The following is a 56,136-nucleotide window of genomic DNA, read 5'->3' as shown; positions in this document are numbered from 1 at the left end:
CTTCCGGTTACAGATGTGCTTCCCAACCCCCTGAGCCACGTTCGCCCCCCAATAGACATAGACTGTATATGAAAGAGGGATGTAGCTCATGTGACGTCACCCACTGCTTTTTGCACTTTGAAGCTTTACTGTGAGTGTTTTGGACTTGATTCACCACATCTGGACAAACGGTGCAGACACTGATTCCTGCTGGTCAGTGCAGAGATCCCTGAATGTCACTGCTTGTTAGTGCGATTACAATAATAATTACATTAAAATGCTTCGACAGCACAAACAGAGTCACTCAGAGAGGCCGCGCCCTTTGCAATGCAAACTTTAAGCCTTAAATAAATCTCAGCCCTGCAGGTCGCTGAAGCCTCGTTAATGTTTATGAAGCCAAACGTCATGAAACCTCTGAGGTCTGACGCTGATCCAGATCACTTCCTCTTCTGTGGAACCAGCTTCCAGTTTGGATTCGGGAGACAGAAACTATCTCTACTTTCAAGATTAGGCTTAAAACTTTCCTTTTTGCTAAAGCATATAGTTAGGGCTGGACCAGGTGACCCTGAATCCTCCCTTAGTTATGCTGCAATAGACGTAGGCTGCCGGGGGATTCCCAAGATGCATTGAGTTTTTCCTTTCCAGTCACCTTTCTCACTCACTATGTATTAATAGACCTCTCTGCATTGAATCATATCTGTTATTAACCTCTGTCTCTCTTCCACAGCATGTCTTTTATCCTGTCTTCCTTCTCTCACCCCAACCGGTCGCAGCAGATGGCCGCCCCTCCCTGAGCCTGGTTCTGCCGGAGGTTTCTTCCTGTTAAAAGGGAGTTTTTCCTTCCCACTGTCGCCAAAGTGCTTGCTCATAGGGGGTCATATGATTGTTGGGTTTTTCTCTGTATCTATGAAGCGCCTTGAGGCGACTTTTGTTGTGATTTGGCGCTATATAAATAAAATTGAATTGAATTGAATTGAATTGAATTTCTTTAAAAGTGTGGGAATAAAAACAAGAAAAAGAACAAGCTCACATTCAAAGGCAGAAAGGTGAAGTCCAGTCACTGACGAGCTTCTCCTTTCTCGGTTTCTGGCTCGTTTGTTTCTTCTTCGTCTGTACTTTTTCTTGTTTCCAGAGGGATTTTTCTGTCTCCCCTGAATTCCACAGCAGCGTCTGTTTGTCTGGCTTCTTTGTAGAAGTGAATCTGAATAACGTGGGGAACAAAAGCTCTCGCTTTTCCTGACGCGGGCGACTTTCTGCAGAATTATGAACTCCACTGTAAATAAACTGTCTCATGGAGGATGTGAAAACAAGACGAAAAAGTCAGATTCACTCTTCTGTCTCTCAAATAAATAAATAAAAACAGCTGTAATGCTCAGACGTCAGAAGACTTCCTGCAGATGTTAGATTAGATGTTGGCTGCAGACTGAAAACTGGCTGATATTAAGAGTATTTACAGAGTGTGGAATCACTCCATGATGTCTTGCGAGGTCACACAAAACACTGATCATGTTGCAGATGCCGTGAGCTGCTGTAATTATGATGGGTTAAAGAGATTATGGGGAAAACAGCCTGAGATTTGTTCGTATTGCACATGTTGGGGCTCAAGAGTTGGGAGTTCGTCTTGTAATCGGAAGGTTGCCGGTTCGAGCCCCGGCTCGGACAGTCTTGGTCGTTGTGTCCTTGGGCAAGACACTTCACCCGTTGCCTACTGGTGGTGGTCAGAGGGCCCGGTGGCGCCAGTGTCCGGCAGCCTCGCCTCTGTCAGTGGCTGTCAGTGCGCCCCAGGGTGGCTGTGGCTACAATGTAGCTGCCATCACCAGTGTGTGAATGTGTGTGAGGATGACTGGATGCGCGTAAGCGCTTTGGGGTCCTTAGGGACTAGTAAAGCGCTATACAAATACAGGCCATTTACCATGTTTGTCTCCACAGCGACCTGTAACTTTGCAAACCCCCACATCCACCTCCGTCCATCACCGCCTCCTCTTCAGGTTTCTCCCACCACATCCACTCTAATAGAACTCCTCGGTTCCTCGGAGCAAGACAACATCTCCCGGTCTGACTGAAAGCATCGTCACATCGACCTCCCGTCACGTGACTATCAGCTCAGCGTTCACGTCCATTAAAGAGTCCAGCAGACTGTGAAAGTCTCTCTCTCCAAGCAAAGAGCACTTACAGCGGGCTCGGATCCCACCGGAGACTTCCCTCCCCGAGCCGCATCACTGCCGTCCAACGCAAACGAGCTCGGAAGCAGGAATTTCCTTCCTGTGTTACCTCCCAGCACACGCTCGAGTCTCAGTTTCAGCTCGTGAAGGGCTCTGTTTTATCTCGCTGATGTGCATTTCAACATCAGATGGTGAACGCAAAGCTTCACGCATGACTTCACAGTCACCCGCCACTTTGTTAGGTACACCTGTTCCACTGCTCATGAAAGAAAACATCTAATGGAAGCCATCCATCCATGTGGAAATGATAAAGTTCAAACTGAGCAGCAGAAGGTGAGTGTGGCGTGTTAGCTGGTGTCAGACACTGCTGATCTGCTGGCATTTCCCCTCGTAAACATTTGTAGAGTTTCCACAGAAAGATCCAAAAAAGACAAAAAGATCCAGAGCAGCGGTTCTCTGGGAGAAGATGAGCTGATGGGAACAAAGTTACAGCTCGGGTCTGCAGAAGAGCACCTCTGAATGCACAGCATGATGGGCCATAGCAGCAGAAGACCACACAGTGTGCACATCTTCTGATGAGCGCTTCCAGCACACACCACCTCAAACAGACGCCTGCCCAGCAGAGCACTGCAGCAGCTGCGTGGTGCTCTGAGGAATGTTTCCAGCGTTTTGATGGATCTCTGCCATGAAGAATTAATGCAGGTCTGAAGTGGAAGGACTCAAACCCGGTGTAAGTAACAAACTGGCATGTGAGTGTTGTAAGTTGCATTTTAAAGGTCATCACTCGTGCTCGGTGGCTTCTTCGCGTTGGAGCAGAAACTAGTTGAAGTGGTCTTCAGCGCTCGTCTCCACCGCGCGCTGGTTTGTAGGTCAGATGCTTTTTCTTCCTGTACATGTGTGCCCCATGGGGTGAAACGGAAAAGCAGTGGGTTGATGAGGGAGGATGTGAAATAAGGTGAAGCACCGCAGAGGAACACGAGAAGCAAAGAAAAAACCAAAGTGCCCTGATCTAATCAGCTTTCAGAGGAACAAACGAGACTCTCATTTTAGCGTCTTTAGTGAAAATAAGTGTTATCTGCACAGCGTGGCACGAGCCAGCTCAGCCCAGCACTGAGGCTGTACAGAGAAGCTTTCACCCTCCTCCCTCTGACCTCCGACCGCTGCAAGGAGGAAGCTGTGGTCGTGTTGCTCAGCGATCAGAGCCGCATTGACTCAGAGCTCGGCAGAGGCGACAGGCGAGCTGCACGTTTAACAAAGCTCTGCTCCATCACCCTTCATCAGCTCATCCATCATGGCTCTCCCAGCCGTCCTCCTCCTCCTCCACCTCCTGTTGAGCTCCGAGGGTTCCCTTTCTCCTCCGCGGATCTCCTTCCCTCTCAGTAAGTCCAACGCTTTGTTTTAATTATGTGCTTGAGTCTCGCAGAGTCTCCGTCCCTCCTTTTATATTGGACGGTTCTGTTTTTTCTTTAAAGGGAAAAAAGTTTATGAAATCTTTGGATGTGTTTTTTAGTTTTGCTCCCAAAAGCAGATTTTTTTTTTTTGTACTTGAAAAGTATTTCCTGCTCATATCGTCATTTATGTTCCATGTATCTGTGGTTATAGTGGGGGAGTCAGATTTTCTCAGTACGGGGTTAATAATGATTACTGTGATGTGAGAGCTGATGTTTTCACATCTGTTTGTCTTGGGAAAAAATGTAAAAGCTTTTTTTGTTGCTTCAAAGTCAGCTGATTTTCTGTCCGCCTGCACGGCAGAGATGCGTCTGTACGGCCTGATGGCGCTTTACACGAACCATCTAACACAGGCCTGGTAAAAGGTCTTAACTTTGTAATATCTGCTGTGATGCGTTCACTTCCCCGGGGCGCTGTCCTCATTCCGAGCTTGTGAAACAGAGTTCGGTCACATGTTCAGCTGAGAGTCGTGAATATGACGAGTTTGTCTGAAAACAGGAAAATGATCTAACAGGAAAGATTGTGCGGAGCTCATTTCACACATAGCTGCATGTTGCAAACATTAACGTGTGACACCAGCGCGCACTGCGGAATAATCCTTCGTTGTCTTACACCGGCGCCGCACTTCATCCACGCTGCGTGCAAACTGATGTATTTCACGTTTCTGACACCAACTCGGTCCACACAGTGTTTTACTAATCAGTCACATGCAGCCGGGTCAAAGCTGTGCTGTGCTCGGGCGTGGACGCACAGAGGAGTCGTGCCAGATGTTTTGTCAGCTGGACGGACTTTCAGAGCTATCGCTTTCTGTAGGCTGCAGCTGTGGCCGCGAGTTTTCCAGGAGAGTTTGTGCAATCGTTTGGCTTCGCACGCTGGAAATGTGTATACGTGTTTACAGCAGTGGGATCGAAGCAGCTGGGATTCATCATCAACTCTCGCGGGGACCTCCGCAGTTCCAGATTTTCCCACCCAAACCTGTAATCCGAGCGAACTTCATCGTTCTCCATTCTTTGCTTCTGATTCATATATAAATGATGCAACTCCCATCGGGAGCAGCCTCTGTCACCTTCAGTGTAAAAACACAGCTGCTGGAGGACAGAAACTCGCACCTCCGGCAGCTCCAGCTCACTGGAACCAGTCACGTAAGTTAACGCTGCTGCTGACAGGCAGGATGACAGACGTGACAGCATCCTGTCAGGCTCCAGAAGTTGGAGACGGGCTAAGTTTGCGGAGACAAGCGTCGGGCTGAACGGCACAGCTTCCGAGTCTCAGTAACAGAGCAGTGTGGGTGCAAAACGACCCCCGGCACCTTCAGCAGGAGGCCTGCACTCAGAGCTTGGTGCAACAGTCACTTCTCCATTTCAGAAAAGAAGTTGGTCCTTTATCGAGTTGAGCAATGGCATCAGCCTCAGTAAACCACTAGCTTTGGTTAATCGATTTATTGGTAAATTTATTATATCCCAGAGCGGCCAATTAAAACCTGTGTGTAAGAGAACAAAGCGCTCCAACATTAGCTTAAACAGTCACAAGCAGGTGCAGGCACGTGCAGAGGGGGGGGCTAGAGGGGCTTGAGCACCCGCCCCTTTCCTGATGGGTGCCCAAAGTGCCCTTTTGTTGAGGCAACTTTTTAAAAAAAAATTATTATTATTATTATTATTTATAATGTGTGTGTGCGTGCGGAGTCCTGTCTGTGCCCCTCAACAATAATATTTAACTATTAATCACAGTTTTGCTAAATAAAAGGATCTGGCTTGCATCAGTCACATGATCACATTTAACCAATGATCGCCCTTGACGGCAGAACGCGCTGGTTACGAGGCGGGAACGAGCTCACAAATAGCACGCGCATGTTTAGCGGCCCGGAGCTGTAGGAGAAACACAAGTTAACGCAGAGACACAGACTGATGCGACACAACCAGTAAGTAGGTGTACAGCGTACACTGTAGTGTGTAGCACACAGGAGTATTGGCTTATTACATTCACGTTGGTAAGATGTCTTGTTGCAACTGACGAACTGAAACAAACGAGCGTGCTGTGTGTGCAACAGCGCGACAAACATTACCTGTCCTTTTATTAACGGCACAAGTAGTGCTGGTCACAGCTGCTGGCTACCTGTGTAAGGCTGTCATGGGTCTGTAGCTCTGTCACCGTTTTAGGGAACATATTTAGTTTTAAAGTATTTAGAACATATTTAGTTTTAAAGTACGTTTCCGGGCTTTTCCTGCCTTTCTGGAGGGATTATATTTCACTAAAAAACGATCTAATATGCATGTCCACATAATTATGCATTATTATAATTATAATATATTAAAAAACACACGCTGTATTTTAAAGAACATACATTAAGAAGCAGATTATATTAGATTTATATTTTAAATAAGACAAAAGTTGGATTTTACAGCAGTAAAATGATTGTATCTCTACAGTTTAAAAATGTAATAAGCTTTGCCCCTAACCAGAGTGGATAGTGAAACAAATGGAATCATCATAAATACATGATTTCATATTTATTACTTTCCCCTCCTCATTGCTTTATTATTGTAGCTCTAGTAATAAATAATAATGTAAGGATTCTGGATCAGCACAGTGATGCCCATAGTATATACAGTATTCTGAAGAAGGTCTAAAATGTCACTGTGTGTGCGTGCATGTGTGTGTTTTATTTAGATGGATTTTTAAAAAAAATATTACTCATGATATAACATTGTACAGACATGGCTGGTAAGGACATGAGGAGGAAACAGTAGGAGCTGTGTGAGGCTACTAAAGGCAGTGCTATAACATTTTTCTGTCATCATTTTATTATAGATTAAGTGCTGGAGTTGTTAGGTGTGGATAATTAGATTATAGCCTCTGTCAGTGCGCCCCAGGGCAGCTGTGGCTACAACGTAGCTTGCCATTGCCAGTGTGTGAATGTGTGTGTGAATGGGTGAATGACTGAATGTAGTGTAAAGCGCTTTGGGGTCCTTAGGGACTGAGTAAAGCGCTATACAAATGCAGGCCATTTACCATTTTACCATATAGTTTATTGCAATAGCAAGTTGTGCCTTGTTCTCACATAGACAGCAAGTGGAGAGTGATATATGAAATGATGGGATGGAAGGAAGAAGAGAAGCAAAGAGTGATTCACAGGCAGAGCCTAAATTATTTCTCACAGTTTTTTGTTGCCTTATGGTTCCAAGCGCTGTCACCAATCTTTACATTTTGTTATTATCTCATGATACTTGTTTAATCAGCTACCATCTCCTATGGACTTTTTAATGTCTACAGTCTCAGATCAACACAGCCCTGCCCTTCCCATATTAGATTCTTGATGAATGTGTGTTGTTGTTATTCAGCCTGGTTCAACGTGCCCCTTTTTAACTTTGAGCACCCGCCCCTTTAAACCTCTCTGCACGGCCCTGAGCAGGTGAAAGCTTCACTATATCATCTCACTAGTTTACAGCTCCACATAAACTCTGTTAAACAACAGTTTGCTATAACTTATTAAAGGATGAATGAACCTCGTGCCACTGTCAGCCAGCTTCTCGTTAACACAGGTAACATGCATTTCTTTCTGCTTCTCCTTTTTCCTTCTTCAAAATAAAAGCAGGAACTTTAAACCGAAGCAGAAACTTTTTAAAACAAATATATGTGAAAATATATCTCAAATATGTCTGACCATGTAATTTACACAAAAAAGAGAAATGTAACACTAATGATTTCTAAACTCAGAATGACCTTAAAGCGTGAGGCTTTTTACAAAATGGAAACAGAATAATCTGTGCATGAAGCCTTTATTCAGTAAAGGATGTAGTCGTTGTCTTAAACAGCCTCTGAGAGCAACAATACACTTCCTGTCACATCGGCCTCCCTCCTTTCTCATTTTCTGGTCTCCGAGTCAAATCGTTCATCTTTATTATTTGATTGTTTCTGCAACTCTGATCTCCACTTGTTCCTGGCCAGATTATCTGCCTGTTCGATGACTGTCACCAAACATTCAGATCCCTTCTAGAAACATCCCACAGTGAGTTGGCAACTGCTCACAGCAGACATTGCCTCGTTGATCTCGTTGATGGTTAGACCCTTTCCTTGGTGTTTAACCTGCTCATGATAGTGAGCTATCATCATCCTTGTTACGTGGTGGTCCTTTGGAATGAAAGGAGAGATGCATTTTTCAGTCTTCTTAGTGCTTGAACCCTTTTAACTTTTAACTTCTTCGGGGATTACCTCTACAGCTGGAGAAGCCTCCATCTCACACAGGAACTTGGGTCCAGTAAACCAGTTTGATGTGAGAAGCCTGCTGCAGTGCAAACATATCACCACTGCTGATGTACTGAGATTTATTTTGCAAATCGTATTTGATGCAAATGTGTGCAAACCACGGGCCTCGTTGTTGATGTACCCAAGTACCACCTTGGAGTCTGTCCAGAAGTTCTTCCTTTACAGTGTTGCTTGGTACGCAGCAGCAAAGTATGGTGACTTTCTCATTTGCTAGATCATCTTCCAGCCTCTCCCGACTGGCTGCAGTTCACTGATGGCTGGCTCGTCCAGCCTGTATCAGTCTCTTCTGTCTCACGCTCGTCCAGTTTCAAAAGCCTGCGACTTTGACAGCATTTTCACATGGTTCTGGTTATGGTGGCTAGCGCCGTGTTTCACACAGCCTTACGCGGCCACAATGACGACGTGATGAAAGTCTCTCACATCTCCCCCCAGAGCTTGAAACAACAACGACAAACAGCTAATTAAAGCACGCTGAGAAAAGGTTGGTGAGAAAACTTTTGTACATCTGTTAAGCTCCTGAATCCATATTCAAAACATTGGAGCAATGCTGCACTTTAAGAAACTTTTGAATGTGCAACAAATTTGTTATAAAGGTCAAACACAAACAAGGGAGCCCGAGAAAAACAAAGGAAAGAGCAGAAACCAACCGCACAGCAGGCCGCTGGACTCAGCACCAAGACCGAATCAGAGGAGAGCAGGTCAACGAGGACGATAGCACAGCAATCAGTGGATGAGCACATTAAACATCTTTACTCTCTCTGCCAACACACACCTGTGACCGTGTGCGGGTGCATCGCTGCAGCCACGCCATTGGCTCATGAGTTTCCCGGTCAGGCTGCTGATTGGCTCTTTGCAGAACTGCTGCAGAATTCTCTAGTTTTCCACTCAGGACTCCTTCAGTGGCTCTTTAATGTCTTTGATTAGATGAGGTGTGTTTAAACGCTCTGCTGTGAATGCTGGAGAGGACGGCGGAGGACGGGTTAGGGTTAGGGGTTAGGGTGACATCATAAATCTGTCAGAGCACGCTGGCTCCTAAAACTGCAGCACACCTCACATCAAGCCGTTCGTGTTAGTGTTTTCAGGACTTTTGTGGCCATCAGATCGTTATTCATGCGGGCATTTAGTGACACATAAAAAAACCATAAAAGCCAGTCTGAGTCAGCGTAACTATGGTAACAGACGTTCATTCATGCCTGCGGTGAGATTGGAAAGCAGAAGTAAGTTGTGACGAAACCAGAACTGCGTATAAGACACAGTTTAGCAAGATTTAAGGAAGATTTCACTGCCAAGCATTAATGTTTCAAACTGTGAAACTCGGTACAACCACTTCACTAAATTTAATGAAGTCACCTGTCAACAGTCTCCAAGTTACAACATGCTGCAGGTTTGAGATCACCCTGGGTCAGCACACCTGAATCATATGATTAGTTCATTACCAGGCCTCAGGAGAACTTCAGGACATGTTGAGGAGGTCATTTAGCCGTTTAAATCAGCGGAAACACCTAAAACCTGCAGGACACCGGCCCCTGACGCCTGGAGTTGCCCACCCCTCCTCCAGGTGATCAAGTTGTTTGAACTGATCCTGCCAGGGCTCTCTGCGACTGCTCCAGCAATCGGATCAACTCAGAACTCGGATCTGGTTTATTCAGTTCTTCTATCACAACAAAATTAGGTCAGCTGAGCCTGAGGCTGAGATGACTGCATGTTCTCATGGTCGCTGTCATGGGGAAACGTGTATATATATATATATTAAAAAACCATAAGCAACCACTCTGTGGCATGTGTGATAATGAGAGGTTTTATATTTTCGCCGGGTTATGAGCTAGAGTGAGGCTTCACACAAAAAGCAGATTTAGTTAAAGAAGAGCGAAGTCGAGGGAAAACACAAAGGAAGAAACTCTGAAGGGAACAGCGAACAAAAGCAGAAAACTGAAAGCCGTTTTGTTGCTGTCACTGATCTTCAGCAAGGATTCGTTTCACTTTTCTGTCCTTCGCTGTGAATTGCGACATGTCTGAGCTGCCCTGAGCGGCGCTTCTTGGAAAGCTGTTCACTCGTCTGCTGAGACCAGACAAACTTCCTCTGACAGGACTTCTGCTGATCGGAGTCTCGTGTTTGTGATTAGGAGACGCTTTTCTGTCAGTTTGATCTGTTGGTGTTCAGATGATGAGCATTCTTTTGGTCCTGAAGTGGATCCACTGAGCAGTTTTAGACCGACCAGAGAGGCGTCCCTCTTTGGTCAGAATAAAATCGGACACTTTTTCTTTTTTCTGATGCTTCTTATTACTTTCAAGCATTCAGATTCTAACAACAAAAAACAAATAAACAAACAAAAACAATTAAAAAAGCACATGTGCTGAACTGTTAAAAACAAGTTCAGTGGGTGCAGAGTCCTTAAAAACCTGTGAAAGGTTGCAAGAATTCATCAGCGCTCACATTTTCACCCCAGTACTGTGCAAAAGTCTTTGAGCTGCCCCTCATTTCTTTATATTTCACTTGAAACAAATAATGGACTATGGAAGCCCGTTTCCGCCACTAAATAAAAACAAAACAGCTAGTATCCATAACTCGAAATTTCGAGTTATTTTCTCGAAATTTCGAGTTAGCTCTGCCAATCAAAAATATACGTGAATGAGGTCGCTTTCTTGTTACCCGGAAGCACATGGCGCAGAGGACCGCGCACTCAAAAACGGATCCCAACAAATTGGCGCTTTCGCGAGTACGTTTGCTGATAGTAACACCATGTGATTCAGCTAATAACAGGGATTTCATCATTTGTGAAGCCAGGCTGAAAACTCTCAGCAATCTGTGCATTCACGACTGGATGTAATACCGGTAGCTTAGCTGTAGCATTTGTAGCTGAGGGCTTCAGCTTCCGGGTAACAAGGAAATGACGTCATTCACGTAGATTACTGATTGGCAGCGCTAACTCGAAATTTCGAGTTGCTTTTCTCAAAATTTTGAGTTAATAAATCGAAATTTCGAGTTAATATGTCGAAATTTCGAGAAAGTAACTCGAAATTTCGAGAAAATAACTCGGAATTTCGAGTTATGGATCCTTTTTTTTTTTGTGGCGGAAACGGGCTTCCATAATGGACACATCTGTGGTTTTGCGTTGATGTTTTAGTGAATATCCTCTGAAGGTGACGTCATCGATCAGGCATGTTTGAGGTGAACAAGCCTCCGGTGGGTCGATCAGATCCACCTGAGCGTCCGACGGCTGTTTCAGTACAAAGTTAACGTGGTCACTGCTTCAGGTTCACTGCTGACAGAAACATTTCCTTATTTTGTATGTCACAGATTCTTAGTTCTCAAATCCTCCAGCTTTCAGATAATTTTCAGGGTTTATGACCTTCAGTGGTTCCCGGCAGTTTGCTGTTCAGTTATTTTATTTGAGTTGTTGGTATCAAACTAATCTCTATGAAAAGATTGAAATATCTGGTAAGATTTCTGGTTTCTCGTTAAATTGCGAGTGTGAGTCATGCTTGTGTAGGCTTTGGTTGCATGCAAGCTAAAAGTACGTCACCAATCTTCTTTTTTTTTGCAATTGTTGACCAAAAAGCCTACATGACAGTTTTTATTCATTAACCGCACAGAGAAAGCATTGTTTAAGTGTGTTAAAGTTTTCTTTAAGCAAACAGTGTTATTAAAGTTCTTCGTGACTTTGGAAATCAAAATATGGTCACCCTGTTAGGCTAAAAGTCTGCGACGCAAACGAGGGGTCCCGTTAGCTGATGATGACTTTACGTTCTATTGTCTTCGGCTACGTCCACACCCACACGGGTATTTTTGAAAAAGCTGATTTTTCTGATGCGTTTGCAGCTTTCGTCCACGCGTAAACGGCGTTTTCGGTCACTGAAAACTGAGATTTTTAAAAACTCCTGCCAGGATGGAGATTTTAAAAAACTCAGTTTTCGTGTTTACGTGTGGACGAGGAAAACGGAGAAAACGGAGCGTCAAAGGTGTGCGCCTGTTTTGACGTCACACTGTGGGCCACGTTATTGTTTCGGTGAAATGAATTTCTACAATACTGTTACTGTTAATTTTACTCTGCAGCGTTTAAATGCTCACACAGTTTCTGTCCCTCCACACAGAGGACTCAGTGCTGCTTCTATGCGCCATCTTTGTTTACTTGTTTTACTGTTTCTGATTGGCCAACATTTCTACAGGTTAGGAATATATCGCCACCTGTTGCTTGGTATGTTCCTGCCAGCGTTTTCCTTCGTTTTTGGCAGTTACGTGTGGACGGGATTTTTTTTAAAAAACGGAAAATCTCCGTTTTCAAAAATACCCGTGTACGTGTGGATGTAGCCTTCGTACAAATATATCTGCATTCATTAATAGCCAGGAAGCGCAGGAAGTACTGAGCCAGCTTCCTGTTAAGTTCTTAAAAGCGTTCAGATGTAACATTCAAAACTCTAACTAGCAGAAAGCAGTACAAGTGAATCGCGTCAGTAAGAAGGGGCCATCTTTGATTCTTTTAAGAAACAGCTGAAGACATTTTTAATTCAAATTCAAATTTTATTTATTTTTATTTATTATTTTATTTAGAAAAGCATTTGATTAATTTCTTCTTATGCTGTTTTTATCGTTTTATTGTTTTACATTGTTTTATTTACTGTTATATTGTTTTTATATTTCCATTTCCTGTGTTGTAAAGCACTTTGTGATTTTTTTATCTGTGAAAAGCGCTATATAAATAAATTTTACTTACTTACTACTTAAGCTTAAAGGAGTAAATCAATAAAATGTCACGTGATCAGAAATATTACAGAGATGGCAGCAGTGTGACTGAGACACTGTAAACAAGAGTCTACTGAGAAATCTGCTGCTGAGATGTTTCTGCGTTCTTATTTTTAAATCTTATCGTTCATATGTGGAGAGTTTCTCTGCAGCTCTGAACCACATCCTCTCCAAACCTGCAGCCTCACAAACAGGCAGTGCTGCTGTCTCTGTGCCCGTCAGCTAATGAGTGAAGCGCACGTCATGTTGCGGGTGCTCTTACTCACTGAGCTGCGTCCTCTCACCTCCTGTTATAGTCTCCATCTGGTCTCGCAGAGCTTTATTTATCCCTGTCTGAAGATAAGCTCAGCAGAAACCACAGCGCAGAGCAAAGCTGCGCGGTAAAACTTCAAAAGAAATCGAAGAAACTTTGTTTCGATGTTTTCATTTTTGATAAACTTGTATGATATGCTTTCTTTGCTCTGTTTGCACTTCTGACTAACACTTATCTAAACGGATCTTTTTAAATGTTAGCTACATTGACCCGCCCCGTATAATGACCCTTCTGCGGCGTCCTTAAAGGTTACAGAGCGTTTTCCCACACACGGCTCAGACACGCTGCGCCTGAATCACCCTGCGTGTGATCTTTTAGAGCAAGGCCCTTATGTTTGCTTAATATTAGCTTCCTCCAAGTGTTTACTGAGATCCTCAATTTAGATTTCTCTTTGAATCTGCTGTGCATCCAGCCCCGGGTATCGTCTTGAGTCCAGCTCCTGTGCCACCTGGAGTTTCCTCAGACGGTAACGGCTGCTGTGGTTTCTGTGTGTTTGTGTCCAGACTCCACAGAGAGACCTCTGCTCCACTTTGGCCACGGTGACCTCCACAACACCACCGCTCTGCTGCTGAGCAGGGACGGCTCCACTCTTTACGTTGGGGCACAAAACGCCATCCTGTCACTGGACGTTAACCTGAGTGACGTCATCAGACTGAACAAGAAGGTGCTCAGAAGAAACTGTTTGAATTTTACTGAAATATTATTTTTTTACTGCTGAGGTCCCGTGATGCCGGAGTACCCAACAGTTCGTCTGTGTTTTGTTCAGGTGCAGTGGAGTCCATCTGATAAAGAGACAACGGATTGCACGGGGAAAGGAAAGGATTTAATGGTAAATATAAAATCCAGACACAGCAGGAACTGTGTAACTTTTTCTTTTCACTGTATGGTGAATTTTCACCAGTAAGGAACAATCCAAATTTATTTAACGCTGCAGAGAATTGAAACCCTGATTCCTGGACCACATCACTTCGCTCCACGTTGGTCCCTCCCTTTTCTACCTGGCCCTAATGTAGCTGGATATAAAAAAGCAAGAACACCCACCAAAGATAAAACTTTGAGATATTTTAACCAGAAGAGCTTCGTACTGTTTAAAGCTACGGAGGAGTCAACAGGAGTACGTATGGGAAAGGAAGTAAAGGAAAAATGTAGAGATTTTATTCAGTTTCTGATGTTTTGCAGAATGAATGTCCAAACTTTATCCACGTGTTGCAACCTCTAAACTCCACCCATCTCTACACCTGTGGCAGCTACGCTTACAGCCCCCAAGAAGCGTACATCGTAAGTTCATACATGCTGTCAGCTTCAACCAAGTCTATTAACCAGATGAGAAAAATCTTATGTCTTATATAAATGCTTTCTAACAGTTCAGACACAGTTGGATGTTCAGCTGAGCTTTTGTTTGTCTTCATCAGGACACCCAAAGCTTCTCCATTGTCAAAAAAGTCAGCGCTAAAGGTCGCTGTCCGTTCAGCCCCTTCGAGAGGAGCGCCGTCGTCATCGCAGGTCAGTGTGCTGAGTTGCAACTTTCTGCTGGGCTCGCATTCAGCGATAAAGTGGTCAAACCTCAAGCCGTTTGCGCGTAACTCAGCAAGAATCTTTGCAGAGTTGATATTTTGGGGATGAGGAGTGCTGCAAAATTTGAATCTGAATTTAAACTACTTTTCATTAGTTTTTGTTTTTTATCTTCCTTTTGTTTTGCAGAAGTTTAGTTTCAGTTCTTTCCAGAGTTTTTTTTTTACGCATTTCATTTGAGTTTCAGAGTAACTGAGAGTGAATGTTTAGCTTTTATTAAGTTTCAGTCACAGTTTTACTTCGGTTCTTTATTTTTTTAATAAAAATGTAGTAATGGAGTATTCAGTATGAGCAAAAAGTTTAGCTTTAATTACATTATAAATGAAACGTTATTTCTCACTTAATTTCCATATTTTGTTGTGTTTTTGTTGCCATATAAGTTTGGCTTTCAGTGGAAAAATCTGTAGCCTTAAGTTTGTGACCTTTAATGTGTAGGATGCAATGCTTTCAGAAACAAGCGGAAAACTATCTGATTGACTTTGGATGTCAGCTGCAATAAAAAAAGTTATTTTTTCACCTTTTGCACAAACCACAGTTGCAGAGAATTTCATATGAAGCACAGCATCTGTGGGTGGCATGGTGTCACTGGCTGTGACCCACAAACCAAACAGCAGCAGAGTTTACTCTCTGACACAGAGCGTGCCTGTCATTTCCTTCCCTGTGCACAGCAGCGCGTACTGTGTTTATGTCCTGCACACAGATGCACTGCATCAATCTAATAAAAAAGCTGAAAAAGGCCAAAAATATATTTAAAAAATGTATCAGATGTACGGCTGTTTTCATGACACACTGGTTACTACGATCGCTAATGCAAGGAATATTAACTGATGTGCGAGTTGGCACACATGACTACACAGTATATAATGTGTACTGTGTAGTTATTTTACCAAAGCAGAGACAGCATTTGTCGGCGCCGTATGTTCTCACGTTAATATGTGCTTTAAAACAAACACCCGGAGCTCTCGTGTTTATTTATGTGCAGACGGCGAGCTGTTCACAGCCACAAAAACCGACTTCAGAGGAATCAAACCACAGATTTTGCGATACTTCAGCAAAGACGGCCGTCCAGACGTCAGCCTGGAGACGTCGATCCGCCTACTGGAAGGTGAGCGAACATGATCAGGATAAATCAAGCTGTAAAAAGCCCAGCTTCTCCCAGATGTGAGTCCCTTTCTGTTTTCGTTCTGCGGGTTTGATTAAACATGCACAGACACACATAATGATTACAAAGTGTCGCAGTCAGATAAAGACAGAGGAAAGGGGAAGGAAAAATAACGGTGCCGCAAAGAAACTAATGGGTGCAAAAACTAAAAGAACAAACTGGACTTTTCTGCTTTACACCTGAATTTCACTGCAATTTCAGGCAAATGAAAAACCCTAAAATATGGCATCACAAATTAAAGACGATGAGTGCTCAGTGAATACTTCCAGGGACATTTCATATCCAAGTTTCTCGAACGCTGGAGGGATGAACAGACACAAAATGAACAAAAGACGGTTGTGATGGACGGAGCAGTGAAGAAAACTCCTGCACAGGTTAAAGTCCAAAAAAAGGTTTTTATTTAACCCCAAAATAAACTTGGTTAAATTATACAGTAAAGAGGTCAAAGTAACAGAACTCTGTTACTCCACAAAACACACAAAAACACACAAGAACCAGACTGAAACTAGCGTAACAAATTCCCCCCGATGACCCACAGTTGTGGTATGACCCACTTTGCAGGTCTACATATAGGCTTGCTCCGCCCCTTTTTCACCTCTTAGCTCATCAACCAAGGAAAACAGAAAACTCATATATTTAAAGAAAGACTAATCTAAGTGTAGTGTTATGTGTAAGCTTCTGTCGTTACCCTGATGTTTGGTAGATGTCACCACGCGTGGATGTAGCTGCATCACGGTGGTGACGAGCGTTCAGCCGCTTTAGTCCATATCACACTCATGGATCTGCATCAGCGTCATCGAATGTGGGCTGTTGGCCACAATTGGTAAACATAATTACTGACATCTGTCTCACACACCTAAATGCATATCTGTGATAATGTGATATATGTCTCACCACTGAAACCACCACTAATATAGGAGCACGCGTAGGAGTCCTGAGACACCCCCAAACCCAAGGTGGTGAAAGAGAATTATTTAAAAAGCCACGTGTGTGGGATTACTTTAGTTTTTGAGCAGGTGAAACTCAGGCCTTGGTTTCCAGCCTTAAATTGGAGTGGAGTTGACATATGCTGTGTAATGATTGGGGTGTCCCATCTTTAATATGTTAAAAAAAAGTAGCTTTATAATCTATCCTGGACTCAGAACTGTGCCAAAGATGGGACTGGAGTCATCCACACTGGTGTTCAGGTCTCATCTGTCATATCTGAGTCTTCGTCAGTATCTCAGTAAAACTGTCCACTCGACACACAAACCAAAGCACCTGTCCAGTTACCTGAGCCTAGGTGTCTCTTCGTTGTTCCTGTTTAAACAGGTTCCACATATAACATTTGGTGCCACTAAAGACCAGGATGAAGGACGTCACTCTTCTCCACATCCAGCTGACAAATGTCAGCCGGGGCACAGTGTTTATGCTGCAGCATCCGGCATGGGCATGGTAGGGCAGGGAGGCCAAAGCCATAGTGGCAAATATAAATCGTTGCACATTCAGTGCCAGGTTTTGTACAGGAAACTGCAAATGGACAAACTCTTCTTGGCCCTTGGAGGTTGGGTCTGTGGGGTCCAAAACAGCAAAGGTTCTGTCCGGTTCAAAGCTACTCTGCATCTTTGTTGGAGCTGCTGCTCCTCCTGAGCATCCACAAGCAAAATTATTATTAGGTCCGCCTACTAAAGCTCGGATATTCCTGTGATGAGGTTGTTGTGAAGTAACTCAAGAGAAGTGTTCCTGATATTTAAACTACATTTTTATAAATGAAGAAGTAAAAGCAGAAAAAGCTTCCCATAACCTGCTGCAGTACCCTCGATGTGAATCACCGTCTTACACATCGAGGCAGTGACTCTGCCAACACTTAGATGTTGGTCATAACTACTGTTCTTTAAAACACTGACATGGAAAAACCACAAAAACCTCGTAAACATGGATCAGACATGTTTGTGTCAGCGCAAATACTTTCAACCAAACCACAGCTGCGAGGTTTGCAGAATTCCCTGCGTTCTGTCTCCAACTGCTCGTTTCCTCTTTGTCTTAGAAGTCGCAGTGTCTTTGTCATTTTAAAAAGTTATGTCTGCTGCAGATAAACACATTATATTATGTGTTGACTCTTTCTCCACCCACCGGTCTGTCAGCTGAGTACTTTGTACGCTCCAGATCACTTTCCCCTGCATTCAGACCACATGGCACAGACTCTGTTCTGTACTCACTTCCTGCACTTCTGTATTTCAGAGCCCACATTTGTCAGCTCATCACTGGACCCAGCAGAGGGGAAACTCTACTTCTTCTTTAGTGAAGTTGGGAAAGAGTTCAGTTACGTAGATGATCTGAAAACCGCTCGGGTGGCTCAAGTCTGCAAGGTGACAGCAAACAGCGAGAGCGCATAATGTCAATGTGCTTATTAACATTAATATTACATGAAGGATTGTTCTGTGCTGGTTTTACAGGATGATGTTGGTGGAGTGAGGACTCTGCAGAAGAAATGGACGTCCTTTACCAAAGCCACTCTGCTCTGTCAGTTTGAGAAACAGCTTCCCTTCAATATTCTCCAGGATGTGTTCACCCTCCCGCCACCAGAGGGCGGCGACACTGCTGACACTCTGTTCTACGGTGTCTTCACGACTCAGTGGTAGGTAAACAATAAACAGGAAATAAGAGGGATGATGTTTGGATTGTTCTGGTCTTAAATGTTTTAACTGTCACATCTGCTTGTTTTTTTTTTTTTAATTAAAGCCATGTTTACACCTACTGCCAAATAAACAGCTGAGAGTCAACCCCCAAATTCCCCAGCTTGGATGTTCAGATGAGTGATTGGTGGCTGCTCTTACAAAGCATTTTCCCATGCTGCGGTTCTGCCAATTACCATGGTCGACAAACACAAACTAGTAGCAGAAAAAGAAACATGGTCCCTTCCTGCCTGCCCAAAACTTGCAATACGGCCCCAGGGGGCCCGATACCCCATAGACCCCCTTCACAGCTGAGAGATTTACTGTACAAGAGCAAATTTGTGCAGTCTTGATGTTCATGCATGAGAAAATTTCAATAAACCAAGTTTTTAAGAGACAGTCACGTTAAAATAAACAGTGGAAGATCAGAGGAGTCTTTACTGGATCACCGCTGGGCTGAAATGAGATTCTTTCTTGAACTGCGTCTTTGGGCACATTTTCCTTTAATGTATGGGATATTTGGTAACCATGGCAGCGAAAGCAACAGAACCATCAAATTCAGGATCTCATGTATGTCCTGGTTTTAGGCCAATCATCCATCCATCCATTTGCTACCGCTTATCCTTTTCAGGGTCGCGGGGGGTGCTGGAGCCAACACACAGGGACAGACAACCATTCGCGGTCACATTCACTCGCACATTCACACCTAGTGACAATTTGGATTATCCAATTAACCTATCCCCACAAGCTGCATGTCTTTGGACGGTGGGAGGAAGCCAGAGTACCCGGAGGGAACCCACGCAGACACGGGGAGAACATGCAAACTCCACACAGAAAGACCCCGGCCTGATGGTGGAATTGAACTCAGGACCTTCTTGCTGTGCGGCAACAGTGCTAACCACCGTGCCACCGTGCTGCCCTTTAGGCCAATCATTGTTGACTCAAATAAAACAAACCCACAACTTTAGCACTTTAGCTCTGTTTCTAAAAATACCTGTTCAAGTCAGGACGTCTCAAATCTGTCTTAAGGACGTCGAGGTAACCGTTGCAATCTGGTTTATTTCAGGTCCAGAGGTCCAGAGTCTGCAGTTTGTGTTTTTAGACTTGAGGACATCAAAGACGTGTTCAAGGGGAGCTACAGGACCTTCGTAACGGGGACCCACCAGTGGAGTACGCAACAGGAAACGCACAGCTACCTGGGAACGGTGGGGGGGTTCATTTCTTTCTAGACTTCCTGAATCCTCAAAGCAATCGTAAAATCAAAGATGGATTTACTAATTTATGTCAGACATACTGTAAGCACCTTTCAAGTTTCCATCTGCACTAAAAACGTTTCTTCATTAACCCGCTCAAGGAGAATAAAATGTAGCAGAAAATGCCGTAAAAACAAAAATGATTTAATGCCGTTTGTCATAAAACGAGCTGTGTTTTCAGATCTTACTGCTTGACCCTCTATGTTCTCTTGACAGTGTGGACTTGGCAATTCTACTGACGCTGTTTTGGGGGAAGTGAAGAAGAGTTTCCTGACCACAAACCCTGTGACGCCTGTCGGCAAAGGTCCGGTCGTCGTCTCATCGGAGCAGCAGTACAGTCGTGTGGCTGTGATGAGAGCACACGCAGCCAACGATGAACAGCTTACCCTCCTGTTCCTCATCACAGGTGAGACGGTGAACATAGACGAGCCCAAGCAGTCAGTGCATGGACATGTGATCAAAATGATAGTTCAGTGATGTAAACGGTCACATCCTGCTTGTAGTAATGAGCTTTGAAAGGGTTTTTGTGGTTCTTGGATGACTTAAAACGACTTATCCCTTCTCTCTGCTGTCCAAGAGTCTGGATTTCTCCACAAAGTGGTTTTGCTTGATCAGGGTCCTTGGGTCATTGAGGAGATTCAGGTCTTCGCCCAGCCTCAGACGGTCCAAAGCATGGTCCTCTCCACCTCCAAGGTAAACTGCACAATTCATTGACTGATCAGCAAACAAAGCATCCTGTTCACATTCAAATGTTTTTGACTCACACCCAAAAATAAAAAGATCAAAAGTTAATCTTAGAGAACCACTGGGAAGCACGAGCCTTCACGCGGGTGCAGGTAGAGATGTGTACAGGACGACTGTGCGTCTCACAGATTTGAACACCTTCGCTCTGAAACCTGAGAGATCTGTCAGAGCTGACTGTTTCTCTGCTCCTGCAGGGAGTCCTCTATGTGGGGACATCTGAAGGCGTGACTGCCGTACCCGTGGCCAACTGCTCGACCTACACAACCTGCAGTCAGTGTCTCCTGGCCAGAGATCCTCTGTGTGGATGGAGCCGCACTAGCAGGGCCTGTGCCCGTGTGCATGGCGGTCATGAGGACATGTAAGTAAAACTTACTCTGAGATAGTCCAGACCGATGTGACCTGCACATACAAAATAAACCATCAGCTTTCTTTAAGATTCCCGATTGATATTTGTCTTTTTATCTAATACACTTTAAGAAATGAGTCTTGAAATGATTAGATACTTTAGATGAAACCATCGCGGGCTTTTCAGTCCTGGATAAATAACACTAACGTTTCTGAAACCCTGATTTTAGTTAAAATTATTTCAGGAACAATTCAGCCGCAGGACTCTTGTAACCGTTGTTGTAATAATTGTAATTGTCGTTATTCATTCATTGGACTTGTCTTTGCAGCGCTGAGAGTGATGCCACATATAGCAGATACTCTCTGGTGTTTATGGCACGTAGACCATCAAAATTTACACGTAGCTGCAGCTTGAAAACGATCACCTGTGTTTATTTTAAGACTAGAGTAAAATAGAATAGCCCTTTATTGTCATTGTACACATTTAAAGAAATTGCACAAAAGCAATACATTCTCTAATTTAACAAAGCTGCAACCACCTGAGAAAGAGGGCTTTATTTAATGTGGGGAAATTAAATTAGGTGATGATTGGGTGAGACGGAGCTTCGACCACGCTTAAAGCTGCAGCAGATCTTAACAGGAGCTTGTCCTGTGAAAGGATGAATATGGAAGCAAAGGGCCAACAGCTCTACAACCAACGGATAATCTGCAAAACACGAAGATGTAAAAAATGTTCGAGGATTTTTTGTTCTCGTGAGAAACTAAAGGTTCACACACGATGTTGTTTTCCTTTTCAGGGTTCAGAACCTGGAAGACAGTAACGTGGAAGACAAATGTCAGGGGCAAACCGAGGCCGAGAAGATCACAGGTGATGTAAAAATCTGTTGGCAGATACGAAGACTGAGAAATGATGTTGAACGTATTCTGGAAACAAGCTCAGAGTTTTAACCTTGATGCTGTAACATTGCTGCCTGCAGTGGTCCGTGCTCACATGAATGAAGTGGTGAGGCTTTCGTGTCTGACACCTTCCAACTTGGCCACTCTGACCTGGGCCTTCCCTCAGTCAGAGAAGCTCTTCATCCAATCAGATGACGGGAGTCTCAGCTTCATCGTCACTAACGACACTTCAGGGGTTTACCGCTGTGAGGCAGAGGAAGCCGGGTACAAACAAGTAGTTGAAAGCTATGACGTACAACTGATGCGCTCTAACTTGACCCCAAGAACCCGTGAAACTGCAGGGCCGGACGAGACCTACGAGAGCATTGTTACCGACGATCCAACAATGTTTCTGACACAGCTCATACACACCAATGAATACACCACCGATGACAGAAAGAATGGATTTACAACCAGTCCTACGGGCAAGGTGACCTCCAAAGAACATCGCGGAACAAACAACCTTCAGAGCAGTAGTTCTGACACCTGGTACGGGGTGAAGCCCGACGACGTGACTCCGAAGGAGAAGAGTTACTACGGTGAGCTCGTAGGTGTTTCACTCATGCTGGCCTTGTGCATCTGCATCATGATTCTCGGATCGCTCCACATGTGGCAAAAAAGGAAAGTTCGTCTCGGGAAGGATCCACTGGTCACTCCGGAGGAGGGCACCAGCATAAACAGGCCTGTGGAGATCTGCTCTCTGAGCAGCCGGGCGGAGCTCGAGCCTGAGCTGAAGGTGGTGGAGTAACTGAAGACGCCTTAACTTACAACTTGCAGCTGGTTTAGCCGGACAGTTATCGCCAAAGACATCGTGAAAGTAGGAGAGTGAAAGAATCCTTGGAAAGCAGTTTGAGATTTTTAATGTTTACCTCATTATTTGAGTCGTGTTTTTACCGCAGCCTAAAACCAAACGTCACGAGCGTGTCGCAGATGTGACTGAGACACAGGGGGATACCTCACAGTCTTACAGTAGCACCTTAACAGTTCCAAGATGGCTCCAAGCTAAAGCATAATGATGGGACCTTTATTTCCAAAGTGAACGTCGTGTTTTATTCAGTAAGACCATAAACTCATCAGGAAAGAGTTGACTGAGCTCACATATCAACGGAACAGAGCGTTGTTTTCAGATGATTCAGACGTCTACATGATTGGACTTGTTTTCACCCCCTGCTGGCGAATTGAAAGAATGCAGGCGTAAAGCACCTTTCAGCCCCATGAGCTACAGTTCTGTAATAATTATAGAGGAAATGGAATAAGTCTGAAGTCTGAGGTCTCAGAGCCGGTGGACTTAGGCTAATGCTGTGAAGCCAACTCTTCTTATTTACTTTAATATTAAATACGCTCATTTTGGCAAAGCTTTGCATGCTGAACAAGACAAAAAGGTACCGCTTTTCTTTAAAGTGGTGTAAAGTGTAAAGCTTTGAGTCTCAGTGCAGTTTATAAATGGCTGATATACAAACACGTCCCCCCTGTGCCGACAGAAGCAAGCAGCTACCACAGAAACTGCAGAGTTTGGTACTTCCACGTTTTCTGAGGTTGTCTCTTGAGGTCCACGGGAACCTTTAATGCATCTGCTGCTTGATATGAAATTTAAGAAAACATTTGAATTGTTTCTGTTGATGCTTGAGTTTCAGGGTCCTTTTATTTCCTGATGTTTTTAGGAGTTTTGTGTTTTGTATCTGTTAATATTCTTTGATTTTAAATGTCGGTTGTGGAACCACTTTTCTGTTTTAACTCAGGGCTTTGAAAACGGTGATAAAGGCAGCGGGTGTGACATTAACGATGTCTTTAAGAATGGATTGAACAAATCATCCTGCTTACACGCACTTATTTTAATCTTTTACATTTTTTATTTAACAAGATCTATTTTGAATTTACAAGGCAGGTCGACTTAACCAGGACAATGATTTATATTTTTTTTGTGTGAAACTGTTCAGTTTTTATAAAAATCTTGCCTCATATCAAGAAAAAGCTCACTTTTTTCTATTTAACATTTCCCGTTCCTGTTCTTGAGAGGATGTTTTAATTGTTTGTTTTAAGTTGTATTTTTAAATTTTTTTTTGGTTATTTTTCTCAGTGACGTGATTTCCGTGTGGATTTTTTGCACGCTACAGAATTTCTCTGTAACTCAGGCAAAATTGAATCTAGTGTTAGTGAATCCGATGCATGTTGAATGACTGATGTTTTTATGTGTGAATACTCAGATAAATCATCTATATGCACTGCAAAGATTTAGGCTACTAGAAGAATATATTTGTGTTAAATGAATGTGCACAGTTGTCAGTCGCTGTATGTGGATGAATGTATGTAAACTGTTAAATGTGAAACCTGCTTTGAATGTAACACGGGCTACGATTCAATAAAACAGTCAATAAGTCCATGCTTTATGATTGTAGGTATGAATGAATGTCGCCCCCTTGTGGTGTAAGTGAACTACACACGTGAACTTGTCGAGGTTAAGAAATGAGGCGACTGCTCATTTCTTTCCTGGTATGTTGACGTAAGATAATCTGGTGTTGCTCAGGCCTAATGTTGAATGTCCTCGATGAGTTGAAATCACCTCCATCATTACTTGATCTCCAAAATGTGAACAGTCATCGATAAATCACGAGCAGAAGAATCTGTACCCCCCCCCCTTCTTAATTTGATCACCTCATTTGGCAAAATGTCAGGATATGCCTTCATCTAAAACCTGTTAATGACAATTTCACATATCTTGGATTGACTGTCCCTAAAGATCCCAAATTATTTTTTAGCTTGAACTTTGCAGAATTTTTTTATCCACATTAAAGCATAACATGGAGTCATGGAAAATTCTTCCCTTATCCGTGATTGGTCGTATAAATTCCATAAAAATGGTCTCTCTTCCTAGATTTTTGTATCTTTGTCAGAATCTTCCTATTTATCCCACTTCCTCTTTCTTTAAGGAATTGGACTCGATTATCACGTCTTACATACGGAACAACAAGAATCCTAGAATAGACAAATCTACGAGCGTTGACCTTCTGGCACCAGACATCCCCACATCTTAGTAATTCTAACACCCCCCTTTGGGTTATAATGGAGGCTGACGTAGTAAGGGACTCCTCTTTAGAGGCCCTGCTTTTCTCCAGAGTGGGGAAAGCTGAGGTTTTTAAGAAACTAGGGTTTGTTCCATAACAATCTGCGTATTTTAAGCCAAATTAGAAGTGTCCTTGAATTGTCAAACTCCTCTGTGCAGGCACCAATATGCTCTTTTGCCTCCCCTGGATGATAAATCCCGCATGTTTGGAGGGAGAAGGGCTTAATCAAATTCAAAAATCTTTATATATTTGGAAAATTTGCATCATTTTATCAGCTTAGGCAAAATTTCAATTTAACGCATTCACATTTTTACCGTTACCTACAAATTAGGCATTTTGTGCAAGCCAATATCAAGAATTATCGAGATATTCCGAATGAACACAACTTTTTTAATGTGCTCCTGAGCCGTCCTTACTCCAAACATCTGATCTCTGCAGTTGTACATTTGTTTGATGAAAGTGTTGAGGCGCGGACTACGAGGATAAGAGACGCCTGGAGGGAGGAACTGGGTATAGAAATATCGGAATAAATGTGGGACAAATGCTTATCAAAAATTCATTCCTGCTCTGTTAACAGCTGACATTAATTAATACAATTTAAAGTTGTCCATCGGCTCCATTACTCCAAGGTTGGACTACACAAAATTTGTTCTTCAACTTCCCCCGTATGTGACAGATCGCACATTGGCTCATGACTAATTCCAGAATATTTGATTGGTACTCTAAAGCTTATGAAATCTTCATCACACCCAATCCAGAAATTGCAGTTTTTGGCTGCATATGTTCCAGAACTATTCCTGCAACTATGCAGGTGCCAGTCGATCATGATGGTTGCAAAAAGACGTATCCTAAAGGAATGAAAGTCTGCTGTTCCTCCCCCCTTCACTGTCTGGCTCAATGACATGCTATCAGTCATAAAATGGAAAATATTCTATACCTACAAACTTCTGCAGCAAATGTTTTCTCAAAATCCTGGACTCCATTTTTGAATTACCTTGGGAAAGCTCCGATTGTATGAACATGTACCACGGTGCTGCGGTTTCTCTGTTTGTTACGTATTCATGATATCTGATGTACTCTGGATACTGGTAGTTCTTATCATCACAGTGATATTTCTTGTGTTCTTGCCTTAGCACCTGAGCTGTATGTTTGTTGATGGGGTTTTCTATATTGAAAAATTAAAATAAAATATTGCAAACAATTGTAAAACAACAACAACAACAAAAATGTATTAAAAAAAATGTGAAACCTGCTTTGAATGTAACACAGGCTAAGATTCAATAAAACAGTCAATAAATCCATGCTTTATGATTGTAGGTATGAATGAATGTCGCCCCCTTGTGGCGTAAGTGAACTACACACGTGAACTTGACGAGACTGAGTTAAGATGTTGATGTAAGATAATCTGGTGTTGCTCAGCCTTAATGCTGAATGTCCTTTATGAGTTGAAATCACCTTCATCAATATTTGATCTCCAAAATGTGAACAGTCATCAATAAATCACGAGCAGGACTTTGTTCTGTTTTTGTAAATACCTTCATGGAATTAAAATTCTAAAGGCAATGTTTGGCTCTTGTAGAGTGTAAAACCTTTGCGTCCTGGTCCCAAGACACGTATGTGAATCCTGGAGGAGAAAAAGTACATAAGAGCTCCGATGCTGTCATCTGCTCGTCAGTAATAAAAGTCTGTTAAACCTGTGCAAACACACCGTCTTGTTTTTCCCCAGAAGCATGTGAGTGTTGACTTGTGTGTTTGTCACAGACAAACAGGCTGTGAAAGGGGGCGCTCTTCTGCTCAGTTCCTGCTCTGTGTTTTTATTTAATTTAAAAGTGTATCTGGGCCCTGTATTTAGCTTCTGTCTCAAGTTCAAGCTCTCACCTTTTGCAGCATATTTACCTTCATAATTTGCTCCTTTAAAAGTCTGCGTTCCTGTGATTGGCCAACTTGTGGAAGCCAGCCAAGGGGCAGTTGTTATGAGCAGCACTACTTGTACACAGAGGGTGCCCCCAAACTAAAGGGTCATCAGCTGTTTGTTGCTAATGTCGGAAACAGCCTGTGGAGTCTCACTTCGAGGTTTTTCCGCTGGGATCCTGAACCTTTCATTGTCTGGGACCAAAAATTTGGGTTAATACTTTCACAGTGTGAGACACATCTTTGGGAATGAATACACAGCCACGGTGTCAGTGGAAAAACATGTTCGTGATTTAAAAGTTATAATTTAATTATTAAAAAAAAAAAAAAAAACAACACCTGAAAGTGTCTTTTTAAAAGTTACACACAGTGATTAAAGACTGAATCTTCTGAAATCATTCCTTCTTATGTTTTTCAAAAAGGTCAGAAAAAAAATTCCAAAGAAACAGCTCAGTTTATTTATGTTATTGTATTTGAAGCAATATTTCATCGTTTAATTAAATTGGACTGGAACTTTATCACATTATGGTCTTTCCGACAAGTGTTTGGTAAATCAGAATTCCGAGTTTACAGTTTGCTCCTGAAGGCAGCCTAACTTGATCCTGGACAGAAGCAACAGCACCTGTTGTTCAGGTCAGAGAACTTCCGTGTGTCCACCTGATTGCAGGTAATGCTCAGGAGTAATCCTCAGCGTGGTCAGGTAATCCGTGCGTGTTTGCAGATGTTTCAGAGAGCAGCTGAGCCTCGAGATGATTGTTAGTCGATGTTTTTGATCTAATGCGCAGATATATTTCCGGTTAGTTTATCGAGATTTGTTCGCGCGATTCTTATCTTTAAAAAAACAAAATAAAACAAAGAAAACGTTGAAAAGCTCTCGTGTAGAGATAACTGCGATTTCAAAAGTCTGATATTTAGCGTCGAACTAAAAAACAAACAGCCGTTTTCCGGGTAACCGCACTTCCTTATCACGCAGTAGGAAAGTCCAAACCAGAATCCACGTTAAATTCGGGGACTTTTGTTTAACAAAAGATTTTATAGCAACGTTTGGAAGTTTGATGAGTGACCAGTGGATACATGTTATCATCTCAAAATGTCAAACAAAAAGGAAGAAGCGCGCTGAACAGCGCGGCCCACAGCAGTCATAAGCTCATATTTCATTTGATTATTAGTTTGCTATTATTCCCGTGTTGACTGTAATACTGGTGATAATGTAAGACTGCGCTATGTTGGTAACGATGTCATAAAGAGCAGGTGCAGATCCCCGGAGCGTCTCGGGGCCAACAGCGCGCGTCCTTACACGTGTTGTCTTTGCTCTTCAGCTGCTTCTGCTGAATCATTAAAGCTTCCAATCAGTCAATCAATTAAAACAGGTTATTAATGATTTCAAAATCTTATTAGGTTTTCGTAAGTACCTCTTTTCACCGACATCAACTTTAATAGCAGGAAGTTAACTTTCTCTGTGTTTGTTATCGATATTTGATACCAGCATCATAAACCTGAAAACTGTGTTTTTGGTGGCCCCCATTTGGCCACCCCTGAATGTGGAGGCGCTCCTGAATGTCGAGCTCTTTTAGATTCTTAAAATGTCATAAAGGCAAAAATCAGAGAATTATTGCTAAACCAGAATCATTTTCTCCTGTAAGTTTGTCTGAAGAACATCTGGAAGCTAAAGTCGATCAGTTTTCGCGGCACCAGCTGCTGCAAATTCCCTTCTCGTCCCGAATACTCAAACATTGTTGACCCCTCCCTCATTGTTTGCACTTGTGGTTTTTCCAGAATTTTCCCTCTGAGCTTCTGTGACCTCTGACCTTTATCATGGCATCCACATCTATCACCACCATCGGTGGAGTGATGGTCGTGACTCAGGTCATTCCCAAGGATGACGGCTCCATCCAGCTCCAGAATGCCAGCAGCTCCACTGCACCGGCCCCTCCCTCTGTCAAAAAGACCACACCCATCCCAGTCAAGATGGACGACACAACCGTCGCCTTCATGCGGGGACAGCCGCACGCTCTCGGGGTGAGCGTCTGGACTCTGACCATCATGTTCATCACAACAAAGCACAGACACAAACACGTTTTCACAGTCAGTGCGACTTACACGTCATGATGATGTCATCACCTCTGACCAACCAGAATAAACTTTCCTGACAGTCTTCATGTTTTTAGCTGTTCTTCAGTTTCAGAGTAATACAGCGTGTTCATTATAGGAGGCTCACTAAGTCATGTGATCAGAATGGCTTATGGTAAATTTACGTCATTCAGTTAAATAAAGCTTTGGCTTTATTTAACTTTAAATCGTTAAAGGTAGGTTGAGCTAAAGGAAGACGCACATGGATCAGATTTTATTGTAATAATAAAGGTTTAATGAAGCTGCCAGAAGGCGTTTGTGACCTGTGACACCACAGGCTGCTCTCAGCCTGCACACAGGTCTCATCTTTGATGCTGTTTTTCAGTTTGGTGGTGTTTTAACAAGAACTTTAAAATCTGCATTATTTTTCATCTTTGCTCATGTTGTGTCCCCGTCTGTGTCCTCAGGTCGTTCAGATCATGATCGGGCTGCTGTGCATCCTGTTCGGTCTGACAGCCATCTACTCGTGGGCCATGATCGCCTACTCTCCATTCGCCCTCGGCGCCGCTGTACGTACACACAAACATGATTAATAACCTTCAGGTAAAGCCTCACAGGGGTCATGTGTCGTCTAACCACGCCTCTCTGCTGTCGTGCAGTTTGTCATCTCCGGCTCGGTGGCCGTGGCGGCAGGGAGACGCACTTCCATCTCACTGGTGAGTTTTAGAGAAACCAGAAAGAGGATGTGTGAGTGACAGGTCAGCAAACTCAGACCTGCTGATTACAGCTGAATGACAAACTAATGAAATACCAAAGCTGCAGCTCCTCCTTCTTGGACCGTCTGTTAGTGCCGTGACCTCACAGCAGCCATATTGTTGGTCAGATGATGTCATTAAAAATGGTCCATTTCAGGGACGGTTAGCTGCAGCGGCGTGATTCCTCTGGAGCTTCAGTTAAAGTCACAGACTGTATATCAAAGATGGATGAAGCCATTGTACTTCGTTAGCCGCTGTTAGTTTAGCCATATCTGGTGTTTGTGCAGGTTTGGGGGTCCCTGGTGTCCAACGTGATAAGCGTCCTGATTGGCCTGGCCGGTGTGGCCTACACCTGCTGGCTGCTGGCCGAATGCCCCCCCTCCGATCGCTTCTGTGACCGACAGAGCTTCATCGAGTTCGAGGACGTAGAAGGCCTGAGGAGGAAATGCAGCCAAAATATTTATACGCTGAATGTAAGTTTATCTCTCAGTCTGGTCTTCAAGGCCGGACTCTCGGTGCACCTCAGATCTGGTCCCGCGGTCTTCCCTGAGGACAGGAGCAGGTTGTTCTTTGTGTGTATTTCCTGTTTCATATTTCCTGTTTCAGGTGGTTCTTTACGGGCTGCTCGGCCTCTTCCTGGTTCTCCTCGTCCTGCAGACCTGCGTCACCATCGTCATCTGTGTTTTCTCTGGCAAAGCCATCAGGCTCCGCACACCTTCTTCTCTCAGCGTAAGACTCCTCCTACCAATAATATTAACTCCGCCTCTCAAGAAATGCTGATGTGTTCAGTCGCAAGAGAAAAAAAGAAAATGAGCAAAATAATAATAAGACCTGCTGAAATACATTTTTAATATCAGCTTTTCTTGCATAAAAAGATTTGACGAATCAGAAAAATATTTTCAGTTTTTGTAAACTGGGATTTATTATTTATTATAATTTATTTCCTCCTGCTTTAAATATATTTTTTCTTATCCTGTCTTCCTTCTCCCACCCCAACCAATCACAGCAGATGGCCCCGCCCCTCCCTGAGCCTGGTTCTGTCGGAGGTTTCTTCCTGTTAAAAGGGAGTTTTTCCTTCCCACTGTCGCCAAAGTGCTGCTCATAGGGGGTCATATGATTGTTGGGTTTTTCTCTGTATCTATGAAGCGCCTTGAGGCGACTTTTGTTGTGATTTGGCGCTATATTTAAATAAAATTGAATTGAATTGAATTATCAGATAGCCAGAGATAAAACTGAAGTGCAGAGCGCTTTCACCACCCAGAAAACTTTATACAGATTACTGACACGCTGACGTGCTGGACTGTCAGGAAATGATTTATATATAGAATAAGTTTCACTTTGGTCCTTTCAGCTCCCGTCTCAAACAGACCCGACTTTTATGTCGTGTGTCCGAGCCTGAAGGCATCGCCGCAGGTTCATTTCCTAAAATGAAATTCAAGTTGAAAGATTGCTATTTTGCCGCAGTAGAAGAAATCGCGTGCACATCACAGACGCTGATGTGCACGCGGTCAGAACGCGAAATTCAGCAAGTGATTAAAAAATATCAAGAGCATCAAAATTGATCTCATTGTGCACAAGAAGACGAGCCTGAAGGGCCGATGTTAGTGGTGCAATGGATCACGGTTGATTTAAGCAGCCCTTTGCTGCCCAATCCGACCGGGCTAAAGCTGTTACAAAAGCTACTGGGGTGATTAGCTGAAGACGGAGGCCGTATTCTGTTGTGCAAAACAAGGGGTTTAAACTAGTCAACGCGTTAGTTAATGCATTGACGCCGTGCAGCCCCATGCACGGGGCGATCCGCGGTAACTAGTTAACGGAGATTTGCCGCATTAATGCAGTCATTTTAACTAGATTTACGCTGACAGCACTAGTTTAAACTATGATGAACGTGCTTGAGCCACGCTATGATATCCCGTCGCGCGTCCGCTTCAGTGACAAGATCCTTCCAAGCATGCATGAGCAGGAAAAGTTTAAAGTTATGGCTGAGCTGTCCCAGGCATCTTCTGTTGCCCTAACTACAAATGGGTGGAGCTCCAGGGCAACGGAAAGCTACGTGACCGCTCATTATATCACAGCGGAGTGGTAGATACAAAGCCCTGCACTGCCCTATATTGCATCTTAATTTGTTTTTATATAATTGCGTGGAATGAGTCTTGAGTTGAATGTTTTTTAACAGGCAAAATATACTTAAATAAGTAAATGGCGAGTTAAATTTTTGTCTTCTTTTTTTTTCTTCTGCTGATCCGAAAATTGATCCGATCCGTGACGGAAAAAAAACCGCGATCCGAACCGTGAGACTTTTGATCCGTTGCACCACTAGCCGACAAATTTAAATGTTTCGATTTGATGTCTGATCACCAAAAATGTGTAACTACGCCTCCTGCAGTGACGGAGGAATGGAACGGTCCATTGTTCACACCTAAAGAATTCAAAACCTGAAATATTCAGCTTATTAACTCATTGAATCCCTTTAACTGAAAATGATCTGTGATTGTTTAATGAGGCCTTTGCAGGTTTAAGAGAGAGAAATAAAATCATGAAAACATAAAATATCAAAAATTATAGTCAAACATTTACAAGGAAAAAAAACTGGATTCGTTCCAAACGTTATTCTCAGGTATGAAGCATTTTAAATGTTTGTTTTTGAGAACATTTCCAGAACAGCCGATGTTGATGTCGTCTGACCTTTGACCCGCAGGTGGAGTCTGATGATCGCAGAGGTCTGCTGCCGCCCTACTCGCCCTGAGAGGAGGAATCATCTGAGAGCACTTCAGATGCTGCAGGAGTCTGACTCCGTCTGTCTTTTCTTGCTTTTTTTTGTTACTGAGGTGTCACTGGCAACTGTTGCACAGCATTCTGGGTAATTTAGGGGGAAATCTGCCTTGTTAGTGTAATCAAACCGTAATCATCATTATTACTGACAGTCATTTCAAATCACACTCTTGTATTGTAACGTTAACACTACAATAAATTGTTTTTATGCAATGTATAATGCAACAGAGCTGCATTATAATTGCACTTTTTAAAGGGAGGCTGGAAACCCAGCCAAAGTTATGTTTGAATGTGAGGCAGCTGAGCCTCCACAGCCTCCCAGTCTCTGATTTCTCTGCATCATCTAAGAATTAAACACCTGTCACTTACAGTATTTGTACTGAATACATTTTCTGTCTTTCAAACTGCAAAAAACCTTCAGAATGTCAGTAAAAGGATTAATTGTCTCCAGCTGTTTTAGAGCCAAATAACAAGAAGAGAAATGGACTGATTGTCATATAGCGCCTTTCTACTCTCCCGGAGTACTCAAAGCACTCTATACAACATGCCACATTCACCCAGTCACACCCATCCTCACAAGCACTGACTCTAAACTGAGTGCTAACAACATTCACACACACAGTCAAACTTCAATGGATGCATCAGAGAGCAACTTGGGGTTAGTATCTTGGCCAAGGATACCTGGAGGAGCCAGGTATCGAACCTCCAACCTTCCGATCAGTAGGTGACCAGCTCTACCTCCTGAGTTAAAGCCACCCCGAAAAAAATGCTCTCAATAAAAAAGTTTCCCCGATATACCTTTTCCATTTTCTGACAAAAGTTTCAATGACAGGATTTCATAAACAACAAAGGTATACTCATAGTGTGTTAAAAGCCAGGGCATAAAAATGTGTCTTTAGTAGTGATTTAAAGTGATCACGTGTTTGTGCCGATCTAATATTTCGGGGGAGACTATTCCAAAGTCTGGGACCTGCCACAGAAGGCTCTATCGCATTTGAGATTAGTCCGTGGGATGGATAGCATTAATTTTGAGCTACACCTCAGGGTTTTTCCTGGAACAGAAACAGAAAGGAGCTCAGGCAGGGAGGAAGGGGCTCGGGCGTTAAGCGACTTAAAAACAAAAAGTCAAAGTGTAAATTGGATCCTGTAGGAGACGAGAAGCCAGTGTAGAGAAGCTAAAACTGGGGTTGTACATAGGGCTGGGTATCATCACTGATTTCTAGAATCGATTCGATTCTGATTCACAAGGTCCCGAATCGATTCGATTCAATTCGATTCGATTATCAAAACCCACCCCTAGTTACATGCTCTCCGTTTGGTACCAGTTAGCAGGCGAGCAGCTGCTAACTATTATAATTTATTTAATCTGGCGCACACAACATTTTACTTCAATTACAAAAAAATCCCCAAAACATTAAGTTTCTGTATAATACCATGATGGGGGAAGTTAATGGTTCAGGATTTTTCCATAAAAAATAAAAAATACGAAGATTGAATCAGTTTGACCAAAACGAAGAAGAAAAGCTTTTATTTTGAAGTATGGAAGCGGAAGTTGGATCCGGCTGAAACGACCTGCAGGAGTTAGCGAGCGCCTTCTTCTCTTTTTCAGTAGGTTTCTGCTTCTTCTGCTGTGTTTCTGAGCGAGCCTGTGTATCGGGGTTAACCCGTAATCCCTTCACTAACACATGTACAGGTTAATGTGTAGGAAGTTGTTTTTTCCAGAGCGTTTTACTTCCGCTAAACGAGGGTGTTAGCTAAAGTTAGTTAGCTTTGTGGACAGTTGACGTTTGAGCCCAAAGTCCCAGCTGTTGACAGCTGTTCTGCTAACAGGCGGTCTGTATTTGTCTGGTTTAAACAGCTGGACTCGGCACTAAAGTTATGAAAACGAGCTGCTTAATGAACACTTGGTTGTTTGAATGAATATAATCAATAATATAATGTGTTTTCTTCTGAAATGGCTCATGTCTGCTTTTTCCCAGCGCTATGTTTTTATTCGCAAAGTACTTTTATACGTCCTTTAATAACGAACGTAAAACTGACTGAAGTTAAACATGTCTCATTCAAGAGAGACCAGGCCAAGAGGGCCGCACAAATGACAACAAATATAACATTAACCGTTTTAATAAAGGTGATTGAGTGGCTAAAAAAGACCGGAAATACAGTAAATCAGAATCATGAAGACACCTACAAAACAAGTAATATCTTTATTTTATATAAAACACTCTCAGAAGTTATCAATATCAGATATTTAAAATACACTAAAAACACGCAGAACCATCACAAATCACTTCTTAGCACAACACCGCGATCTCACTGCCCCTTTAAATATTTCTCTTTCTCCCTTTTCACACTTGTGCTGAGTGTGAGTCATTCCAGCATTTCTAGGCCATGACATAGAGAAGCAATGTTGCTGTGCTGTGTAATAGTTTGGAAACATGACACTGATCCAACACCTCGAGGTCCTGTAGAAGGTTCCTGCAGGATCACCGAGGCTCTCAGGATCTGTAGATCTTCACAGTCTGATGCTTTCGTGTTTTGATGATTTACTTTTGCCACAACATTAAAAAAAGTAAAAGGAGTCCTGAATATGTTCTGACCAGCCACGTCTCCCACATAGTGATATGATCCTTCCAGTTTAATTAAAATGCACTTTCTCCAGTGAAAGATCAGCAGATCAAATATCCTGGGGACCGGTGCAGTTAGTTATTGATGCATCCATCAGAGTCACAGAAAAAATAATGAACCAAAAACAGTTTTAGCGGAGCTGTAATGTGTTTTTGTGTGGATACATTCTGCACTGATGATATTATGAGAGATCAAAAATGCTGAAAACTTAATGAATTTAAAAAACTCTAAATTTCATCCAATTTTATGCACTTCGTATTCTAGTATTTGGAGTATAGAGGTGAAATTGAGCAAAGATCAGCTGATTGTGAGGCATCAGGTGGGACAAACATGTTAATGTGTTTGGATTTATTACATGTTTACGGTCATTTTAGCTTAAACTCTGTGTGTTATGTATTAAAATCAGTGATGGGATTAACGGCGTTACAAGTAACGGAGTTACTTTTTCAGTAACGGGTAATCTAACTAATTACTATTCCTATCGTTACAACGCCGTTACCGATACTAACAAAAAAATGAGGTCCGTTACTATTTTTCAACAAACAGACGGTTGAAGCTGTGTTCAGTTTACCGCATCTTATATCAGCTGCAGGAAGTAGCTGTAAGTAATCTGGGCGCTGCAGCTTTAAGCAGCTGCGCTCCCGCGGACGGTGATCACGATCACTGTCTAGCACAACACCTGGAGCTCAGGGGGCAAAACGATCGCATGAGTGCTGCTGTTTGACTGAGGAAGAATAAAGGAGTCGTGGTAAGCCAATCACATGACCACTTCAAGACAAAGCAACAAGGTGACATATACCAGTTTATAAACTGTGTTGATAGGCCAGTAAAACCAGAGTCATGATAAACAAGATATACGCGGCGTTTGTTCCTGAATAGTTTCGTCATGTTTACTGTCTAAGCACAGCGCAGCGAAACCTCTCTGCTTATGAGCAAAAAAACAGAAACAGCCCGTTCGTGTTGGTGGAAAAAATGCACCATGTGGACCAATCAAAAAATGATATGACAACATGACATTTGGTTGTTTAGGAAGAGGGGGAAGTTTTAGGAGTGACGTGTTGTCTTGTGTAGTTAGTGTTGTGGATAGTTCTGTGTTGTGTGTCAGAACAATGAGGCGACTGCTGTCTCCAGGTAGAAACAGGAGTGACACACCTGCTGCTGTCAGACCTGCAGGCATCAGGCTGTGATGTTGTTTGCAAAACTTGTGCATATAATTTTAAAATTGTCAGTTTATTTTTGCATTTGAAGTTACGAAATATGATTCATTAAACATGTTTGTGGTTGTTACAGTAAAAATATAACTTTTTCTACTCGGATTTTATGTTTTTTGTCTGATTTTTAGATCAATTGTGTTAATACAGTTTGTCAAAATGTAAACACGACTATAAATTCAGACACGTGAGGTTGTGCTGATGAGACCAAACAAGGCAAAGGAAATAGTTTTTAAAGGTGAAATGTGGAGTAACGCAATTTCAAGTAACTAATTAACTCAGTTACTTTTTTGAAGAAGTAACTAGTAACTATAATTAATTACTTTTTCAAAGTAACTTGCCCAACACTGATTAAAATGGAGTGTCCTTTCAAGGCGTGTTGTGGTCACGTGTTCAGCTCCCGCAGACGGACGTGGTCGGGGTCGAGGGGTCGCCATGGATAAAGTGAGGAGGATCCTGGTGTATGTGTGCAAAGAGCGAGCGGCTCCACGGCGAGCTCAGTTTGTTCAGGTTGGTGCAGATGTCGTCTCACACCATCTTTAGAGCAACAGAGGGGGCGCTGTTGTCATCTTTCTTCTTCTTGATGTGTCTCAGAGTGTAACGGGTCACTTCACTGACAGCGGCGAGGATGAGGTGGAGGTGAGCTGCACGCTGGAGGAAAATCAGTTCATTCTTTACAAAGGAGACAGAGGACGAGGGGTCCCGCTGAAGGTCAGACACGCTGAGCATTCGCCCCCCTACATCCGTACTCAGTTCAATTTAATTCAGTTGTATTTATACGGCAAGTTTCACAACAACAGCTGTCCCAGGCTCAGGGTTTCCTGCTGTTTCTCTCTCAGAGACCTGCTTTCTGTCCCATCAAACACCTGTCAGCCACGGACGCAGCTGCAATCCCATTGGACATCCAACAGCGTGGAGTGGATGTGGGTGTGGCTATCCTCCTGCAGACAGCCAATCAGAGAGTGTTGCTGACACGGCGGGCAAAGGAGCTTCGCATATTTCCCAACGTCTGGGTTCCTCCAGGTTCAGCACACACAGATCTGTGTTTGCACACATTATTAAACACACACACACACACGCACTCGTTGTTACGGGTTTTCTTGTTTTGTAATGCTTTTCATGTATTGTGTTAATATTTAGGAGGTCATGTGGAGCTAGATGAGACGGTAAATGTTTCCTTTGCTTCCCAGCACTAGGGCTGCCACAAACGATTATTCTGATAGTCGACTAGTCACCGATTATTTTTGCGATTAGTCGACTAATCAGATCATCATCCATTGGACGTAAAACTACAGCTTATTGCACCAGCAGCATCTGCTCTTATATAACTATCATTAGCTTACAGCTTTAAGTGTTTCAGGTCTGTGCTAACTAAAAATAAAGACAAGATGATAGTTTATTAAATTTTAATGACATTTGCAGATTGTTTCGGTGGAGTTTAATAAACTCCTTGCTATCTAAAATATAACAGGACACCGGAGTAAATTCTCGAGCATCTCACACTTCTGATAATCAGCTGTCTGCTTGACGTTTATTCAGCTGTGTAAAAACTATAACTTTAATCTCAGCCAAACCGATTTACTCAGGAACAAATAAAATACTAAAAAAAGCCAAACAATAACATTTTTAAGTTATCTAAGTGACTTATATATCATGTTTAACCTGAGTAGTGAAAGACGGCGGTGGGTTTGAAAACGATTTGCCGGGAGTCCGGTGTTCTCACAGCTCTAGTGACCTTGCCCCCGGCTAGCTATCGAGCTAGTGGGTAACAGACGTCTCCGAAAACGTCGGAGCGCTTTTGAAAACATGTGGTGTCTTGATAAACTGAGCAGATATTTGAGGTTTACACAGCTACATTCTCGCCTGAAAATATGTTAAACGTTTATTTTGTGACCCAGAAAGAATAATAAGAGTAATATTAAAACTAACTAGCTGCCGCCATTGTTGGAAACTGAGCTGGGCTGCGCTATGAATTCTGGGACACAGTTTCTTCTTCTTCTTCGGGGTTTAACGGCAGCTGGCATCCTTGTACATGCAGTGCTGCCATCTTCTGTTTCAGTCCGTTATTACACTCTTAAATTCTACTACTCATTCCTGCTCTTTTGTGATCTTACAAAGCTTCAAACGACGCGTCGACTATTAAATCAGTCGTCGACAATTTTGATAGTCGACGTAATCGTGACTAGTCGACTAATCGTGGCAGCCCTACCCAGCATCATTTTACGTGTCGTTTAGTCAGTGTGACGACTTCTACAACAAGGCAAACGAGGTTAACACAAAGTAACTGTGTGAACTTTATTCCTGTAACGGTGTGAAGCTGCTGGGTGCAGGTCTGAGAGAGCTGCACGAGGAAACTGGACTCAAACTGGAGCCGGAGCAGGTTTCTCCAACAGTGCTGGGCCTGTGGGAGGTGAGACAGTGACCCGAGTATCTTTTAATCACTGCCTGCTGCTCTTATTTACATCGTACACTGTGAGGTTATATATGTCACAGCCCTCTGTGTGTTCTGTCTGACCGTCAGTCGGTGTTTCCTCCTATGCTGTCCAGAGGACTTCCTCAGAGACACCACGTAGTCGTCTACATGCTGCTGCACTCGTCTCTCACTGACCTGCAGTTACAGGTAACAGCTACGGGGGCTCAGGCTGCCTCCCCTCTCATGGTGGATGTGATTTTGGATAATTTTGGCACCTAATGAATGATTTGACATGATCTTTTGTCTACGTGATGTTGGATGATGAAAAAATAGACCCAGCAGGCACAACTCGGCTGTTACTTTAATGTTTTTGTGACGTTGCCCCTCTGTCTTTAACATTTGTCTCGTTGTGAATGATCCCCTCTGCTGTTATTTTAAAGCGAGCCGGCCTCTTGTGTGATTCCTCTCGTTGTCTCCACCCGCAGCCCTCTCTCGGGCCTTCACCTGCTGAGGTCAGCGCGTGTCTGTGGGCGGACAGCCGGCTGGTCAGAGCCATCGTGTCTGCTGTGGACGGAGACGACGCCAGCGTTCAGCTGGACGACCTGCCGAGCAGCATCAGGTATCACGGGTTTCGATGCAGAGCTGGACGCCACGAAGCTTCCAGCTCACAGAGTTTGTGCTGATGTTAATACCTGAGATGTGCTTGTGAGTCCATTAGAGCTCAGCTGCTTGTGTTATGAAGCACAGCTTGTTTTGTAGTTGGATGTTTTCTACAGGAACAGAGAGGATACTGTGCATCCTGTAAATTGTGTTCTTTCCTGTTATGTATGTGAGGCTTTGTGTCGCGCCCTGGCCTGACAGCTCAGAGACAAAAAAAGCATGGTGCCCTCACAAAACCTGCAGACACTGACATCAATGCAGCACAAACTGTGAGCTGGATGTTTCATGGCACAGGTCTGTGTCTCCAGCGTGTCGCAGGTCTCTGCAGACGGAGCTCTGACCGAGTCTTCGATGCCTCTGGCGGTCTTCGCCAGTCGCGCTCCAGCCAGCGGTCCCGACGTGGAGCGGGTCAGCACCGGGACCAAGTTCGCCCTGGAGCTGTGGCTGAGGAGCCTCGATGTCCCTGACCTGTGACCCCGACCCCCTTTAAAAGCCCACCCTGCAGACATCAAGAAGGACGCACAGGGATGAGAAAAATGGTGCCGCTGTGGATCCCACTGCTGTTCTTCACTGAAACACTGAACACTGCAAATCATGTGTGTTTTACTTCAGGCCAGCAGGGGGCGGTGCAGGCCAGTGCACAGGTGGCTGTTTAACACAGGAGCGGAGGGGGTCACACAGGTGGCTGTTTAATCAGCTCATCTTTCAGTCTCATGTAAAAACAGTAAAACATATTAATGTACAAACTTTTATCAGGTGTCACTCTGAAGGTGCTCGTGTTTGCAGCGTCACATTTCTGTATAAATAATATAATAAACCCGTATTTTTGGCGTCTCCTCAGAGACGTCCGAGAAGACGAGTTTTCCAAAATCCTGTTCCTGAGTACGACGTCCTGGACTTATTATCTGGAACGATCATGTCATTCAAATAAAAATCAGTTTCCTTTTCACATAAATTCGATTTTTATTATTTAAATAAACGTTTGCACTGCACAGCATACCTCATCGCAGTCCTCAGAGGAAGCTCGTGTACTGTGGAAACGTAAAAACTGGATGTTTGGTTAGTTTGATTTTTGACACTGCAATAAATATTCTGTCCTGAAGTCTTCTTGTTATATTTATTTCTTGTTTTAATATTTTGCTTTTCAGAGCCGGCCTCTCTGCTCTTTCACTCACTGTCAGTCCTCGTGCCTGAGCAGTCACAGACCACACTGACCTCATTCAAGGATAAAACAGGAGCCAACGCATGGAAACCAGTGTTGTGACTAGGGCTGCCACAAACGATTATTTTGACAGTCGACTAGTCACCGATTATTTTTGCGATTAGTCGATTAATCAGATCATCATCCATTGGACGTAAAACTACAGCTTATTGCACCAGCAGCATCTGCTCTTATATAACTATCATTAGCTTACAGCTTTAAGTGTTTAAGGTATGTGCTAACTAAAAATAAAGACAAGATAGTTTATTAAATTTTAATGAAATTTGCAGATTGTTTCGGTGAAGTTTAATAAACTCCTTGCTATCTAAAATATAACGGGATACCGGAGTATATTCTCGAGCATCTCACACTTCTGATAATCAGCTGTCTGCTTGACGTTTATTCAGCTGTGTAAAAACTATAATTTAATCTCAGCCAAACCGATTTACTCAGGAACAAATAAAATACTAAAAAAAGCCAAACAATAACATTTTTAAGTTATCTAAGTGACTTATATATCATGTTTAACCTGAGTAGCGAAAGACGGAGGTGGGTTTGAAAACGATTTGCCGGGAGTCCGGTGTTCTCACGGCTCTAGTGAGCCTCGCCCCCGGCTAGCTATCGAGCTAGTGGGTAACAGACGTCTCCGAAAACGTCGGAGCGCTTTTGAAAATATGTGGTGTCTTGATAAACTGAGCAGATATTTGAGGTTTACACAGCTACATTCTCGCCTGAAAATATGTTAAACGTTTATTTTGTGACCCAGAAAGAATAATAAGAGTAATATTAAAACTAACTAGCTGCCGCCATTGTTGGAAACTGAGCTGGGCTGCGCTATGAATTCTGGGACACAGCTTCTTCTTCTTCGGGGTTTAACGGCAGCTGGCATCCTTGTACATGCAGTGCTGCCATCTTCTGTTTCAGTCCGTTATTACACTCTTAAATCCTACTACTTATTCCTGCATCTTTTGGGATCTTACAAAGCTTCAAACGACGCGTCGACTATTAAATCAGTCGTCGACGATTTTGATAGTCGATGTAATCGTGACTAGTCGACTAATCGTGGCAGCCCTAGTTGTGACAACTAAGCAAAGAACCAAGTTTAAAAAGTGTCTTTAGGCTCTTTGTCACACAAACACATGTGTTGGTGAAACATACAGTGAAGATAACAGTTTGACATTATTGAGCAAACAAGGTGATTCTGAAAGAGCTGCAAACCTGGAATATCTCAGCTGGCTCTGTGTGAGCCGGACAACTGGAGGAGAAAACTAGTGTCAGACCTTCAGCCTCCAACTTCTGATTAAGTTTGATACTCCAGACGTAAAACAACAGCTGGAAACTAATCTTTGCTTTAACTTTACCGTTACAGTTGAGCTAAAAATAACACAAGCAAAGAACAGAGTCAGAGAATATCTGATCTGAAATTATTGACACGTAAAATTCTATATTTCTATTCAGATTGAACGTAGAAGTTTTAACTGAACGATTTACATTTATATACTATTTTAATTTGTGACTATATCAGTAAAGTTTGGGGAAAATTGAAGAGTTAAAACTGTTTCCCTCCAACCATCTTCTGCAGTTAATTACTGTTTCTAAGGCAGACGTGCAGAGTTTCAGCTCTTTTTCATGAATCATATCTTCTTCCTGTTGCACAGGATGGAAACCTGGCAGCCTTTCTGTTTGGGTTTCTGTTGTTTCCATCAGCTTCAAAGCAAAACAAGCAGGTGGACAATATGAAGGAGGAACCTGAATAAGACTGAGGGAGTAAAACACAGACTAAAGAGACTACAGAGAGAATGAGGCACAGGTGAACACGATCAAGACAGTGACAAGAGCTGACTTCCTGTTTCAAAAAGAAGCCCCACCTGGTCTCCAAACCTTCTGTTTGTGAGGGGCAGCCAATCAGAAGGAAGTTGGTTTATAAGGAGACCTCAAGTTCACATGGAAGGTGAACTGAGATCAACTCAAGTCCTGCTGTTGGATGATAATTATTTTTTTTTAAACTGTGAATCTTGCATATTTATTCTAGTAGAGCCCAAGACGTTAAGTAAAGAGGTGAGAATCAAGTAAAGCTGCTTTAAAATGCTTTCATGAATCTTGAGAATAAGTAACTTCCTCTGTGCCGTGTGAACACGCGGCGCTGTACAGGTGTAAGCACGATGTTTGTGACCTGGCTCAGTTTCAGATAACCAGCTGTTGTTGCGGTGGTTGGCCACACCTTTAACCAACGAAACCAGGACTGACATCAGTTTGGATCAGAAGTGTTATCACTTCCCTCCCAGGGTGGAGCCTTTCCATCCACAGTGCCTGAGGTGCACCACCCTCCCACTCTGTGTTTCACTACTTTCATATGTTTTGCAGGAGACGCCGCTGTCACACATGACTCTGTAATGGCCCGCCGTCCTGTCTAACCTGGACCGGTCTCACTGCGATTCAATAGTCCTGACCTACATTTTGTTTTAAAAAAAGCTCCAGAGTAAAATTTCACACTGCTGCCAAGAAAGAGCTGCGCCTGAGCCAGATGTGGGGACACCCACGTGTGATTTCAAGCCGTGCTACAGACCAACTTATGTTTATATCTTTTCCTTAAAGTGTTCCAGTGCACAGTACAGGTGCATCCCTTATTCATGCAGTAATAAGAGGAACCACTGGCCTCTGTGTGGTGTTGTAATGGAGACAATGCCATGACAGCACGATCTCTTGGTGTGTCTGACAGTTATAAATGAAGGCAAACAAATGCCAACCTGTGATACTCCCAGCTCCTGTCCCACAGGAGAACAGCAGGGATGGTGGGTGTGGAAAGTCATGGAGAAAGTTCAATTCTTATCAGACACAGAAGCAGAGCCGAGAGGAGGCCGGAGAGCACGCGCCGCACACACACCGCGTCGCTCAGCATGTGTCGAATCTCATTAGTCTGCTTAAATAATGACCTTGAATCCAACAGGGAAGTCTGAAAAACTGTTACAAAGCCCAGCTTCATAGGAGGAATAAATCCGAAGCGTTCCAGGTTCATTCCATGTAAAATCAATCAAACTTGGGTAAACTTTGAGGAGACATCGTGTGGCCTCGGCGGCTGCTTAATCAAGTTGTGTCATATTTGATGGCTTCTGGTCATAAATCCCTCGATTTTCCTCTTTTAACAAAGCTCACGGCTGTGAAACAGCAACATTGATGGTCACGTGTTTAATAAGAGTTTGTCTGAGGATGAACTGATTTCTGAGCAGCACTGAACACACCATAAGAAAGTTTGGTTATAAGTCATAAGCTGAACCAGTCTAGACCTGGATGAGCCGTCACTGTGAAACTGTTCAAAGTGTGAAGGTAACATTTTTCATGGCTTCAGTAAATATACTAAAGTTACTGTAGAAAAAACATCAGCTGATTCTGGCGGTCAGGTGACAGGACAACACGACAGGATGTTGCTGGCAGAATATTTTGTGTGTATTTTACAAGAAGTTATTTTTAGCACTTAAATCCACTAAAATTATTTATTTTCATAGTTTTTTATTGTTTTCCATTTTGAATAAAACATCATTGTTGCAATACGCCAGAGAGCATCAAGTTCAACAATGCGAGGCGTTCAGGTGCATCACTGCAGAATCGGAAATCATTGAAATGATAAAGAAGAAAAATAAAACAGGAAATGCTGATGAGAACAATCATATGTGGCTGTATGTGTGTTCATGCGCCCTCTTACATGTGTGGCATATAAAAGCTCTTGAAATCACACCACTTATAGATATCTGTATATGATTGTTCCACATTAACCTAACATCACTGCTTACATCTTCTCGTCCACTGAAATCTTTTGTGTTATTTCTTATAATAAGAAACACTAATAGCTTTATTTATAGCTAGCTGTTTTTAACATTTAGATGAAAAGGATTTGTCCTACATACTCGTTCATAGTTTGGTACTTGAAAGGAAAAGGACGACTTTTGGCTGCTCAATAAACTGAATGTGACTTTTTGAAAAGAGAAAATAATTCGATTGCGTAACAAAGTTCCTGCCCTGACGTCAGCATCCATAGGGAGGTTTGTGGAAAGGCAGACACTCCCGAGCTGTCCGAGCTCGGGCTGTTGTGTTCCTGAGGTGAATAAAAAGTAAAAGTCAACAGAACGGCCAAGCCCTGTCGCGGTCATACGAGCTTCCTTTCAAAGCATTCGCTCAGGTGAGTCAGGCAGATGAATACCTATCAGCCTGTCAGTCATCATGAAACCCGAGCCCTTGAGCGCATTACACATGTGTTATATCTAAGGGCGTTTAAAGCACTGATTACAGAGGGCCTGACATGTTTCCTGTTATGAGATGTTAAAGCTGGATTTGGATTTAGAGTCCAGATTTGCCCAAACGACCCACCCAGCAAACATTTCCACCCTGACCAACGTCAGCTGAGGTCGTCTCTCAGCATCGTCTTGGTTTAAAAACAGCTCTGAAATAAAAGTTGTGCTGATGTCAGAGAACCAATTCTGCCATTAGCAGGACTGTTTGTTCAAATGCTGTTTTATATTTTTTATTGATGGCTGATGTTTATGGCACGTACATATGTCAGAAATATGAGGTATGTCTTGTTGTATAACTTGTTAGTATTTAAAAGTAGAATGGGAGGCAGAGCCTTCAGTTTTCAGGCCCCTCTTCTGTGGAACCAGCTTCCAGTTTGGATTCGGGAGACAGAAACTATCTCTACTTTCAAGATTAGGCTTCAAACTTTCCTTTTTGCTAAAGGATATAGTTAGGGCTGGACCAGGTGACCCTGAATCCTCCCTTAGTTATGCTGCAGTAGGTGTAGGCTGCCGGGGATTCCCATGATGCACTGGGTGTTTATACACCTCTCTGCATGTGATCATTAGTTGTTATTAATCTCTGTCTCTCTTCCACAGCATGTCTTTATCCTGTCTTCCTTCTCTCACCCCAACCAATCACAGCAGATGGCCCCGCCCCTCCCTGAGTCTGGTTCTGCAGGAGGTTTTTTCCTGTTAAAAGGAAGTTTTTCCTTCCCACTGTCGCCAAAGTGCTGCTCATAGGGGGTCATATGATTGTTGGGTTTTCTCTGTATGTATTTTTGTAGGGTCGACCTTACAATATAAAGCACCTTGAGGCGACTGTTGTTGTGATTTGGCGCTGTGTACATAAAATTGAATTGAACTGAAGGCTTCATCTGTAACGTGGTACCTTCTACATTTAGATGAATATAAGATATTGATGCTGTGGAAACGATGCGTTAAAGTTAAACAAAGACAAATTTGTAACAAGATAAATACACATGATGACAAACAACGATACAATAAACTTTTGCAGATTTGTTTATTCAGATAAAATATAAAAGATAAAAAAAAAAAGCCCAGAGAAATGGAAACCTAAAACGAGTGAGCGTGTTTCTCTTCGCTGGTAACGGTTGCTGTGATGCTGACTCAGTTCAGAGCCCATCCCAGCCTCTTTATGTTGATATCGGCTTTATCACTCCTGCTAAACGCTCCCAAGTTCATACATTCCTCCGCAGCTCCGCCCGCTCCACACCCGCCTTCTCTTTCTGTCTTTGTGACCGAGCTGCTTTGTTGGAAAGAATAAACTTAGACTTTGGTTTGAAAAGATGAATCAAACCTGCAACAATGAGGATTTGCTTTCAGGCCACGATTGTCCTGCTGCCAACATAACAAACAAAAAAGTGGGACATTGGAGCCGCTGCCAAACCAACACACGCAATAAAAGTACAAATAATAGCAAAGTTATTACCAGGAAAGAAAAACAGTGGGAAAAAGAAGCACGAACATTTTTCAAAAACCCTCAATAGTCTTAAAAATAACACGAAGAATTGATTTAGGTGTAAAAAGAAGAGTACCATGGGACACAAGTGGAAACAACAGCTTCATATCATGTGAACTGTTAGTGTCACTGGCAGCTATAGAAACAGTGAAAACATGGAGCATATGTAATTACAGGCACAACAGTGTGTTTGTATAGAAAATCCCGTTTTGCATTCTGTAGCTTTTTATATCAATAATAATATAATTAAATGGCTGCTGAGTAGGTGTGACATTAATTCTCCAACAGTAAGGAGGGAAAATACATGTATGAAATGTTTATAAAGTGTATTTATGCACTGGAACTGCACCTCAGCAGCCACTTCATTAGGTACACCTGTAAACGTTCCTGGAAACCAGATTTCGGTTCATGTCGATGTGACATCATCGTACAGCTTCCTCCACATCTCAAAGGCGCTCAGCGGGACTGAGATCTGTGACTGTGGACGTCATCTGGGCACCGTGAATTCATCGTCATGTTCAAGAAACCAGTTTGAGACGATCTGAGCTGTGTGACACGAGCAGCCAATCAGAAGGTGGTGCAATGTGGTCATAAAGGTTTGGACACGGTCAGCGACAAGACTCGGGTCGGCATGGAGTTGAAACGATGCTCAGTCGGTACCAAGGGGCCCAAAGTGTGCCCAGAAAATATCCCCCAGTCCATCACACCACCGGCAGCGTGAACCGTTAATACAAGGCAGGGCGGATCCATGCGTTCATGCTGTTTACACCCAGTTCTGATCCTACGGACTCGGTAGATCAGTGTTTTTGTTTGTGGTGAGTGTTTGTGAGCTGTAGCTTCTGTTTCCTGTTCTTAGCTGACAGAAGTGGCCCCCGGTGTGGTCGCCTGCTGCTGAAGCCCATCTGCTTCGAGCTTCGACGTGTGCACCGAGTGGACGCTGGAGTGACTGTTGCCTTTATCAGCTGAAAGGTGTCCATTCTCATGGACCTCTGGCAGTGTCTCACAGCTGCTCACTGGCTCTTTTCTTGCTTTTGGACCGTTCTCTGTGAACTTGGAGATGGTGGTGTGGGAACATCCCAGCACATCTCCTTTTTCTGAAATGCTCAGACCAACAACTCGACCAAAGTCACTTAAATCACTTCAGCCTGGCTTGAGCATGTCCAGATGTGTGAACGCACTGAGTTGGAGCCATGTGATTGGCTGATTAGATATTTGAATCAGCCTAACTGGTGTACCTAATGCAATGGCAAGTGAGGGTACATCCTGTCGCAAAAAATGACAAAAGATAAAGAATAAGAAGAAAAATAAAAGGTAATCTAACCTAACGATAGTCACAACATCAACTCAGGAATTAAAACTAATGTGAGATGATTTTGATTTTTAAGAGGAAACAAAGCCAAAGTAATACTGGTCAAATAGAAACGTAAATATGGAAGATTTTTCTAAAGATTGCAAAATGTGACAGTCTGGAAGGAATGAAAATCAGATACATGTAAAATTTGTGTTATAATTGTGACAACATAATAAAAATATGATAACAAAAGTAAAATATAAATGCACCTAAATCCACCGATCAGTGTAACCGCGTGTTTCTGATTTTTCTGTTTTGTTTCCCTTTAAATAAAATTGTATTTTCTGCTTTTTGTTGAGACCTTTAAAAAACAGCAAAGCGACAACAACAGTTTTTGTTCAGAGAATAAATTAATGTTCATGACATTAAAACAGTAATTATGACAGATGTAAAAAAGACTGAGAGATACAAAGTAAACGTGTTGCGTTGGTCTGATCCTCGATGAGTGGGCGTCCGCGTTTAGCTCGGCCGCTCGGTCTGCTCCTGGAAAAGACGGACGACGGGATGAGCATCGAGATTATTTAAACAGCACTCGTTCCTCACTTATTCACCAATAACACAACAACTGTGGGCGGAAGCAGTGAATATTATCTTAATTATTGATTTTGGAACGTGACAATAAGTGTCATAAATCCTGCACCGTCATCGGGGTCATAAAGGGGGAAAAGGTGGAGAATGTAAACTGTGACCGGCAGGAATGATTTACAGACGTATGAAAAGGCGTTACTTTACCCAGCGCCTGCTGATAACAAAAGCTAAAGTATTTTAGTGGCTGGGTTTTTAAAATATTTGCTAAAATCAATATTCACTCAGCCCTTGTTTGTCCAATTCCTTTCAGTCATAGTCACTTTATTAAATTATGGGAAGGTTCGACCTGGATTTTTTACATTTCCAGTTTAAACTTCAGTTAACTGTGACTATCCCAGTCCACAATCTGCAGTTTCTCTAACGTCCACTAGAGGTGCCAGCAGTGAGCCAGTCTGTTTAGTGCGTGATACAAAATGTCTCTATCGCTAATATCCTAAACCTAACATCTGCCCAGCAGCTCGAGAAGACGTTTACAGGGTAACATAGCCTGCGTAGCACGAGCTGATAACTCCACCTTCTCTCTCTGATGGGCGGGCCGATCGATGATGTCACATGTGTGTCCGCTGTCTCAGGTCAGCCATCGTGTTAAATAAGGTCTGTAGTTAACAGGTTAGAGACCTTTAGATACCTGGACCTAAAGCTGGAACATGCCACGTGTCCCAGAGGTGTGATTGTTACGGAGTACAGCGGAGAGAATCCCCCACTAAGCTTTTGGGTTGGCATTACTTTAGATTTTTTTTGTATTAATTGCATGCTTTGGCGTTTCTTTGTGTTTGGTGTGAGGTGTGGGCCACACCCACGTGGGAGTGCAGATTCTACTCTAGTCCAGCTGCCAGCTGTTTGGAGTTGAGTACAAGGAGCAGCTGATTGGGGAGGATTGGAGGGGAGAGGAACCAGGAAGTGGGGGTTGTTGTTGTCTTTTAGTAGGACACTGGTGCAGCAGGGAAGCCTCGAAGATTCCAGGATGAAGTGTGCACATTTTAACGGAAAAGATCCCTGAAAGAACCCTGACCGCGGTGGCTTTGGGCCTTGGATTCCTGGCCAGAGTTGTGTCTTCAGCCAGTAGTTTGACCCGGAGAAAGAAAAAAGAAATCTTGCGTACCCCATTGCAGTGTGCGTGTGGTGGTTCCTTACTGGTCAATGTTAGAGCTACTACTTCCTCGTACGGAGGCCATTTTGGGCCTTGCGTAACATGATGACAGACGTTGATGTATGGTGATGCAGTTTGTTAATGTTTCAAAAATGATGAAATGTGTTCATTCATGTGTTTAATGTCACTGAACGTGGAGGAACTTGTACACAGATTATTTTCTGCATGAGCCTGTCGGGTGTTTGCTCAGGGATCCAGGATGATGCTAACTTCTGTGACAAATATCCAATGTGAGGACACAGTGTGACATGTCCTCACGAGCATCAGGGGCGAACAGGCGGGTGGCCTCTGAGGACTTCCGAGAGGTTACTGTGGCCCTCTTTGTGAGGACATGATTAATTTTACGTGAACCCTTCAAATATTTGTAAGTTTGGACTTACGTATGGTCTCCCATTGGTGGCTTCAAAGCGCCCGTGAGTGGTGTAGAGAGGGATGTCGTCTCTGCTGTTCAGGTGGTCGTAGGGACTGAAGCCTTGGGAGCGCCCCCTGTAGCAGCAGCACCACACCAGCTGGAGAGACAAAACAATTAGCCTGACTCAGTCTGAATGTTTAAAATCCACAGTGATGATGAAAGGAGGAAGCTTATTAAACACGAGATATGTTTGCTGTGTGCAAATATACATGGCCATCAGGCAGAAACTTAGACTGTCTGCTGAGGGCGCTCGTGCCAATCATGTGCTCCGATCAGTGTTTGTTATTATTGTTGCCACATAAATGCACAGAATCTGACTTTTTTCTCAGTAATAAGGCCTTAAAGAAGCATTTCTGCTGCTATGGGGAGTGGCTGTTTCAGTCTCAGATTTTGTGTGAATTCAGTGAACTCTGAGTCAGTATTTTATCCCCAAATGGAAAACGCTCTGACTTTGGTCCAGCTCCGGGGCAAACGCTAAATGCCGGTGTCGCGTTTCACTGCTGATCATTGCTCTCGCAGCGAAGAATAAAAGTCCTGTAGTCCTCGTCCATGAGTCAGAAGTGTGGTGTTTCTTATAATCGCTCAAACCTCGGGGGCATTTGCCTTTTTTTCTTTTCTTTCTTTTTTCTGCTGCCTCAGATTTCTCAGTGAGCAAAACAATCAGGATGTAAAGCTAAAATGTAAAATTGGTGCTGATAAAAATCTACAGGGTGACCAATGATTGAATTAAGCAGCAAGTCCTGAAGAACATGCAGGACTCAAATAACGAGCACATTACTCTGGAGGAAGAATGTGCTGAGACCGCAGCAGGCTGCAGATGTCACCAGCACGTTTCAGACGCGCTTTGATTACTGGGATGAAAGCTCAGCAAATTTGTGTTGATTTCTTATTGGTTAAAAAAAGGCAACCCTGAATTGACTGCAGTAACTCTGAAGACAAAGAGGATATTTAAAACTAGACGGAAAGAAAGCGGAGAAGTCCAAAGACCTGCTAGAAGCATGTAAGGTAATAACTGGTTTGGTCTCGGGCCCGAGGATCTGCTACACTGCACAGATTGTTCAATTTGTGCTCTAATTACAACAATGTCACCATGTTGCCCAGCAACCACCGACCAACAGGATAACATTACATTTATTTAGCAATTCTTCAGATAGAAAACATTAGAGAAACATTTTATTATTTGAATTTCGTAACATTAACGTCTAATTTAACTTTAATGTTATGATATATGACATTTTAATGCTGGCATGTTGCCCGGCAACCACCTAACAATGAACTATAATGGCATTTATGATGGTAAATGTGACAGTGGCAGTAGATCAAATGGAAATAATAAGTCGGGTGTCATGGATACACGAAACGTCCAGATTCTGTCTGAAAAGACGAGATGGAAACTTTACTGCTGATCGATTCCTGTTAGAATGTAAAAAATATTATTTCAACAATACTTAAAGTTTGTACAGGCCGACGTCTTAGAGCACCCACTGTGAGGCAGCAGTGTTGTGACCGTGGGCTACCCTTTAAAAACACCTTTGTGAAAAGTTGGGTTGTGATTGCCGCCATTTCCCAACTCTCTGTGGTTCTCATGACCATTGATCAGTGGTCATGAGAATTTTCATATTAATGATCAAGGAACTGACCTCCCAGCACATTGTTCATGCAGGGCTGCCAGTTTCAGTCATTGTGCAAATGTACAGTTTATAAAATTGGGGAAGAAGTCGCCTGGATGAGTGACGAAACGTTTCTCCCACTGAAAACGTCCAGGTGAACAGAGTCAACCTTTTGGGCTTGTGTTGTGTTTGGGATTTCAGGACCAAAGTGCTCCTCTGTAAAGGAAACACTTGATTCGTAGTTTACGAAAATAAATGTTGAACGACAGAATTGACTGAATTCAAAATGTGACGATGCCCCGACCTAATGAGGCCAGAAACATGATGCCAAAGGATGCCTCGGGTGTGTCTGTGAGATGCAGCTTTGATAAAATGCTGGTATTTGAAACCCTGGCAGTGGCAACGCAGCGGTTACCGAATGTGGCGCAGTCCCTGAACGCACCGCGGACCAGAGGCAGTGTGTTGGTCTCCATATTTGCTGTGATGGATTGTGGGGTGTCTATAAAGATGTGATTTGACTTCCTGGAGTGAAGGTGAAATGTGTGCACTCACCAGTCCGATCAGCAGCAGGAGCAGCAGCAGCAGAACCACAGCCGCCAGGACCAGCAGAGCTATGCCCCACCCAGGAACCCCCGCACTGCTGCCGGCCGCAGACGCCGCTGTGCTCTGGGTCGTACTCGTGGACGTGCTCGGAGTTGTGGTCGACTGGTTTGTGGCCGTTCCGTTGCTCTCTGTGGAAGGGGGGGATGTCGTGGAGGAATTGGTGTTGGTGCCGTTACCGGGCGAAGCGGTTGTAGAGGTTGTGTTGTTTGCTGAAGAGCTGTTGTGCGGGGTCGTGACATTCGGAGAGGCGGTTGTCGGGTTCGTCGTCACTGCGGTGGTGTTGGTGGCACTGGGAACAGATGTACTGGTGGTATTGGTGGCACTGGGAACAGATGTACTGGTGGTATTGATGGTACTGGGAACAGATGTACTGGTGGTATTGGTGGCACTGGGAACAGATGTACTGGTGGTGTTGAATCCAGTAGATGTTGTTGCGTTGTTAGAAGAGGTGCTGAGGGAGAAACTGGTGATGTGAGTGATGGTGGATGCAGTTGGTGTTGTGTTGGTCCCATTGGTTGAGTTTGTTCCAGAGGCCACTAATGGAACAAGAACAGTTTTAAATAAACTCAGTCAATCTTATGACCATTGATCATACCATCCTGATTAACAGGCTCCGGGACGTAGTTGGTGTGTCCGGTCTGGCTCTGGAGTGGTTTCAGTCGTACCTCTCCAACAGATCTTTTAGTGTTTTTGCGAATCGGTTTATGTCACATTCTAAAGATCTGACATGTGGGGTACCGCAGGGTTCAGTTCTGGGTCCTATTCTATTTCTTTTGTACATGTTACCTCTAGGACTTATAATTAGGCAGTTCCCTGAGGTGTCTTATCACTTCTATGCTGATGATATTCAGCTCTATTGCTCTTTTAAGCCGAGGAAGTCCATAAACTGTCCTCTTTAATTAAATGTTTAGCTTCCATTGAACAGTGGGTTGGTGACAACTACTTACAGTTGAACTCTGAGAAGTCAGAAACATTAATTATTGCCCCCGACAACCAGATATCTCTAATCAAACAGCATCTTGGTTCTCTTGGCTCATCTGTTCACCTGAGCCTTAGGTACCTTGGTGTGATGTTTGATTCTGCCATGTCCCTAGAACAACACTCTCGCCAGTTAATTAGGAACGGCCTTTTTCAGCTAAGAAACATCTCCAAACTGCAAACTTTGCTGTCTAAATCTGAGTTAGAAATGGTTATTCATGCTTTTATTTCATCTCGCTTAGATTATTGTAACAGCCTTTTTCTTTGTTTGAGCAAAAGGAATCTTGACCGTCTCCAGTTAGTCCAGAATGCTGCTGCAAGGCTTTTAACTAAGACACGAAAAAGAGAGCACATAACACCAGTGTTACGTTCATTACACTGGCTTCCAGTACATTTCAGAATTCATTTTAAAATCTTGGTACTGACTTTTAAAGCTTTGAATTGTGATGCCCCTGCTTACATTTCTGATCTTTTAGAACCCCACGCTCCTTCTCGCAGCCTGAGATCTTCTAATCAAAGGCTGTTGGTAGTCGCTCGAACATATTTTAAAACCAGAGGTGATAGATTTTTTAGAGCGGTGGCCCCCAGGTTGTAGAGTGCTCTCCCTCCATCATGACGTTGCCTTGATTGTATTTATTCTTTTAAAAAGCAACTTAAGACTCATTTATTTAGATTGGCTTTTAATTAGATTTGTGCTGTGTTTTATTATTAATGTATTTTATGTATTTCTGTTTTATATTACTGTGAAGCACTTTGTGGTTTTTATCCTGTGAAAAATGCTGTATAAATAAATTGATTTGATTTGATTTATGATGACTGTGACCGAGGCAGGAATCAAAGGTATCGATGTGTGATTTTAATGAGGCTGCAAAGTGCCGTGTATGGTACTTCACTGCCTTAATTTCACTCTGCTCACCTCACCTGTGAGCTCAGTAAACACTGATCAGTCGCTTGCCCCAATCACTAGTTTTAATGAATAAAACAATATGAAATCATGCTGCAATTATAGGGAAAACATGATCATGGAGGATGATGAATTTTAGAAGTTTTAGATAGATCTCACAGACTGTTTCAAAATAACATCCTGTGTTGCTTCCGTCAGATCACTTCTTTCACACTAACAGCTGTTAAACACCAAATAAAACAGAGATTGAGTCTGTAGCATCTTTCCCCCTGACGAGGCTTCACCACCACACGTGAAGCCTCCCAAAATATCTGATGCATCTCTCACATGCTGAGATTTGCTGATTTTTGAGGTTAAAATACTAACGATGAAGTAAATGATGAAGACAACAGACCATAGAAAGGCGATCTGTGCTGCACTGAAACATGACACAGACGTCACAGCAAGGCGAATCTCAGGGTTCGAGGCTGATACTCACACACAAAAGAAAACGTTTGGAAACTGAATGTAACTATTTCTGGACAGTTTATCAATCAGCAGGTTAATAAATGATGGAAACAATCAGACCGAGTGAGCTCAGCTGCAGACCGTCGCTAAACTAAAGGACTATTCTTTCTCTTTTATATCTTTGACAGCTTTAGTTTCCATTGTTTAACATGTTTGTGTTCCTCTGATGCTCGATTTCTATTTTGTTTCGAGTCTGAGACGGAACAGAAAAGAGTAAAACAGAAGATCTAAAAAGGTGTAGTTTAGGTGTAGTTTTCCAACCTGAGGCGGTGAGGCTGAGAGCGAAGCAGAGCGTGAGCAGTTTCTCCATCTTTCTGCAGGAAATCCGAAAGTTTGTGACAAAGATCTCAGTGTGAGCGGCCGCCGGAGTCTGTTTCCATCCAGAGAAAGACTCCTTTATACACCCGCCTCACCTGCACACAGGTGGGGGAGAGAGAGGAGGGAGGGGCTGCGTTCCTCCGCCTCCCAACATGCCTTTGGGTTTCAGCAACAGCAGAGCTCCACTCTGTGGTCACAGCTCAGTTTCCTGTTTCATTCTTATTTGTCTGTTTGTGCAGCTGTTTAAACCCGAGAGATAAAAAACAAACCCAACGAGGAATCTCTGATCCGAGTGTGCCGACACAGAACGCTGCAGCTTTGGGGATGGATCCATAACATCGTAGATCAATACGGAAATAAACGCACACTCACCAGCGTCAGCAGCCCGTTAAGTGTAGATTGTACAGAAGTGTGTTTGTGCCACACAGTTTTTCAGATTTGTGTCAAAGCATGTGGAAAAACTCTTCTGTTTATCTTTCAACTCATCTTTGTTTATTTTCTATGAATTTTTACCTTCTGATTAAAACAGTAGGTTTAGGAGAAACTGCCGCTCGACACAGACTGAAGGTTGCCAGGTTTCACCGGCTGGCTGAGTCGATGCTTCGGGCATGCGTGGCCGCACTGAGTGGGGTGTTCCCCTCACAGACGGGAGGTTAGCTGGACGAAGAGCAGCCGAGTCGTCTGTTTGCATCACAAACTGTACAATAAATGACATTTTCCGGTTTCACTGAAGTTAACATAAACGTTGGAACATTGTTGCTGTTTTGTGTGTAGCTGTGATTGATGCATCACACAAAACTGGTACATTTATGAGGACGTGTTTGTTTTTTTAGTCAAGGAGCAATTTCACTTCACTTTTCAAGCTTAAGGTGGAAGATAACATTTCAGTGCTTCGAACAATAACTCAGAAGAAATGTTGAAATTTAAACGTGTTTCCATTTTTCCACCGTAAGAAAAACGAGTGGACATTAATGCTTCAGCTATCTGTGAGTCCATCGATGAATCAAGTGATCGGATAAGAAACACTTTTGTCTTATTAAAGACGACTAGGAAATATTCAAAACAGGAAAAAGCAGTTTTCTTCTGCTTATGCAGGAAAAACAAGAGTTGTGACAGTTTTGTATTTCCTGGATGAACTTAATAAAACTTAAACTTAAATAAAAAACAAGCTTTTTATTTTTAGATTTTTTAAATATTAGTGTAATTTAGTTAGTATAACCAATAAGTCTCATGAAAAATAAAGTTACTAAAGCTTTGAGGTAAATGTGGTGCAGTACGCCCGTGTTCCTCTTTAGACTTGCTTCTGTATCTGTAACTACTAGCTTAATACTGTAACTAGTATTACAGTATTAAACTAAATCAGTACAAACTGAAAGCTGATTTAACTGTAGACTGTATATTAAAGATGGCTGTGGCCACCGTCAAGTCAGGATTTAATTTGTGAAACCCCACAGTGAAGTCTTAAAATGTCTACATGCATCATCACGGCGCAGCTTCACTCTCCAAACGAGACCACGAGGTGCAAAATAACATTCATGCAGTTTTAGTAACACTGAGGGTGTAAAGACATCAGGAAAGCGTCAACTGAGGTCAAAGGTTGGTGAGAAATGCAGTCGTTTTCACAGATTCACAATGAAACATCTTTAAACAACCAGAGGAGTCGCCCCCTGCTGGCTGTGAGAAAGAATGCAGGTCG

General features: G+C 43.1%; 4 protein-coding genes across 7 annotated transcripts; 3 read left to right on the top strand and 1 right to left on the bottom strand.

The window, feature by feature from the left end:
- Positions 1–3,320: 3,320 nt before the first annotated feature.
- Positions 3,321–23,950, top strand: sema4aa (sema domain, immunoglobulin domain (Ig), transmembrane domain (TM) and short cytoplasmic domain, (semaphorin) 4Aa). Of its 2 annotated transcripts, none has more exons than XM_084944508.1 (14): positions 3,321–3,520; positions 13,411–13,571; positions 13,674–13,736; positions 14,087–14,185; positions 14,320–14,410; positions 15,462–15,584; positions 17,862–17,989; positions 18,077–18,258; positions 19,362–19,500; positions 19,765–19,954; positions 20,126–20,241; positions 20,487–20,650; positions 21,435–21,505; positions 21,615–23,950. In XM_084944508.1, the coding sequence occupies exons 1-14, from the start codon at positions 3,433–3,435 to the stop codon at positions 22,319–22,321; spliced, it is 2,322 nt and encodes a 773-aa protein (XP_084800634.1). In that variant the 5' UTR covers positions 3,321–3,432; the 3' UTR covers positions 22,322–23,950. The 2 variants fall into 2 exon arrangements, with proteins under 2 accessions (XP_084800634.1, XP_084800633.1); XM_084944507.1 differs by lacking the exon at positions 3,321–3,520 and adding an exon at positions 3,554–4,732.
- A 3,141-nt stretch (positions 23,951–27,091) lies between these two features.
- On the top strand, positions 27,092–32,516 carry LOC146378425 (membrane-spanning 4-domains subfamily A member 4A). Of its 2 annotated transcripts, none has more exons than XM_084944499.1 (7): positions 27,092–27,179; positions 28,323–28,565; positions 29,084–29,185; positions 29,276–29,332; positions 29,659–29,844; positions 29,978–30,100; positions 32,070–32,516. In XM_084944499.1, the coding sequence occupies exons 2-7, from the start codon at positions 28,362–28,364 to the stop codon at positions 32,115–32,117; spliced, it is 720 nt and encodes a 239-aa protein (XP_084800625.1). In that variant the 5' UTR covers positions 27,092–27,179; positions 28,323–28,361; the 3' UTR covers positions 32,118–32,516. The 2 variants fall into 2 exon arrangements, with proteins under 2 accessions (XP_084800625.1, XP_084800624.1); XM_084944498.1 differs by having other exon boundaries at positions 27,101–27,213.
- A 1,148-nt stretch (positions 32,517–33,664) lies between these two features.
- nudt17 (nudix (nucleoside diphosphate linked moiety X)-type motif 17) lies at positions 33,665–40,154 on the top strand. 2 transcript variants are annotated; one of them, XM_084944496.1, is made up of 9 exons: positions 33,665–33,751; positions 36,354–36,489; positions 36,574–36,690; positions 36,819–37,002; positions 37,120–37,145; positions 38,297–38,389; positions 38,501–38,599; positions 38,878–39,011; positions 39,361–40,154. In XM_084944496.1, the coding sequence occupies exons 2-9, from the start codon at positions 36,415–36,417 to the stop codon at positions 39,524–39,526; spliced, it is 894 nt and encodes a 297-aa protein (XP_084800622.1). In that variant the 5' UTR covers positions 33,665–33,751; positions 36,354–36,414; the 3' UTR covers positions 39,527–40,154. The 2 variants fall into 2 exon arrangements, with proteins under 2 accessions (XP_084800622.1, XP_084800623.1); XM_084944497.1 differs by having other exon boundaries at positions 33,675–33,751; positions 36,377–36,489.
- A 5,450-nt stretch (positions 40,155–45,604) lies between these two features.
- On the bottom strand, positions 45,605–54,485 carry LOC146378423 (uncharacterized). The gene is made up of 4 exons (XM_084942590.1): positions 54,384–54,485; positions 51,683–52,269; positions 49,489–49,617; positions 45,605–47,853 (listed from the first exon to the last, which is right to left on the bottom strand). Exons 1-4 carry the CDS (start codon positions 54,430–54,432, stop codon positions 47,830–47,832), a joined length of 789 nt encoding a protein of 262 aa, XP_084798716.1. The 5' UTR covers positions 54,433–54,485; the 3' UTR covers positions 45,605–47,829.
- Between the last annotated feature and the right edge of the window lie 1,651 nt (positions 54,486–56,136).

The sequence above is a fragment of the Perissodus microlepis genome, chromosome 11 (genome assembly GCF_051167445.1).
Source record: "Perissodus microlepis isolate ML-2025 ecotype Zambia chromosome 11, ASM5116744v1, whole genome shotgun sequence".
Taxonomy (NCBI): domain Eukaryota; kingdom Metazoa; phylum Chordata; class Actinopteri; order Cichliformes; family Cichlidae; genus Perissodus; species Perissodus microlepis.
The sequence above is the reverse complement of the archived record's forward strand: the minus strand, read 5'-3'. Positions and strand labels throughout refer to the sequence as shown.

Excerpts from the sequence above, each read along its gene's own strand:
- nudt17 (XM_084944496.1), top strand. The coding sequence starts at position 36,415 with ATGGATAAAGTGAGGAGGATCCTGGTGTATGTGTGCAAAGAGCGAGCG. Across the intron at positions 36,691-36,818 it reads GACGAGGGGTCCCGCTGAAG|AGACCTGCTTTCTGTCCCAT; the intron begins GTCAGACACGCT and ends TTTCTCTCTCAG. Across the intron at positions 37,146-38,296 it reads ATGTGGAGCTAGATGAGACG|CTGCTGGGTGCAGGTCTGAG; the intron begins GTAAATGTTTCC and ends AACGGTGTGAAG.
- LOC146378425 (XM_084944499.1), top strand. The coding sequence starts at position 28,362 with ATGGCATCCACATCTATCACCACCATCGGTGGAGTGATGGTCGTGACT. Across the intron at positions 29,186-29,275 it reads CATTCGCCCTCGGCGCCGCT|TTTGTCATCTCCGGCTCGGT; the intron begins GTACGTACACAC and ends GCTGTCGTGCAG. Across the intron at positions 29,333-29,658 it reads GACGCACTTCCATCTCACTG|GTTTGGGGGTCCCTGGTGTC; the intron begins GTGAGTTTTAGA and ends GTGTTTGTGCAG.
- sema4aa (XM_084944507.1), top strand. The coding sequence starts at position 4,141 with ATGTTGCAAACATTAACGTGTGACACCAGCGCGCACTGCGGAATAATC. Across the intron at positions 14,411-15,461 it reads GAGCGCCGTCGTCATCGCAG|ACGGCGAGCTGTTCACAGCC; the intron begins GTCAGTGTGCTG and ends ATTTATGTGCAG. Across the intron at positions 17,990-18,076 it reads GGGTGGCTCAAGTCTGCAAG|GATGATGTTGGTGGAGTGAG; the intron begins GTGACAGCAAAC and ends CTGGTTTTACAG.
- LOC146378423 (XM_084942590.1), bottom strand. The coding sequence starts at position 54,432 with ATGGAGAAACTGCTCACGCTCTGCTTCGCTCTCAGCCTCACCGCCTCA. Across the intron at positions 49,618-51,682 it reads TCCTGCTGCTGATCGGACTG|CTGGTGTGGTGCTGCTGCTA; the intron begins GTGAGTGCACAC and ends TTGTCTCTCCAG. Across the intron at positions 47,854-49,488 it reads CCACCAATGGGAGACCATAC|GAGCAGACCGAGCGGCCGAG; the intron begins GTAAGTCCAAAC and ends CGTCTTTTCCAG.